Genomic DNA, 72089 nt, shown 5'->3' with positions numbered 1-72089 from the left:
GCTTTGATATGTATATATATATATGATATATATATATATATATATATATATATATATATATATATATATATTACGTTATAGGGCCATCACAGTACACACTCCTTATAGGATGGATCTCAAAGCAGTATTGAGAAGAAAAATATGTCATATTTTGAAGTGCTTAGCATTTTATTATTTTTTCTTTTGCATTCACTCATTTAACTTATTCACGACCACCTCCTCTGTGCCAGGCTCTAGGTTCTGGGAGGGAGCAAAAAATAAACATGGGCCCATTCCAACAGAACTCACAAATTCCTAGAGAGAAGCTGAAAGTAAAGAAACAAACTAGTAAGTACATGGTAGTTATAGGCACTCTGATGGAAAGTGTGGTGGGAGAAGACAAGGAGGCTGAACTTGAATGGTGAAACAAGCCAGCCACCTGAAGAGACAGGGCAGGGATGTGCTTGGCCCACAGGATGGCTATAGCAAAGGGACAGTGTCAGAAAGGCACGTGTTGCATTTGAGGAACAGGAGGTAGGGCTACGTGGCTATGGATAAATGAGCTCGCTGGGAAGGAAGGTTGGAGGAATGAGGACGGAGAGGGAGGCTGGGGCAACAAATTCAAATTTTATTGTGATTGAAAGTTATTGGAGGGTTTGAAGTAGGAAACAATGTGACTTGATTTATTTCTAGAACAGAGATAGATATGCATTTTCTGTAAAGAGCCCAATAGTTGATATTTTAGGCGTTGTGCAGTCTATCGAGTGGACTTCATTGTGACTACACAGTTCTGCAGCCATGGTGTGAAAGCAGCTAAGGGCAATATGTATATAAATTGGTAGGGCTGCATTCCAGCACAATTTTATGTACAAAGTAGTATGCTGACTCCTCTTCTAGAAGATCATCCTGGCTGCTAGGTAGGTATGATGATTTGATAATGAAAAAGAATCTGAATCCCCTATGTAGTTCAGCAGGCATGCTTTCACTGTGGGTCATGTTCAAAGAAATGTCAATCCCACTCCAAAATATACTTGTAAATCTTTGCAGAGGTGCCTCAAAAGTGCCAAGGAATATTTCCATTCATAATAAACAAACTCTCCTAAAATCCTTGTTTATCATTGTTTTTCATGTATCTCACATACAGAGCTGCCCCGGAATTGGTCAGGAAGAGACAGACTTCTCCATAGTCCATGATTATATCCCTATTTTATTCCAATAATTAAGAATAAAGCCACTTTTACTGAGTTTTCTGATGTCTTTTGTTTTCTTTGCCAATCATCTAATTTACCCCTCCAACCACTTCGGAGTGTGATTTATTATAATGGAAACTGTTTTTTGCCTGTCTGTTATCCTCTCCTTCAGAGAGCACCCCTTCCTTATTCTGCAGTAATTCAGCTGGTACCTTGTGGTCCAGTGGAATTGATCCTGACTCCCTGGACCAAATGCTAGACCATGACCTGAGCAATCAGAATTCTCCTTCTCCCTGGAAACCATGATTGGCTCAAGGCTGGCCACATGATCAAAGTGTGACTAATTGGTCCTCCCTGGGAATTTAAGAGTAGAAAAGTGGCTATATTTTTTTCTGACAGTGTTGGAGTTTATAGAACATTACAGCTTATAGTACCAAAAAAAAAAAAAAGGAAAAAGAAGAAAATAAGCTAGCAACATTCCCACCATGTGTTAGGATCCCTGGCTCCTGGCTGGGAATGAAGCCAACCAGGAAGGAGAGAGAGAAAGAGCCATTGTTTGAGCGCATGGATACTGCTGAGATGGCACTTACCATCTTTAGCACTTTTCAATAACTGACAGAAATAAGTTCCTTTTCTTTGCACTTAATTTGAATTGCACTTGTAAAACTTGCATCTTCTGAAGTCTTAATTAATTCAATTATTGTTCTCATTTTACAGTTTGAGAAAATGAAGCTCAGTGAAGATAAGAAACTTGCCAAAAAGGAAATATTTGAGCAAGTCCCTCTGATTTCAGGCCCTGTGCTCTTCTTACTCATTATACTATAGTTCAATATGCCCGCACACTCAGGAACTCTTCAATGCTTACAGCCTGAAATGCTCCTTTGAAAAATTAATTCTAATGATAAATAGAATCTCTTTAATATGGACTAGCATTTCAATTGTTTTGATGATTTTTTTTGAGATTTTTTTTTCTTCTACTTTAAATAAAATATTTTATTAGATTTTTTTTCTTTGGTGTATATCCAAATTTTCACAGGGGAGAAAACATTAGCATGATCCTTTGAATTTTATATATCTTTTATTCTGATTATCTCAAAACTCATTGTTTAATCACTGGAAAGAAGCTCAACTAAATGATGGAATTAAAGCAATTGGAAATTATGCAGAATTATATGAATATCAAGAGAAGGGTTCATAAAATTTGAAAATCAATACAATTGAAGTAAATGTGCAAAGTTGATTACTTTACCAGGAAAGTGTACTGTCCTTTAGGAAAGTAAAACATAAAAAAATCATCCTCTCCTATATTGGGGCATTCCAAATTATATAGGATGAACATGAAAGACGAATAGACTTGTAGGTAGGAAACAATGAAAGGTAGTTAAATTCTCATTTCACACTACTGGTAAGAATGCCAGAATGCACAAATAAACACAACCAACAGTAGGTAATGCAAGGATGAGGATGCATACACAGACTAAAGTGTTCTTTGACTTACAGAAGTTGCCAGAACTCAAAGGTTATGAATATTGCATCGTACCATATTAGCAGCCCCACCATATCTCATGGAGCTTTTATAGATGGATATACTGAGACTCTCCAAGCAGGTAATCAAATCAGAAAACATGGCCACCTTAAATTTCTCCCTTTTTTTGGTTCACCTTCTCTTTCATTACCTTTTCAACCTATCCCTCCTGTCTTATGAATACCCCCCTTTTATTAGCTTTATTGAGGTTTAATTGACAAAATTAGTGTAAAATATTTAAAGTGTAGTGTGTGATGATTTGATATACATTATAAAAGGATTCCTCCATTTAATTAAGTAGCACATCTATTACCTCACATATTTACTCTCCCCCCTCCTTTTTTTTTTGGTGAGAATATTTAAGTTCTACTCAGCAAATTTCAATTATACAATACAGTGATATCAAATACAGTCATCATGTTATATATTGATTGTCAGCTATTCAACTGAAAGTATCCATTGACAGACCTGTCCCTATTTTCCAAACCCCTTATTAATTCTCAATGTGATTGGCCATTGCCTTAGCATCTCTGGCTGGCTGTCTTGTAGTGTTTCATCTCCTTATTAAGCTTTAATAGGTTCTGCCTATTATAGTACAGCTGATAAGTGGTTATTTAAAAGCACAGAATTGGCCATGTTACTTTCATGTTTAATATTCTTGAAATCCCTGTTACTTGAAGGATAAAGTTTAACAATATGGTCATCCAACAAGTATCTACTTATCATGCACCTTACTTGGAGATGGGATACAATATGGAATAAGATATGGGCATTCCCCTGAAGGAAAATGAATATACATGTGTAATGGGAAGTCAATCAAAAATAGATCAATCCTGCTTAGTAGGAGGTTACAGTTCAGTTCCTGGTCAGGGCATGTGCCTGGGTTGCCAGCTTGATCCCCAATGTGGGGCGTGTGGGAGGCAGCCGATCAGTGATTCTTTCTCATCATTGATGTTTCTATCTCTCTCCCACTTCCTTCCTCTCTGAAATCAATAAAAATATATTTAAAAAACACAAAAAAACTAGATCATTCTAATATACCATGGAAATGTTATTGCAGAGAGAACCCAGAGTTCTCAATGGAGACCAACTTTGCCTAGATAGATCTTCAGGAAGCTTTCTCAAAGGACTGATGCCTGAAATGAGGGCTAGTATGTCATCCAGGCTCAAAAGGAAGGGAAGCATAGATGGTTATCTAGGCAGATATAGAAACAGGAGAAAATGTATCAAAGGGTGTAGCATAGAATTTCTCAATAGTCACAAGCAATTCAGTATTCTGAAAACAAAATATGAGGTAGGAAGTAGAAGTTCAGAAGGATGAAGAAGGAAGTAGAAATGAGGTATCATTAAGATTACATACACCACACAGCCATTCAACCACTATTTGATTGAATGCTTGCTGTATAACAGACATTCTGCTGAGGACACAGAGTGAGCCTGCAAAAAAGCCACCCCAGCTCTCTCGGAGCTTGCAATCTACAAGTTGAGCCAGGTACATAAAATTGACGAGATACAGAAGAACCTCACTTGCAAGGCCTTGTCAGTGTTAGTGAACTAAATGAATTTTGTTTCAGTGACGAACCTTTGGATGGTCTTAAAGAAGCAAGCATAAGCATGACATGGAGTTTGGATGCATATCTTGAGTAATGGGGAATCAATAATAGATTTTAAACAGGGAAGTTTATAGTTATATTTAAGATGATTTACTTTTAGTGATTGGATGGAGTGGAATAAATGTCTGGAGGTAAAGACATTGACTGGGAGGATTTATCAGTTGTGCAATAAACATGATGAGGTTGGTATTTGTATAAAGGAAAGAATAACATTAAGAAATATTTAGGAGTAAAACCCAGAATTTTGTGATTAATTTTCTGAGGGATAGTACACTAAGGAGCATGATGCAGTCTAGCATAATAATAGGTTTTGTTATGATACGATGAATAGTTATATACAGTATATTATATATATAATATACTGTATATAACTATATATATACATATCTGTGTGTGTACGATGAATATACATATATATACTGTATATAAATATATATATATATATATATGTGTATGTGTGTGTGTGTGTGTGTGTGTGTGTGTGTGTTTTTATCAGTTCAAACCGTAAGTGAATGAAATTACTCATGAAAAGTATATAAAATGAGAAGAAAGGTGGAACAAGGGCTGAATCCTAAAGAACATCAACATTAAATGGTGGATAGAGGAGTATTCTACTTTTGAAACACAATAAATGGTAAAAAGGCAACTGAACTCTAATGATACCAAAGTAGTAGAAAGTATAAAGAACATTTGTGATACCAAGAATTGCAATACAAGACCCCACTGACATAAGAATATAAACGTGTCCCTCTCCTAGAATTGGCAACAACAGGTTTAGTGATGATATTTGTCTGCACAGAGAGGGTGTGATGGTGGAGCAAAATTTCAATTGCAGTGGAATTTGGAGTGAAGAGTGGAGAAGAAACAATTATTCTAAACATGGATCAATCTTTATGAAGTGAAGTGTAGAAAAGAGAGAGCGTGATGATTGGTGAGGGTCACCCAAATGTTTTAATTTTGCAAGATATTTGGCTATTTAAACACAAGAACAAAGGAAAGATTGATGATAAAGGAGATAACTCATTAAGCATGATCCCAGAGAAGTAGCAAAGGGTTGGGAGCAAGGTCCCTGGGAAGGATGGCAAAGAACATTGATCTGGAAGTAGAAATTAATCATAGAGTAGTATTGAGAGGTTAGCAGTCCAAACTCCTCAACATAGTAGACAAGAACATTTACAATCTCTTCCCAGTATACCTTGAAGTCTCATTTTCCACCACTGTCCTCTGCAAATTTTATACCCCTTTCCCTACCTGCACAATCTGCTTTAATCACCAAAGAACTAAGTTTCCAGAAAACACCATGCATTTTTATGCTTCTATTATGCTATATTCTTTACCTTGTTTCCTTTGACTGTCCCCACTCTTATTTCTACACATTCCCAGCTCAGCCTAATATCCACCGCCTCCCAACCAAATGTCACGTGGGGAAATATCCTCATCATCCTTTATAGCTTATAAAAATGCTCCCTCAAATTGCTTATCTAGATGTGAAAAACCACTGTTTTTCCTACATTCCCATAGATTTGTAGATTTTTCTGTCCAATGTTTGTACACCTTGCTAAAATGGAATTTCCATAAGGCCAAAGGCGTACTTTCTTTCAACCCTTGCTATCTAGTACCATAAAACTTTTTTTACATTTTGTTGAATGACTAAATAAATTTCTACAGCGTCCATGTTAAAGATGGAAGGCTTGATATCATCTCTTAAAATGATTTCTCTAATTATTTAGACATATTCTATAGCTTGGAAACTTAAAAAAATCTTAATAATATTCAGATCCCCTTGGAATTCTACTGGATGAATGCTATTCTTTTGCATCTTATCATAGTATTATTTTATGATATTGAGTTAAATAACAGACAGTCTGTGTAATTAATAAAATATGCAAGTAGTTGTGTCATTTTCTTTCAATTACAAATCAGAATGAATAATTGTTACACTTAACGTGTTTGGTTGTATGTATTTCTTTAAATGATTCTTATCTCAGAAATTAATTGTATATATCACTGCTCCATGCACTCATCAAACATTATTGCCAGGCATACGTTATCAGTAAGAATAAACCTTCTTTGTTATACATTAGATCCTTAGATTTTATTTATATTATAGCTGAAGTTTGTACCGTTTTCCAATCTCTCCCTATTTTCCTCACTCCCCAGCCTCTGGCAACCAATTATCTACTCTATGTTTCTATGAGTTTGACTTTTCTTTTTAGATATCACATATAAATGATACAATGCAGTGTTTGTCTTTGTCAATGTGGCTTATTTCATTTAGCATAATGACATTAAGGTCTATCCATGCTGTCATAAATGACAGGATTTCATCCTTTCCCATGGCTGAATAATATTCAATTATATGTCAATTCATGTTTTGAGGGACACATAATGACTATAATTATAAAACTATATAATTAAAATTTGCTAAGAGAATAGAACTTAAATGTTCTTACAAAAAAAAAGATACGTAGGTGAGGTGATGGGTGAGATAACTAAATGGGGAGAATTCTTTCACACTGTATATGTATTTAAATATTAAATTTTACTTGTCAATTATACTTCAATAAAGATGAAAAAAATCAACACCCCCCCCCCCAACACACACACACAAGGAAAATGCAGCTTGGCAGAGAACACTAGGAAATAATGTTGAAATTGTTCTATTTAGTAAAACTTCTGCCTACTGAGCAAAGTATTCCAACTCTAGGTGGTTGCCCTGGAGATTCTATGTTGGCGAGATTCCCCAAAAGGGTGGGAGTCCTTGTCTGGAGTTTCCTGATCCCCCCTTTAGTTGCTGCAGAGAAGACATGTGAAACTTGGGCTGTGGTGGGACAGCCTGGAGGGGAGCTGGTGCCTCCGTCTGTCATTGCAGGGGAGGAGAATAGGCCTGAATTCTCCAATACCCTGTAAACCTGCAAGAGAGGGAGGAAGGTCCTGCCCCTCTGTCCTCAACTTCCTTTGTTCAACAAGTGGATAGAATACTAATCTGATTGTCTCGGTGTAAGAGATACCTATTGGCCATATTTTCCTATAAATGTGTCTCATTGGCTTTCTACAAGATAGTAGAAAGCTCTCTCTCTCTCTCTCTCTCTCTCTCTCTTTCTCTCTTTTTCTCGGGTTCATGAGTGGAGCAGAGTAACTTGCAAACCAAGAATGAGTAAAAGAAGACATCTTGATGGCTGATCCCCCCTGAAGAACTCGATGCTCCTAGGTTTCCTTTTTGTTGTTGTTGTTAATCATCACCCAAGGATATTTTTCCATTGATTTTTAGAGAGTTGAAGGGAGAGGGAGAGAGTCAGAGAGAGAGAAACATAGATGTGTGAGAGATACATCGATTGGTTGCCTCCGACATGAGCCCTGATCAAGGCCAGGGATCTAGACTGCAATCTAAGTACGTGCCCTTGACCGAAATTGAACCCGGGACCCTTCAGTCCACGGGTCGATGCTCTATCCACTGAGCAAAATGGGCTAGGACATTCTCTTTTTAATTATATATGAACACTGGCTGCTTTAGTTTCTTGTCGCCATCTGGTAGGGAAGAATAGATTCTACTTGAATCTAGTTTTAGCCACCTGCTCAATTCACTTTATCAAATTATTGGGTCTTGTGGTTTAGCCTAGTTAATAATAAAATGACATTTTGACTTCCCTTTCATTTGTACCTCTTAGGCATCCCATCAGAGAGGGGATGGCCAGACCATGATAAGGGTCAGGTGTCCCTTGGAACTTTGGGCAAAATAACATCTTTTTGCCTTCGAAAGCTTTAAACGCTCTCTTATCAACAGAGAGTGATAAAAAGATATCTTGTTATAGTTCTGCATACATTGGTGTAATTATACAATCAAAACAATTTGACTGATACACAGAACATTTTTCATCTGTCAAATTTTTCAGCCCAGCCAGCGTGGCTCAATGGTTGAGCATCCACCTATAAACCAGGAGGTCACCATTCAATTCCTGGTCAGGGCACATGCCCGGGTTTCAATCTCCATCCCCTAGAGGGGCGGTGCAGGAGGCAGCCCATCAATGATTCTCTCTCATCATTGATGTTTCTATCTCTCTCTCCTTTTTGCTCTGAAATCAATAAAAATATCTTTTTAAAAAAGAAGAAAAAAATTGGAGGAAGGAGAAAATGGCGACGGAATAGAGTCGGGTTTGGAGTCTGGTCCTGGGGCGGAGAGTCAGAGCAGCAGAGGCTCGCAGAGGGAGTGTATGTGGGCAAGCCAAGGGACAGCTAAACTCCAGGAGAAGGCGGGGGAGTGCTGGGCAGTGTTCCTCTGACCGCGCAGCACCCACAGGGGCTGGGTCCCCTCCCGGAGCTGCGGGCTCGCCGGGCGCCTCGCCATCTTGCAAGGAAAGGAGGATTTTAGTGGAAACCTGACTTTCCGCGACAACTGCAAACACTGAACTGCTGGGAGCACCAGACCACCAGTCCCCTATCAGCGCAAACATTCGGATTCAAAGAAACTCTTCACTGCACCACGGAAAGAGAGAGAAATCTATATAACCAGACATCCGGAGAAGAGAGACCATGAGGAGACAAAGAAACAGCCCCCACAGGAAAGAGAAGCAGGCATCACCAGAAAGGGAAGTAAACGATTTAGAGGCAAACAACCTATCAGAGAAAGAATTCAGAGAAATGGTCATAAAGTGGCTGAAAAGGATGGAAGACAAATTCGACAATATGAGTAAGAACCAAGAAGAAATGAAGAAGAACCAAGAAGAAATGAAAAATGACATCGCTGCTGTAAAGAACTCAATAGAAAGCATCAAGAGTAGACTAGATGAAGCAGAGGACCGCATAAGTGAGCTAGAAGACAAGATGGAAAAAAATACCCAATTACAACAGCTTCTAGAAACAAAAATTAGAAAGATGGAGGAGAGCCTAAGGGAACTTCGGGACAATACAAAACAAAACAACATCAGGATAATAGGGGTGCCAGAAGGAAAGGAAACTGAGCAAGGAATAGAAAACCTGTTTGAAGAAATAATAACAGAAAACTTCCCTGATATAGGGAAGAAAAAACCCACACAAATCCAAGAAGCTCACAGAGTTCCAAGCAAAATGAACCCCAAAAGACCGACGCCAAGGCACATTATAGTTAAGTTGGCAAACACCAACGACAAAGTAAGAATCTTACAAGCGGCCAGAGAGAGACAGACAGTTACATACAAAGGAACCCCCATCAGACTAGCAACTGATTTCTCAACAGAAACTCATCAGGCCAGAAGGGAATGGAATGAAATATACCAAGTCATGCAAAGGAAGGGTCTAAATCCAAGAATACTGTACCCAGCAAGGCTATCAATCAAAATTGAAGGTGAAATCAGGAGCTTCACAGACAAAAAAGGACTAAGGGAGTTTATCACCACCAAACCAGCAATGAAAGAAATGCTAAAGGGTCTGCTGTAAAAAAAAAAAGAAAGAAAGAAAGAAATAGGAAGCAAAGAAGGTACACAAGGGTATAGAATAAAAATGGCGTCAAATAAGTACCTATCAATAATAACTTTAAATGTAAATGGATTGAATGCCCCAATCAAAAGACACAGGGTAACAGACTGGATAAGAAAACAAAACCCAGATATCTGCTGTCTACAGGAAACCCACCTCAAAAAAAAGGATGCATACAGACTGAGAGTAAAGGGATGGAAAAAGGTTTTCCAGGCAAATGGAAATGAAAAAAAAGCTGGGGTTGCAATACTTATATCTGACAAATTAGATCTCAAAGTGAAGGACATAACAAGAGATAATGAAGGCCACTTCATAATACTAAAGGGAGAAATCCAACAAGAAGAAATAACTCTGGTAAACATATATGCACCCAATACAGGAGCACCAAGATACATTAAAAAACTCCTGGAAGATATCAAAGGAGAGATTGACAGTAATACAATCATAGTAGGAGACTTCAATACCCCACTATCACCATTGGACAAATCCTCTAAACAAAAAATCAGCAAAGAAACATCAATCCTAAATGACTCACTAGAACAGATGGAATTAATCGACATCTTCAGAACATTTCACCCCAAAGCCACAGAATATACATTCTTCTCAAGTGCACATGGGTCATTTTCAAAGATAGACCATATGTTAGGACATAGGCAAAGTCTCTCCAAATTCAAGAAGATAGAAATCATATCAAGTATCTTCTCAGATCACAGTGGCATAAAACTGGAAATCAACTACAATAAAAACAACCCAAAGAAATCAAACACTTGGAGACTAAACAGCATGCTATTAAACCATGACTGGGTTACCAAAGACATCAAGGAAGAAATAAAAAACATCATGGCAACAAACGACAATGAAAACACAACAATCCAAAATCTATGGGACACAGCGAAAGCAGTCCTGAGAGGGAAGTTCATAGCTCTACAAGCCTACTGCAAAAAACAAGAAACAATGGTAATAAATTACCTAACCCAACAACTCAAAGAGTTAGAGAGAGAGCAACAAGATAAGCCCAGTGTAAGCAGAAGGAAAGAAATAATAAAGATCAGAGCGGAGATAAACGACATAGAGACCAAAGAAACAATACAAAAGATCAACAAAACCAAGAGCTGGTTCTTTGAAAGGATAAACAAGATTGATGGACCTCTAGCCAGGCTCACCAAGAAGCAAAGAGAGAGGACCCAAATAAACAAAATCAGAAATGAAAGAGGTGAAATAACAACAGATCCCGACGAAATACAAAGGATTGTTACAAAATACTACGAACAACTCTATTCCAACAAACTGGACAACCTAGAGGAAATCGACATATTCCTAGAAAAATACAACCTTCCAAAACTCAATCAGGAAGATTCTAAACAGCTCAACATGCCAGTAACTATGGAAGAAATTGAAGCAGTCATCAAAAAGCTTCCGGCAAACAAAAGCCCGGGGCCAGATGGCTTCACAGGAGAGTTTTATCAAACTTTCAAGGAAGAACTAAAACCTATCCTCCTCAGACTATTCCAAAAAATTCAAGAGGAAGGAACACTTCCAGGCTCCTTCTATGAAGCCAGCATCACCCTAATACCAAAACCAGATAAAGACAACTCAATGAAAGAGAATTACAGGCCAATATCCCTCATGAACATTGATGCCAAAATCCTCAACAAAATTCTAGCAAATCGGCTCCAGCAGTACATCAGAAAGATCATACACCATGACCAAGTAGGATTTATTCCAGGAATGCAAGGATGGTACAATATCCGCAAATCAATAAACGTGATACATCACATAAACAAATTGAGAGATAAAAATCACATAGTCATATCAATAGATGCAGAAAAAGCATTTGACAAAATCCAACACCCTTTCTTGATAAAAACTCTCAACAAGGTGGGAATAGAAGGCTCATACCTCAACATAATAAAAGCTATTTATGATAAACCCACAGCAAACATCATACTCAATGGGCAAAAACTAAAACCATTTCCCCTAAGAACAGGAACAAGACAGGGATGCCCACTCTCACCACTCCTGTTTGACATAGTACTGGAAGTATTAGCTATCGCAATTAGGCAAGAAGAAGAAATAAGAGGCATCCAAATTGGAAAAGAAGAAGTGAAGCTGTCCTTATTTGCAGATGACATGATATTGTACATAAAAAACCCAAAAGATTCCATCAAAAAACTAATAGACTTAATAAATGAATTCGGCAATGTAGCGGGATACAAAATTAACGCCAAGAAATCTATGGCTTTTCTATACACCAATAATGAACTTACAGAAAGAGAGACTAAAAAAGCAATCCCATTTACCATCGCACCAAAAAAATTAAGATACCTAGGAATAAACTTAACTAAGGAGGTAAAAGACCTATACGCAGAAAACTACAGGACACTGAAAAAAGAGATAGAGGAAGACGTAAACAGATGGAAGAACATACCATGTTCCTGGATTGGTAGAATCAACATCATTAAAATGTCCATACTACCCAAAGCAATCTACAGATTCAATGCACTCCCCATCAAAATACCAACAGCATATTTCACAGACCTAGAAAGAACTCTCCAAAAATTCATCTGGAATAAAAAAAGACCCCGACTAGCCTCAGCAATCCTCAGAAAGAAGAATAAAGTAGGTGGGATCTCAATACCAGATTTCAAGCTGTATTACAAAGCCACTGTTCTCGAAACAGCCTGGTACTGGCACAAGAACAGACATATTGATCAATGGAACAGAATAGAGAACCCAGATATCGACCCAAACCACTATGCTCAATTAATATTTGACAAAGGAGGCAAGAACATACAATGGAGTCAAGACAGTCTCTTCAATAAATGGTGTTGGGAAAACTGGACAGATACATGCAAAAAAATGAAACTAGATCACCAACTTACACCATACACAAAAATAAACTCAAAATGGATACAGGACTTAAACATAAGACGGGAAACCATAAAAATACTAGAGGAATCCACAGGCAACAAAATCTCAGACATATGCCACAAGAACTTCTTCACTGACACTTCCCCTAGGGCAATGGAAGCTAAAGAGAAAATTAACAAATGGGACTACATCAAAATAAAAAGCTTTTTTACAGCAAAAGAAACCATCAACAAAACAACAAGAAAGCCCACTGCATGGGAAAACATATTTGCAAATGCTATCACTGATAAAGGTTTACTCTCCAACATCTACAGGCAGCTTATGCAACTTAATAAGAGGAAGATAAATGATCCAATAAAAAAATGGGCAACAGACCTAAACAGAATATTTTCAAAAGAAGACAGAAGAAAGGCCAAGAGACACATGAAAACATGTTCAAAGTCACTTATTATCCGAGAGATGCAAATCAAAACAACAATGAGGTACCATCTCACACCTGTCAGAATGGCTATCATCAACAAATCAACAAACAACAAGTGTTGGCGAGGATGCGGAGAAAAAGGAACCCTCGTGCACTGCTGGTGGGAATGCAGACTGGTGCAGCCACTGTGGAGAACAGTATGGAGTTTCCTCAAAAAACTGAAAATGGAACTCCCATTTGACCCAGTAATCCCACTCCTGGGAATATATCCGAAGAAACTAGAAACACCAATCAGAAAGGATATATGCACCGCTATGTTCATAGCAGCACAATTTACAATAGCTAAGATTTGGAAACAGCCTAGGTGCCCATCAGCAGATGACTGGATCGGAAAACTGTGGTACATCTACACAATGGAATACTATGCTGCCATAAAAAAGAAGGAATTCTCATCATTTGCAGCAACCTGGATGGAATTGGAGAACATTATGCTAAGTGAAATAAGCCAGTCAATGAAAGAACAATACCACATGATCTCACTCATTTAGGGATAGTAAAGAACATTATAAAGTGGTGAACAAAAAGATAGATACAGAGACAGTAAAGCATCAAACAGACTTTCAAATTACAGGGGGAAAGTTTGGGAAAGGTGGGGGAGTTATGAAATCAAACGAAGGACTTGTATGCATGCATATAAGCATAAACAATGGACGCAAAACTCTGGGGGGGGAGGGCATGTGTGGGTGTGGGGTGGGGGGGGTAATAGTAAGATATGTACACATATAATACCTCAATAAAAATATTAAAAAAAAAAAGAAGAAAAAAATTATTTCATGTTACATATGTGACTGATTTGATTATGATTAGCGATTCATATGGGATTCTTCTTTCTTGCCCACTGTAATAGACTAAGAAACACGGCCCATTTGAACAATGTGGAGACCAGGCCGTGGTCACAGACTATCCTCACATTTGATATAAGACAAGACCATTTATATGAAAGCCTTTTAAGGCATTCAAAAATGGGAATCAATTGCTTCTCTTCTGGGGAAATTGATAAAAACTGGAGTTACTATTTTATTACATATAACAAACGCTCTTGAATCCAGCTATTATTAGAATTTAGCGATAATTATCAAGGGAAACGTTAAGCTTCCTTCATTAAGAACTTGTCGAAATTATCTTGGTTAGACAGAGTTCTTTCTGAATAAACAACATTACTTCTATGAATTTCTGTGTTTCCTTCCAATACCAAACACTATGTCATATTAAAATTTTTATTATTACATTTGATACTACATATTCCAAGAAAAATTATAACTTAAAAAACCTGTTTTTCTCAAATATATATATATATATATATATATATATATATATATATATATACACACACTCTAGTGGCGATCTAATCTATGTAGTCCTTCCCCAGTACAGTTAATGATGGCTCCAGTCCCTAAAGTCCCTAAAGTGCTCAATAAACCAACTGTTTCATTATGTTGATGACTTGATTAACAAAACTGCTAACTTTACAAAATGTAAAGGTTTACACATAAACAGAGAGAGACTGTGGATTCTAGATGGATTAGTTTCTTCACATCAATTAAGAAAAATTTTCACAGTTCCATACATAGCTTAAGAAAAAAATGTGTATCTTTGCTGAGGTGTGGGGGGTGGACAGGAAGATGATGGCTATTAAAACAGACTTTAGTTTTACCTTTGTTTCCTTGGAAAACAACATACCTGCCTTAGTTTCTCCTTTAATCTTTGAAGTACTTCTTTTCATACAATCACATTTTATGATTATGTGGTGGCTTTGCAAACAAGCGGGTGGGTTCTACAGATTGTACATTCCATTTCAGTTCCAAACCTCAAATGGTACATGCTTTCTTGGGTTATTATTATTCTGAAGCTTAGCATTTTTAAAAGGTTTGCTGCTTTATAATGGTGTGGTTACTTAATATCATGATAAAAAGTTTTCAATAAGTTAGATAAGAATATGAGCAGCATTAACATAACCTTTTGACCCCTGAAGCTCTGTTGACTTCATGAAGTCCTTTTGTGTTCATAAATAAAACACTATTATACCCATCACAGATTGACTTGAATTTTTCTATACTATTTTTAACAAAAATTGAAACACTACAGCATATAAATTTCATACCTAATGTGATATTGTCCAAATATAAAGTTTTAGACTTTAAAAATTATATTACAATTGATATGACTGATAAATAATTATAAATAATTCATGTGCATGCATATATATGCATACATGTGACAAATTTATAAAATGATATGAAAAATATGGAGATTCTTTGTGCCAATCTGATGAGTAGGCATAGAGACAGAAAAATCATTTAAGATATTATCTTTGATAACAAAATGAACATTTAAAAATTTACCTAAATCCAGATGAAATATTTAGAAGGTTGAAAGGAAAAAATGGCCATTTATTTTCTTACATTTGTACTCTATCCAGTTCAAGATTGGAAGCAAAAATTATGAACTACCGAGAAATTGTTACGTTGGGTTATGAAATCTAACCCCAAATTATAGACTATCTTTTTCTTGATCATCATCCCCTATTTACTAACTAAATGACTTCCAGAAGCCAAATCATTCTTCCTCAGTAAACCAGGCACTTAGGAAGATACATACATTGTTTGAAGTCCCTGAAAGAATACTATGCCCTGAGTGTGTGTGTGTGTGTGTGTGTGTGTGTGTGTGTGTGTGTGTGTGGAGGGGGGGGCATGTTCTACATGGTGGACACTTGAAGCAAATGCTCAAAGATCCCTCCCTGCTCTGCTCTCCTCCAGTTCCTTTCCAGAACTCCTAGAACTATCTACCCAACTTGAGGCCCTGTCATGATGCCAGGCCTCGTGGACATGATCCACCCAATAATGTGGTCTCTCCAGGTTTTACTCCTGCATGCTGGGTGAATCTTATTCATCTTAGGGTATAGCCTCAACCTCATGCTTTGTGCCAGACCTGGTTGTAGCAACAGAGCTGTCTCTTGATGAGTTTCTCCAGGTGATGATCAGAAAGCAGCTCAGCAGCCTGTGTCTCTAAAAATAAAGAACAAGAGAGCAAAGAAGAAACACGCTGTCTGTGCCGCAGAGCTTTTGTCCACATGTCCTTTTGGTTGAAAGCATGATGCCATGTGTTTGGACTAAAATAAGAAACCTTTATTTCATCACCGGATTCCAGATGTTTGTATATTTGTTGTCATGTAGTCTTCTCTAAAAGTGGCCTTTTAAAAAAGAAGGTACTTTTTAGCTCGCACCTTCATTTTTCTAATTACTTTTCTCTATGCATTCAGGTTTCATGGCTCTTGGAAAACAGATCTGGAGAGCTCTACAGAGATTTTTGATTGTTGTGTCGTATGATACATATTTTAGCTTTCAAATGTCATGCTTTACTTTGATTGAAAAAATACAGTCTAACATCTTCATGGTCTCTGCTTTTCCTCCTGTTTTCTTCAATCTTTTACTCTCCCCCAACCTGGGACCTCCCCGAACTAGAGAAAATTGAAGGTTTTATTAGATTCCAAGAATGCCTTCTTCTCTCTCTCTCTCTGTCTCTGGATTTTAATGTTCACAGGAATAGGAAACAATTTCATTTTACTGTGTATGGAATCCAACTTTTCAAATGTGCTTGGAAATAAATAGAATGTCTAAGGGTTAAACAAGTTCAATATGAGCATTTGAAATGTGTGAAAATGAAGAGGACTAATTAATTCTATTCAGACTCTGTGTGTGTGTGTGTGTGTGTGTTGTGTGTGTGTGTGTGTGTGTGTAAAATGTTATTTTAGAATACAATACATGACTATTTGTGTGTGTGTGTTGTGTTGTGTTTCTTGCACATCAGAGTGGTGTTTGCAATAGGTCTTTTGCACCAATCAGTAATAGGCCACAACAGAAAAATCTTTGCTTGTCTGGTCTGATTCTGCCCTATTTGCCCTCCCTCAGATCTCATGAACATGAAGGACAAAACACAGCCAATGCTGGGTCAAAGCACACAGAATCCTTCCTGCCACAGAGAGGACCATACCGCACCCAGACGGATCCCTGCCTCCTCACTTCTCTGGGTACGGGAGCATGTTCTGGGGACATGTAGGCAGTTCTTGTTAGGGTCTTGTCATTGGTGCTGCAGAGTTAGGAGGAGAGGAAGCGAACAGCATTTTGTCTGCCTCCTGAGCACCGCGGTCTTGGAATGAGTGTGCAGGTTACCAAGCGCCTGAGTTGCACACCTTGGTTAGCCTCCTGCAAAGATGCTTTCTTTCTACAGCTGGACTGTTCAGCCCCGGCCAGCCAGCTGTTGCGCACTGGCTGAGCAAAGGTCATGAAGGGGTGAGGTGAACTTAGGGAAACTGTTTAGTTCATATTTTATATACTGCAGATCAGGAATGGGAGCTCCACAAACACATCAATTTGAATATTTACCCTCGGGGCTGTGTTTCTGTTATGAGTGTTCTGGTTAAGAGCAGGGATCAAAAAACTAAGACTGCGTTTGTTTAAACACACCTGACTGACCGACTGGAAAAAAAAACCCCAAAACATAGTATTCTGCACTGATTTTGTTAGACGAAGAGAAAAATTGACTTCAGTTCCATGTATGTCCTCAAAGGAGTAAAAATAAAGTTTTTAAGCAACAGAAAAATATAACCCAAAAGGGAAAGGTATCATTTATAAAGACAATCTGCCATTAACTTTATTTTTGTAGAACGTGTCTTTACGGCATTATTTTGAAAGTCTTCAGATGAGGTCAAAGTGACCATATTTATATTAAAAAAATAAAAAAATTTCTCAATGTGACCGCTTAAAACAAACACTAATATGCTGATACTTCAATGAAATCCAAAACTTTAATACATCTCCTGAATTTGACATGTTACTTTGTGTAATGATTACATTGTCCCTTTCACATGAGAGAAGCGACGGCTCACAGGGGTTTCAGCATTTGGTTCAGGTCACACGGTTAGTCAACAGTAGGCCCAGGACTAAGGAGGTTCTGTTCATATCACCGAAACGCTTCTGTGTGTTTGGAATTTATTGATAAAGTCAACGGTTATTTTTTCCTCTGTGATGTGACATGGCCACATCAACCACAAAGAAAGAGACTGACTCAGAAGGGTTGCTTCTAAGACTTTCTCCTTGGACTTGACCACGGACATATGTGCTTGTCTCTGAGCTCTCATCACACCAGGACTGAGTGAGTCCGGCAGCTCCTACAACGGAAAGGCCTATAAAGTGCTGTATCAGAAAAGCAACGAAACATCCAAGAAGCATCTATGAGTGGCAACCTGGGGATAGAGAGAATAGTCCTTTCCCACCCTGCCAGCGTCTGCAGCCTCTCGTGCCCACAGAGGATGGTTAGACACTTTGCAAAGCCCAGCTATTTGGTTGGAAGCAAATTCTAGGAGAGAAATCCAAACCCTGAGAAGTATAACCCTTTATAGTCAGATGGTAAAGTTAAAAGGAGAGAAGTACTCTAGGCAGCTCAGGCTTTTCAGAGGAGAAGAAGATGCTTATATGGAGTAGCTTCTCAAAAAATGAGAAAACAACACAATACAAAACAAAACTTAAGAATCCTTGACACTTCCTCAATTCAAATGGACCCACTGGCTCTAGTAAAAAATGATCACCATATCGACTGTAATGGAGCTGAAAGTAAAATCCAGGACTTGTGTCTTGTGCATTTTGCTTAGTTCCCCAAACATCAATGCCTCTTTGGGTCGCACTATTTTATCCTTTCTGCGGCAAATGTTAAATGACAAAGGTTCTTGCATTTTTTTTGGTTTTGTTTTTCCTTTGTGCTACATAGCCATCCTAGAAATAGTGAGGCAACATGAAAGAAAATGAAAATAATTACAAATCCAAATGAAATTCCAATGAGTAGAAGCAAGAGAGAAATTTCTCTCCATTGTGTTCACATTTGAGCATAATATTCCAATGAAAAGATACTAAAACTGACACATACCAATGTGAATGGTTTTAAAAAGCAGCCTTGTTCCTTAGGAAAACCACAATTAGTTGAGAGTTAAAGTGTCATAACACAAGCAGCACGACTCTTGCCCTCTAAGCCATGGATCTGTTAGCTCTGCCTCTTTCTCAGTGATTTGGAGCAAATCACTACATCTCTTTGAGCCTTGTTTACAATATACACTGAGTGGTCAGATTATAATGATCTCTGAATGCATAATAATCTGGCCACTCAGTGTATATCCTATATAATAAAAGGCTAATATGCAAATTGTCCCCTGGACCAGAAGTTCGACCAGCTGGCCAACTGCCCATGTCCCCTCCCCGTGGCCAGGCTGGCCGGACCCCACCCATGCATGACTTTATGCACCGGGCCTCTAATATATATATATTAGATATATTAGATATATATTAGATATATATATATATTAGATATATATTATATATATCTAATATATATATATATTAGATATATATAATATATATATATATATATATATATATATATATATATATATATATTTACTGAGTGGCCAGATTATTATGTGTTCAGAGATCATCATAAACTGGCCATTCAGTGTATATTACAAAGGGGGAGATAATACACGTGAGAGGGTAGATTGTGGGGCACATACTTATGTGTGGTTCTATTATTATTGTTTATCCATAGGTACCTGAACTCCCCTATTACAATGGCCTGAAAAATCTGAAGAAAAGGAATCCCTGGCTTCATCGTTATTAGAAATTTTAGACAACTAGTTAGAGCATTCTTGCCCCATAACAATGCAGCATCTTGGTCCATTCCTGTAGCTGAGTGACAGCAGCTGGGAGGTGTTTTCCCAAAGCCACTGAGTGGAAAGCGCTCTGCAGAAAGTGTTCAGCCCACCACTTTTGCCAGGAGAGCAGCAAACACCCACAGCCCTGTCAGGCTCGGGCTCTCACCACCCACGCCCACCTCGCCTGTGGCCACCAGAAAAGTCACGCTTCCTGGGCCACCTGAGATTCCCTGCCACTTCCTCAGTGCGCTGTCTGGTGTGATATGACATTTGGATGGAGCTCCTTTTCCATCATCCAGACTACAGATAATGAGGTTTCCCGAGGCCCTCCTGCTTAGCTCCCCTCGGTGCAGTGCCCCAATTGCACAATCTTTCAGTGCAAATGAGACATTCTTTCAGTGAGTGTGTGTGTGTGTGTGTGTGTGTCACATTAGAAATCCAAGACATGAATAGGCATATTTTTTTAAAAAGCAACTAACCTGAGAAAACAATTGAAACCCCATTAGAATGATGAAATAGGCCTACAGAGGGAATGCTAACTTCAAGGGCCACCTACCCCATCAGTGAACCCTGGGAATGATGCCTCCGCATGTGCCAAGCTCTCCCCATCTGAGTAAGCTTGATTGGCAGCTGCTGACTCACCCTTCCCTGGTTACTCATGGTTAGAGGAACGTTAATTATTGCCTGCAATCTGCACAGTACCCTGGAGAAAATAACAAGGGTAACCATCCTCATCTGAGAAAGATAAACATTTAGAGAGTGCCATACTCAAGGGTAGGGGTGTTTCACATGCATAAATTAGGCAGGAATGTGGACCCTCCCATCTTACTGGGACAGGTAGGCACCTGACTCGAAGCCAGAGAATGTTACTCATAATGCTGATGCTCTAACGCTGCAGGGATCTGAGCGCCCATCTATTCTCACAGCTGAGGACGCTAAGGCTTGGAGAGGCTGTGCTATTTGCCTCATTTCACAGAGATAGTAAATGTTTAATGGAGGAGCAAAAGGGGGAACAATTCTGAATTTTTTCCTTAAGGAGAGTTCTTCCTTAAACATTTTAACTCGTTTTTGTGCTTCGCTGACATTACGACATATGCATCCTTTTCTCCCGTTTCGTTGGCACTATTCTCTTGCCTGGATGTGGTAGATGCTGAAATCCAGTTCAAAGTGTGCATCGCCCACTCTCAGGGGTTGGCTGGCTGATCCCACCCTTGTCACCCTGAATTTTTTAGCTTCAAGACGTGATAAATTAGGGGGCAGAGGGCCCTCCCCCGTGGACAGCAGTATTTGGGGAGGCTGACATGCCTCTGACTCAAGGTTGTCATGAGAAAAACAGGAAAGGAAGGAAAGCTTTACCTTCCCTCCGTTGAAGACAGTTTGTCAGGACGAGAGATAGACCCACAGGACATGCAGAGACCTGCACTTCTGTTCAGCGATGAGCAGGGTGAGGGTTTCGCCCAGGCTGTCTTCCAAACTCTGCCTGTATACAAACTGACAAGGCGTTTCTGGAATATGATTCTGTTTGAAAGGCCAAGAAAATGTGATGGGTTTTTAATGCCCTTTTGGGCGTCTTCAAGCTTTCCTATAATGAGAATGGAGATGTTCCTGAAAAGTTGTCTATAGAGAAAAAAGCAATCTGGTTAAAATCCCATTACGTGTTTCTTTGGCCTGCACTGGATAATTGAAGATGTCTTCAAAATTGAAACAGACCGTTGCCTTATAGTGGTGGAGGTCGGGGTGGGGGTAATACATTGGGGTGGGGCAATATGTCAAACTGCATAGAAACAGAAGAGCGCTCTCACTCCCTAGTTAAGGACTAAATCACTGTCACCCACAAAACTCCTGCTGTGCCTGTGTCTCCTTCAGAAAACCAATCCTTCTGACTTCCTGTCACCAGAGTCATCTTCTCAAATTGATCTGAACTTGTTTCTATTCTCCAAATCCTTTGGTGCTTCTTTTTAGTAGAAAATTCAGAACCAGCCCTACTATTTCCCCAATGCCTTTCCCTACCGATTGTCCAATCACTCTGCCCTTGTAAATCTCACTTAAAAACTATTTATGGGGCTTGGCACAAGTTTTCTCTTTTGCCTAACTGTTTTAACTGTTCTTTCCATCTTCAAAGTCTCATTCAGTTCCCAGATCTTCCAGCATAACACTTCTCCAATTTTCTTTCATGAAACTAACATGCCCATCCAATCAGGACCAGTTGCCTGGGTGTATGGCTTACGGAGTCACGCCAGGCCCTATGCTCAGAAGTGGCCAGGCTTGGTTTGATGCTCGGCTGTTGCCATCTTGAAAGTTGAACAGGTGCCTTGCATTCCCATTTTTCAGTGTACCTGCAAGTGATACAGCCTGACCTTTCTCTAGTACTCCTGAAGTTAGCAATTTAGCATTTGTTGTTTTAAAGTTATTTTTGTGCATATCCACTCCCACTGCAGAGAGAGCTCTAGGAATCATAGGTCTCATTTGTTTGGTGCCCACAAACACCTGGAAGAGCAGACCACAGAGAAAAGGGGTTGATGAGAAGGCAAGAATATCCCTCAGGATTCTTTGGGAGAGAAATGAATAAACCAACATCCATTGAGAATGATAGTAAATCAACAAATGACAAGTGCTGGTGAGGATGCAGAGAAAAAGGAACCCTTGTGCACTGCTGGTGGGAATGCAGACTGATGCAGCCACTGTGGAGAACAGTATGGAGTTTCCTCAAAAAACTAAAAATGCAACTCCCATTTGACCCAGTGATCCCACTTCTAGGAATATATCCCAAGAAACCAGAAACACGAATCAGAAAGGATATATGCACCCCTATGTTCATAGCAGCACAATTCACCATAGCTAAGATTTGAAAACAGCCTAAGTGCCCATCAGCAGATGAGTGGATTAAAAAACAGGGTTACATCTACACAATGGAATACTACACTGCGGTAAAAAAGGAGTTCTTACCGTTTGCAACAACATGGATGGATCTGGAGAGCATTATGCTAAGTGAAATAAGCCAGGCAGAGAAAGATAAATATCACATGATCTCACTCTTTTGTGGCGTATAAAGAACAACGTAAACTGATGAACAAAAACAGATCCAGAGACAGAGAAACATCGATCAGAACGTCAAACCTCAGGGAAGGTAGGGGATGGTGGGGGTAAGGGGAGAGATCAACCAAAAGACTTATATGCGTGCATATAAGCCTAATCAATGGACACAGACAACAGGGGGGTAAGGGCATGAATGGGGGGGTGGGGGGGTAATGGGGGAATAAGGACACATATGTAATACCTTAATCAATAAAGTAATGAAAAAAAAATTTTTTAAAGCTGAAAAGCTTTGCATACGGAATATGCACCAATCACTAATGTGCACCGCAGAAGCAAATCTAACCTAATTCTTGCAATGAGGGATAGCTACAATTACGACTTTGTTTTCCAGAAGGGGAAACCAGGGCTTAGAGGGGAAGGAGTCAGCGGTCACATAGGAAGTGGCAGAACCCAGAGTCAGAGTCAGGCCTGGCTCATATAAAAATCAGTGAATCCATGTTCTTAACTCATCGAAAATAGTGAAATTTTCAAGCAATAAAAAACCCAAGTATACGCTTACTGGAACCAAGGCCAAGGCAACAAAATTGGCCTCTCGAGCTGTTCTAATCCTAAATTTATAAAATCTGGCTGCACGCACTCAGACTTTTAAGTTGTCAAACCAGTTTCTAAAAAGAAATCATTTTCTTAAGTTTATGTAAACATTTTACTAAGTCGGCCTGCTGCCCCTCCCCGAGACATTCCTTCAAGACGTGTACTATCTTTGTACTTTAAAGTTATTTTTAGTCATAAAATTTTATACGTAGGGAGAAAATTCAGACCATAAAAGACAGAAAATCTAAGGAAAAAGGAATAGTATGGAAACAGCTGAGCAAGCGAATCTAGTGGAAAGTCAAACCCACGCCAGCTTCCCTCACCAGGGCCCTCAGCCAGATCCATAGGAAGGCCACGGTTCTCCTTCTATACAAGGGCCCCCAGACACATCCATAAGAAGGCTACAGTTCTCCATATCCTCCAAATATTCATAAACAGACCAAATTTGGAGAGACTTACTACCAAGGATTAGTGTAAACGGACATTTTTCCTAGTTGAGTCCATTAGTAGCTTCTACTTATTTATTGTTAAAATGATATGTTTCATATAATGAACCAAGTAGGCCTTCTGTTTTACTGCTCAATCCAAAAATATACCATGAATGAGATGCATACAATACTTTGAATATGTTTTACTTTAAGAATCTGCATTAAACATATCAAGACTGCACTTCAAATCCAATGTGTGCATGCCATCACCTTGAATATGTATTATCTTCTTTAACACAACAGAAATTTTTTTAATAGACATCAGTGTGTCTGCCTTTCATGTTTTAAGCTAATTAAGTGTTCAGAAGCTTGAGTTTCCTACTACTGTTATCTATCTTAACAGTTTTCAGTAAAATATTCAACTTTTTTCTCTTGTTCTGGAGGGACTGTTATTACCACATTCCTGAGCTTTCTGTAACTTGGAGTTTTTTCCATCATTAATTTTTAAACTCTTAAATGAATTTCTTCTCCTCCTCCTCCCACCCTCCAAAGAGCATACTATGAAGAAATAAGAGGTTTGGCTTTCTACTTGGATAAAAAGTGCACCGATACTGCATATGCCCACTTTTGCAGCCTTGCTCTAAGCTACCTAGATGCCTACTTAGTCTCAACCCATGAAAATCAAAGTTCCCTTTCGATAGTGATTTGTAAGTAGCTCTAAGGACAAAGTACCCTAGTTTGATTCTTGTTGGGTACTTAATTTTAGAAACTTAAAACTATGTATATAGTGACTGATAATAGCTAACACTTAACAAGAAATGATTTTTATATCACATTCATGTTAATTTTGTTTGCAATAGGGAATTTATAAGAAGATCCATTACTTTCTTACCCAGTACATTCGGTGGTTTATATTTTTTTCTGGTTAACTAATCCTTTTGAAAACAAAGACTTCTTTTACTACAAAATCAAATTTACCTGGATTCCCACTTGAGATCATAAACAAGTCATAAGGCACCCAGAAAAAAACTGCCAAATAAAGAACAGCTATGATTGTTGTATATATTTTTATTAATGCCAAACCAATTGTAATCCAATTTATATCCACATTTTAAGATCACAAGAAGAAGTTCAGAGATATATTTCCCAACCTGACTTTGGATAACATATTTGCTACCTTGCCAATGCATTATTTGAAGGACATCTTTTGTAGAAATGAACAATTAGAACCTGAGATTCTTTAGACCCATAAATGAAAAAAAATATATATTAAAACTGTAAGTTTGTGGTAAGAACCATTTAGAAAAAGAGAGAAGAGACCACACATTTTATTCAAGATCCACCTAATATTCTTCTAGTTACTGCAGATGTTAATTAATTTAACCTTAGAAGATCTAAAGGGCAGGGATTCTTATTTCTTTTTGCAGAAAGAGTAACTGAGGCTGAAATTAAGTTACTTGCTCAAGACAAGACAGAAATCTGGTTTATCTAATTCCACTACTTAAGTTATTTTTAAAAAATATATATTTTATTGATTTTTTTACAGAGAGGAAGGGAGAGGGAGAGAGAGTTAGAAACATTGATGAGAGAGAAACATCAATCAGCTGCCTCCTGCACACCCCCTACTGGGGATATGCCCACAACCAAGGTACATGCCCTTGACTGGAATCGAACCTGGGACCCTTGAGTCCGCAGGCTGATGCTCTATCCACTGAGCCAAACCGGTTAGGGCAACTTAAGTACTTTTCACCACACAATGGCAAGAATCATTCGATCTTAAAATTGCTTCGGGTTTTTTAGCACATTGATCTTTACCTTCATAAGTAAATAAGAACTACGATATTCTGGATGTGTTTATCGTTACATGGCAGATAATAAAAGGTTTTTATTTATCTATGAATTTCTTAATGGCAACATTTGTAATAATAATCTGGACATAATGAGGATAATACCTTTTAGCTTTCCCTGCAAGCATTCAGACAATTTTTCTTTTACATCTACATTCTTCATCTACAGGTGGTATTTACATTAAAGTTATCAGCAGTTCATACTGGGAATCAGTCTGTGCCACAAGGCAAAATAAATCGACTGTATTAGAAGAAAGGTTAATAGTCACCTTTGCTAACCCCAGTTTTCACTAGGTTTATTATCACTGTTGAAATAGAACCTGCACGATCAATTCAAAATATCAGAGCATAACATACACTCTACAGGGAACCTGTAAAAAAAAACAGAGGAAGCAATAGTTCTACAGTTAAGAAAACCACAATTCTGGTCGTGTGTGGAAACCATTAAATTAAACCTGGTCTTGGTATTGACTCAGCTTCTCCCAACATTCAGCTGAAGTTGAACCTTCTGCTCACTCCCTGGAATGAGGCCTTTCTATACCCCTGTGGCACCCTTGTTGGCAACACAGAATTGAACAGGTGCAGGCTTTAGGGGAAGCTTACCAGTACTCATTTATTCAGATTTGCAAAATAATTCTTGTAGGAGAGTGCATCATAAACAACCGATAATTTGAAAAAAATCAAGAGGAATAGAGTTTTCAATTTTTTTCTGTTTTACAAAGTAATTTCAGGGCTGATAATATTTCATTACAGAAGGATTTTTTCTTCTAAGTTCCCAGCTTGGTCTTTAGTCTTCTGTCAAAGCCTTGCTCTCATCTGCTTCCTTATCTCTTTTATCTCTGCATGGCTCTGTATTCCTCATGCCCAGGGTGGCTTCACCAAATCACCTGTGTGGTCTGACGCACACTGCTTCCACTACACCCAAATTGAAGAAACAATCGATTTCACTCTGGGTGTTAGGAGGGTTAGAGACATAGAAGGTGATGTTGAGAGGGTCAATGTTGTCAGAGTGGGTTGGAGAAGTGGGCCAACTTACCACTGACAGACCCCAGATAGACTCTGGAAATCCAGGAGATAACATCATTGCACAGGTGGCAAAAATAGTGCATTCTGAAACCACAGGGGTAGCCAGCAATTTGGGATCATTATTTCACCGTGTGAGTGGTGCCAAGAGTTTCTATTCTAAGTGGATAAGGTTGTCATAGTTCCATAGTATCTGAGGGAAGCAGACTTGCTGAATGAAGGAAGGACTGTGGAAAAGATACGGATTCCATAGATAAATGCAGACTTCTAGAGAACTCTGAGAAATCATCTGACCCCATGAGAGAAGCTCAGCCTGCAAAGCCTGAGCAACCAGTGGGGCTGACATTTCCTCATCGCCTACTGTGTGCTTGGCGCTGTGCCAGGTACTTTGCCTATATGATTTATTTAAAGACCGACAACCCTCTTATCATTTAAATAGCGATAACCCTCTCTCTGGTTGCCTGGGCAGGAACCATGCGACTTGAATGATCTAGGAAATCACACACATCATTTCTACACTCTCTGAGTTATATGGATCAGCCCTAGTCACTGAGAGAGGAGACCACACAAAGGCACAAACACCGGGAGGTAAGGATGACTGGAGTCATCATCTTCCAGTTTGGCAACCTTCAGATGACTGCTGCTCTAACCTATTTCCTGACTGCAACCTCATGAGAGACCTTGACTAGAAGTCCCTGGTTATAGTGATCCAGCCAAGCCCGTCCCAGATTCCTGACCCAGAAAAAGTATGCAAAATAATACATCTTTTTATTGTGATAAGCACCAAATGTTAGAATCATTTATTACTCAGCAGAAGCTAACTAATAAAACCTTGACTACTCTTGTTTTATGGATGAGACATCAAAGCTTTGAGAGCTACAGGTACAAAATACTAATACTTGTTTATTGAGCACCTGCCAATGAAGACTTAGACCATAGACATTGGCTACAGCATGGTGCAGGAGCCAAGGAGGAGAGCAGTCAACAGTGGGTGAAGAGGCAGAGCTCATTTATCCATTCATTCAATAAATAATTCTTGAGAATCTCCTATGTGCCAGGCTCTGTTCTAAGCCATGAGGATGCAAAGGTGACCGACCTAGATAAAACTCCATGCTATCTCAGAGCTTACATTCTATTGATGGGTGATTGATGATTAAAAAAGAAACACTCACAAAAAAAGATAAATTAGGAAATGTAATAGAAGTTGCAGGAGAAGCAGGTATAAGAAAGAGCAAGACTCTGAGAAAGGCAGCCGACTGTTGCCACCTCCTTCCTGTACAACATTCTTACAACATAGTCCTTCCTCTGAGGTTGCCTGCATGCTCGGCTTTGCCCTGAAACGTGAAGCATATTAGATGGAGAGCATTTCTCTCTTTTGTACCCTCATGTATCCCATGTGCCTAGAGCTAAGCCTGGAGCATAATATGTGTTTAGTAAATATTTATTGCAGTGACTTAAATTCTCAGAAGAGTAGAATTTTTAGTGAATTTAACTGCCTAAAATGTTTAACTTTTTCCCACTCTTTTAGAGTAAATATGTTATTTGAGAATGAGTGAATTCTGCCACTGTAACTCCTTTTCCAATACTCATTGTGTAATAAATATGATTTTATTCTCAATGGCCATGCTTAGAAATTAAAAGTACTCAAGGTCTTACATTCTAAGACCCATGCTCAACATGCGGTAAGGATCCTAGGTTCCTCCTAGAATCAAAATAGGACGTATGGTTACAAGATTTCAAATCAGAATGATCAGAATTAGGCATCATTGGGATGAGAATGGCTTCTGCCCAGGAAACAACATGGGAGTGGATTTAGTAACAAGAAATAAAAGCTGAACCCCCGGAAATCAGGATGAGAAAGCTTTCCCTCTGTCAGACAAGCTTTAATCCAGAAACCTGGTTAGGTGCGTTGTGTGCGTCCGTAAGTGGATTTGTGTGTGCACAAATGTGATAATATGCCTTTCCTTTTAGGAGGAGGAGCTGCTGGTCAGCCCCTGATTAGAAAAGGAGGCTGAAGTCAGGCAAAGCCAGGTCCGTGAAGCAGGAGAGCTTGTGTTTCCTAGTACTCTTGCAAACATAATACATGGCTTGCTTTCTTCAAGCTCACTATCCCTACACATCTATGGTAAAAAGTGAGATTCGTTTGTATGACATAGGTCATATTTGTACTCAAATATACATCATTTATAGATATTTAAATCTCTAAAATGTCTACATCTATGAGTGAAAATGTCTGACTACTAAATGTTTACATCTTCGATTGTATTGGAGTGGGATAGATCACTATATGTTTGTGGTTGACAGAACAATGGCAGAACAATGGCCCCTAAAAATGTCCCTGTCATTACCCTGCAATGTTATGAATATGTTAAATTACATTGCAAATGGGAATAAATGTAGAAGATGAAATTAAAATGGAATCTACTGATTTTAAGATAGAGATTATTTTGGAGCATTCAGTGGACCCAATGTGCTCACCACGGTGCTCAAGTGCAGAAGACGAAGGCAGAAGAGTCGGTGTCAGAGTGACAGGGCGGGAGAGTGACTTGACTGGCCGTTGCTGGCTTTGAAGACGGAAGGGAGTTTTGAGCCAAGGAATGAGGACGGCTTCTAGAAGCTGGAAAGGGCAAGAGAACAGATTTTCCCCTGGAGCATCCAGAAAGGAACAACATCCTCCTGACACCTAGACTTTAGCCCAGAGACCCATTTCAGACCTCTGATCTCTGTGATATTAATTCATATTGTTTAAGCCACTAAGTTTTGGTAATTATTTACAGTAGCAATAAAAAATCAGCACAATCATATATGCATTTTTTAATTTCATGAAAATGCAAGTGATTTCGAAAAGTGAAAAATTCAGGAGATGCTTTAAGCCCATAGCCTGAGAAGTTTCATCTGCAAGTCAGTACCCAGGAACAGTCTTTTCCACCCCAGCCAACACCATAATAAATAATACTTATGTTATCTTGTGTATACTCGTTGACGCCTCACAAGGCTGCACACCATGCCATATATTTCCTAAACAGAACATTTAGAGCAATGCTTTCCATTTAAATGCTACTTTCTACACACATTTGTTTCTTTTTTTCTTTCTTTAATGCATTTTAATTAAAGGTAAGAAGAGAATAAAAAAAAAGAGAGAGGAGAACTAAGGCAGCTGAATCTGTGGGTGTAAAATATTACAATCTAAAAGCCTTATGCTCAATTGGAAGATAGAAAACAGTGATTATAGATGTATTTCTAAATGAAATTCTGCATAAATCCTAGCTTTGAACATGAGACTTTATGGAAGTAAAAAACATACTGATTCTTTGAGGAAACATACTGGGTGTGTGTGTGTGTGTGTGTGTGTGTGTGTGTGTGTTTATGATGTTTAATTAATTCTAATGATGGAAAATTGTGTCATAAGTGCTCATTCAACAGACAGACATCTTATTTAAAAAATATAAACAATTACACAAATAACTGTTGGGTAAGTGCTTGCAATTATTAATAGCAGTGGCAATTTTGAATGTAATATTATAATGCACAGAATTACTTGCTCTTGCCGAACAGTGAGAAAAGTGGCAAAATCAAACAATCAATGAGAATTTAAAACTATACAAAAGGAGAGTCAATTTAACACTGGCTTCCTTCAGGGACTCTCTCTTGTATTTAGACCAGCTGGAATGTGCTCAAAGAAAACAAACTCATTTTAACATTAGCATAAGCAAAACAAGTCTACCTCACAAACATTCCACTGTAAAACCTCTGAGTCATCCACTGCATTAGGGAGGTGGTGGTATCTTTTAGTTACCACGAGGGATCATAACCCGGTTAGACACATTACCAGTAAAATGGAGAAGCCAATAGCAAAACTAGAATAAATACTATTTTGTTTTCTTCATCATTAGGCTAACAGAAAAAAGCAATTTGGGGAATTGCAGTAATAGCTGGTGTATTATTGTCATTCATTATGAATTGTAATAATTTTCTTGCCATGTAACCAGTAGCTGGGCCCGTATCTCAAAATACAGTAAGTTCCACTGCTCTGTATCTACCCCATATACAACTCTACTACTTCCTGTTGTTTCATTCCTCTCTGTACTGTAAATTCTACTTAAGCTTTTCAATATCTGAATGGAAATTAACATCTTACTGAATAGAGTTGAGGGCGTTATTTTTTTAAATTTATACAATAAATACATATACAAATGAAAGTGAGGCAAACATACGTAGTTCAGTTCTGTTATTTTAACAGTCAAAAAGGGAAATAATACATTAACTTATTACAAAGAGTGAAATGATATAGAGCAGGGGTCCTCAAATTTTTTAAATAGGGGGCCAGTTCACTGTCCCTCAGACCGTTGGAGGGCCAGACTATAGTTTAAAAAAAAACTATGAACAAATTCCTATGCACACTGCACATATCTTATTTTGAAGTAAAAAAACAAAATGGCAAAAACACCCGCATGTGGCCTGCGGGCCGTAGTTTGAGGACACCTGATATAGAGTGACAGAATCTTGCTTCATCTACTCCTATCTTGTTGCATGGTCTGGGGCAAGTTACTTGTTGTACTGGAACCTCAGGTTTGTTTGTTTGTTTGTTTTGTCAAAAGTCGAAATAATTGCCTACCTCATAGGTCCATTGTATTACATATGCCCATCGAAATTAGACTTATCTACGCTGCCTCCCCCTGACATTCTTCTTTCCCACCACACTTCTGACTTGGTCTTAGGGTAAGTGTGAGGCAGAAAAGGTAATATAGGGAACAGAGGCCCTGGGGCTCCCTCCCTCCCCTCCCTTTTCTAAGTCAGAAGACTGCAAGCATGACTTGTAGCTGGACACCTGTCCCCTTGCTGCCCCCGCCCCAATTTCCTGTGGTAAAAATAGTTGAGACAAATGAAAACCAGTCTCATCCAGAGTGGGCAGCCATGTTGACCTACGTCACATTTAAAAAAAATATGTTTTTATTGATTTTAGAGAGAGGAAGGGAGAGGGAGAGAGATAGAAACTTCAATGATGAGAATCATTGATGGGCTGACTCCTGCATGCCCCCTACTGGGGATTGAGCCTGCAACCCAGGCATGTGCACTGAAAGGGAATCTAACCATGACCTCCTGGTTCATGGGTCAATGCTCAACCACTGAGTCACACCAGCTGGGCCCTACATCACATTTTTAAAGTCACTCCACCCTCCAGATCCAGGCCACCATCCAGAGAGGAGGGACTGAGATGAGTTACAGCGCCTTCTCCCGCCCCCACTCCCATCTCCCCCCAGTGTCAGAGACCATGAACCACCCCACTCCCTCCTCTTGCCCATAGCTGGTGAAAACCTCCACTGCATGACCCCCTCTGCATGACTCGCTCTCTGAGTTTGCCTGCACTCCCCTCCTTGTGGAGTGCATACTTCACTTTAATAAATCTGCGGACTTTGCTGAATCTCTGTCTCACTCCTGAATACTTTCTTGCGTGGTGACAAGAACCGGGACACTGTCACTGGGCTGAGGTTTCCCTTAGCTTCCCTGTGAGCCCTCTGCACCTTCTCTAGAGGTGGGCATGATCTCCACTGGGCAATGAAATATAAGGGGAAGACTTCCAGAGCCTTCCTCCAAAGAGGGAAGGGGACAGGAGACTCTGTCTTCCATTCTGCTGCCTGCCTTGGCACACCATTGCATGAAAACATGGTGCTTAGGATTGCTCCCCTTTCTAGAGACTGCAAAGGTGAAGAGAAGTCACAACAACTGCTTACTTCCAGAATCACTGTGTGGTGTGGGGGAAGCCCCACTTGCTTTAGATCTGTTGGTAGAGTATTCTGGTATTTTCAGCTGAACCCCACACCTAGTAGGGATTCATGGATTGTCCATGCACCATGCATGGTTAATGTTATTTTAATAGACTATTGACTATATCACAAGACATGTTGATAATATGCTTTGGTAAGTTCCCATATGCAAAAGAGAATTCCAGTAAGGAAATCATGGAAGACTTCATGGAGGAGTCTTTGGGCTGTGATGGGTCTTCTGTCTTTGAGCATGGAGAGGTTAGAAAGGGCATGTGGAGGAATTTCATTAGAAGGGAGCAAATCCTTCCCTGCAGGTGCTACCATGCTCCAAACTTCAGTGGAACTAGAAGGAAAAGGGAGAAATGTGAAAATTTGGAGCTTCTCACTCAAGACTGCAGAGTTGCCTTCTCTGCCAAAACTCTTCCAAATATATTATCACTAGAGGCCCAGTGCATGAAATCGTGCACGGGTAGGGTCCTTAGGCCTGGCTGGCGATCAGGACTGATCTGTGGGGTGACCGGCAGGGCGATCAGGGCCCCCCCAACCCCCTGCTCACACCCGCCTTGGCCTGGCACCGCCCTCTCACTTGCTCCACCATCCCGCTGTGGTCCTGCTGTCACTGGGGCCCATCAGGGCCAGCAGTGCCTCCACTGCCACCTGCCACGTTCTGCACCGCCCCTAGTGGTCAGCACACGTCTAACTCCTGGTCAGTGAAGCTCCTGCCCATGGGGACAATTTGCATATTAGCCTTTTATTATATAGGATTGGGTTATCTAGGGACTTCAACCAAATGAAGCATAGGTATAGTTTGGCTCCATTTTGAACAATTTTGATAATTGACTAATAGATTTGGAACATATGTTATTTTGCTTGAATTACTTCCTGGTTTTATTTTTTTTAAAGAAAAATGTAATTAATTTAGTTTGTAAATTGGTAAAACATATTCAGGGTGTCCCCCCAAAGTGTATACACACTTTAACAGCTGATAGCTCAATTTTGAAAATGAATTGTGTTTTAATAAACACTGACTTTATAATTATTCAAAATGTATGTATAATAAATACATATTTTGGGGGACACCCTATATGTTGGCCAGAGCTTATTTTTTGTCCAGCAAAGTATTCAAAGTATTATGATTTGTGCCAATGTGCATAGTCAATTTAAAAAAAAAATTAGTGATCATTAGAGCTTACACAAGCTAATTTCAATATCGCAGTATAGGTATAAGAGAGGGAAATGGGCAAAGAAGTATTGCAGTACGTGTGCCTCCATCCAATTATCCCACAGCATCAGCTGGGCATGGCTGCTCTCATGCACCATGGCCCAGGCTCCAGGCTAGAGCATCCTCCAAGGTTGACAGGCTGGCATTAGGAGCCAGAGCACTCTGGTGCCAGGATGAGACCCTCCCTCCACCATGTTGCAGGGGAGATAAAACTGACCAGGGCACAATAGCAGGGACATAACCAAGGATCTTCAGGCCCAGCAACACAGCTAGAGTGTATGAGATCATGTTAGCTGTTGATTTTTTTATATGCTCTGGCCTGAACAAAATCAGAAATAGAAAAATGGGACTTGCTCACTGGCACATAACATCTCATTATCATGTCATCTATTTTGGAACATTTCAACTCTTCTTCAACTTAAAAAAAATGTTTATATTTTTAGTTTTTTTCCCAATGAGCATTTTTAGAGTTTTTCTCTATTTTGTGGAAGTCTATTTTTGGAAATAATCTTTGACTACCTAGAATAATTAGAAATAAAAATAATGTTAAGAAGAAATTACAGAGTACCTAATAGACAGGACAGTGGCAGTTATTAAATATTATTTTATTAGGTAGTCTCATTTTGTTAGGGGGTATTACTATTAGGTCCTACTATTTTACAGATGGATGATTTTCTTAGAGTTGCCTGTTAGTAAGAGGTAAAGTTAGAATATAACTTAGTTCTGCCTTTTTCTATACATCACGCAAGTCTACCACAGCTCTGTGCTTATGGGCATAGTGAAACTAAAAACAGAACAATACTAGTAAAATAAAAGGACTACAGTTTAAACTAAAAATAAAAATATCCGCTTTTTAATCAAAGGGAGTCAAAAGAGGTCAAGTACAGAGGAATATTTGATTGTTGTCGAAATAATTAATCCTTTGAGCCTGTGCATTTTAAATAACTTTTGAGAGAAACTTAGTGACACACCGGCATGAAAACAAAAAAAGTTCCCAATCTAATATATTTACCTTTAAATGGAAAATATATGTAACAGTCATTGGTTGTGTGTCTACTATGAACCAGGAACATTGCAGATAAAGATGTAGTGCTTGCCTTTACTTGAATATATTCTGTCTCTACATTATAAAGTATAATTTTTCACAGTATTTTGAAATAGGTAAAATAGGTATTAATTTAAGACCAGAAAATATATATTTGGGATCAGTTCTCACTGTATAACAAGCAATTAAGGCCTGGGATAATTAATAACTTTAGAAGAGTAATCAATGTTTAGTTTAAAAGGACTTTCATATAAAGACTTACTTTAGGCTTAAAAATTACTGTTTAAATTTTTAAAAAATTAAATAAATATGACATTTAAAAACAATGTGATTTTCCTTTTAGTTTTGGATTGTATTATTTTTGAATAAAACCATTAACTAAAAATCAATTTTAATTGACCTCAAATATTTGCTATAATTTTAAGAGCATTCTGTAAAGAGGGAAGTCATCGTTTTGAACAGCATTGCTTGGGGAATGCAGTGTACACTTAAATTGTATCCACCCATGATTTATTACGTAAGTTTGATGAACTTAAATGCATAATTCTCTCTTTTTAATATAAATGGAAGTGTTCTAAACTGAAGGGGAAATAGAATTAGGGGAAGCAGCACAAATATCCTTATCTGGGCTGTTTTGAAATGCTTTGTTTCTTTTCTTTAATTAAGTGAAACTTCCTTTCTATAATTGAATAAGAATGGTTATACTTGAATCATTTCATTCCCCTCAATGTATATGTTTTGTTGGTAATGTATAAACATTACAGCATAATATATACTCTATGAAAGTCTTTTAGAACAAGTAGAATTTTATGCTTTTCATTTCCTCTCTGATCCCATCAGATTTACAACAATATGAAAGTAGAATTTCAGATTACTCTCATTTTTTCTACTGTGTCTTTTCTACTTCCAGAAGATGAGATCATATAATTTACTTTTTCTGTTTTTTTTTTGTGTGTGTGCTTCCTGAGCTTTTAAAACATAAAAGTATACACATTGTTTATAATCTGAAAAATAAATTTCTTTAATTTTGAAAACAATCATTTTATTATTAAAACCATATCAGAATGAGGGTGAATACTTGCCACTTTTAATGTGTAGACACATTATTCATTGAGGACGACTTCTTATGGAAAACTAAGTCCGTTATGCTCTGAGGTTAACCACGTATTGGGCTGGGTGGGTGATGGATAAGCTCCTATGCCTTGGCATGGGAGCTCTGAGGTTTAGAGAGATCCCTGCTACTTGTTAGCTGTTTTACCTTGGGTGAAACAGACACTCAATGTCCCTTCTCCTCCACCCACTTTCTATAAATGGTTATAAAAATAGTCTTAACCGCATAGGGCTGATGTGGGGACCCAATGCATTAAGCCGTACAAAGCCCCTAGAATAATGCCAAACCCAGTGTAAGCTCTATAATGCTGTATTAGGCGTTATTATGAGTCACCTAGTAGGAAACACTCCAGAAAAATTAAGTTCAAATAAAGGGAATTATAGAAATCTTAAAAATATCCCAACACATCCAGTGGCGCTTTCCCCAGGCCCTCCTCTGTGGGATTACTCTGCTCCAGACAGTAGGGCCAGGGAGTTGTTTGTGCTGGGGACAGAGATGGACGACGCCAGCAGATCCATCTGTGAGCACCCACATTCATAGGTAATTGAGAGAAAAGGAAATGCAAATAGCTAACTAACAATAAAACGTTTTCAACCTTATTTTTTTAAATTGATCTTTAGAGAGAGAAGTGAGAAAATAGAAAGATAGAAACATACATCATGGATAAGCTGCTCCTGCATGCCTCCTACTGGGGATCAAGCCTGCAACCCCTGCACGTGCCCCAACAGGGATTGAATCACTGACTTCTTAGTTCATGGGTTGATGCTCAACCACTGAGCCACATAGGCAACCTTATTTATAATCAAGGAATTGCAAATTGAAATAACGATGTGATTCACTTAACAAATTAGCAAAGGTTATCAAATAAAGGCTAACATCCCAAACTTCAGAGTCAGAGGCACATTTTTATATGTTACTGATGGGAGTGGAACTTAGTCAAAACTTTTGAAGACAATTTAGCAATATACAGAGAAAACATTTAAATGTTCATGACCTTTGAGTGAGTAACTCTCTGTAGGGGGGAGTTATGCTAAAGGAATATAGAGAAAGACATGCATGGCAGCAGTTTTTATAACACAAAAAAATCTGAAATAATCTAAAGGTCTAATAAAAGGTGATTAGTTTAATAAATTATAGTACATCCACATGATGGATATGGTGCAACCACCACAATGATATTCCTAAGTAGTTGTAATGACTCACATTAGGCAGGGAATACTACTTCATCAATTTATTTTAGGTGCAGGGACTCTCATGTGTGTGGCCTCCTGTCTTTCATCTGCCCCGTTACTCATGCTGCTCCTGGCATAACAGGCAAATTTGGGATGAAAAACTAGACATGCTAAGCTCTGTCTTTTATATCCTTTGGAATCTTAGCTGCTTTCAGGGACTTTCTGTCTCTGCTTCTCCCCAGAGACAGAATCTTTCTCTGGAGGCCCGTTCTTTCCTGACACATGAGAAAGTCTATTCCATCAAGTACTGCCCAAGACAGGGTCCAAGTCTGCCTACTGCTAAGAGTCAGTTAGAAAGATGATTCGGCTATCACTTTAAGTTTGGTTTGTATCAATAAAAGTGAGATATTGATTTCCAAGCTATCAGTCCTGTTTTAAATTTCTTTTTCAAAAACATGTGGAGAAATAAAGTGTTACACTCTAGAAGACTCTCCATATACTCCAACATTTGAAACTGCCCATTTATAAAAGCTACATAATAGAGTCGGGTTTGGAGTCTGTTCCTGGGGCGGAGAGTCGGAGCAGCAGAGGCTCGCAGAGGGAGTGTATGTGGGCAAGCCAAGGGACAGCTAAACTCCAGGAGAAGGCGGGGGAGTGCTGGGCAGTGTTCCTCTGACCGCGCAGCACCCACAGGGGCTGGGTCCCCTCCTGGAGCTGCGGGCTCGCCGGGCGCCTCGCCATCTTGCAAGGAAAGGAGGATTTTAGTGGAAACCTGACTTTCCGCGACAACTGCTAACACTGAACTGCTGGGAGCACCAGACCACCGGTCCCCTATCAGCGCAAACATTTGGATTCAAAGAAACTCTTCACTGCACCACGGAAAGGTCAGATTTTGTCTGAAATAAGCTGCGGTTTCTAATCCCCGCGGTGGGTGAGGGAGGCGCTGGGTGAGGGAAGCGCGGCAGCCGCAGGACCGGCAGGAGCCGGGAGGTCTGTGCCTAGAAAAATCAGCGGCAGTTGGAACTGCCGTGATCCGTGAATGAGGAGGGGGGTCTTCTGAGCTGCTAACAGAAGTGACCTCTTGAAAGCAACTCATTTTAATCTGACGAGGAGGGTCAGACTAAGAATTTTCAAAGGAGTGCAGGCTCCTTAGTCTGGGGCACAGACCCACGGTCCGCACACCTGGGCTCTTTCCGACTCTGATTGCTAAGCCCAATACAGAGGTAAACCCAGGTGGAAACCCTGAAAGACTGCAGGGGGAAGGTGTTTTTTCGGAACCTGGGGCCAGAGCTGCGTGTGACCATCAGAGAGGCAGCTCTGAGGCGCACATCTCCACAAACCGGTAGTGAGTGCCATAGAAGGGGAAAAAAAAAAAAGAAAAAAGAGCTAGAGAGGCCCGGAAGTCAATTCAGAAACACTGCCACCCAGGGGCTGAAACGCTAATTGTCTCTGGTGTAATCAAAAATAAATACGAGAAATTAAGATAGGGCTGGCTTAAAAAGCAGGACTGGCTTCCAACACTGAGGAGCCCTGGAATGAAGCTGAACTGAAATACCGCCCAGACTGGGAAAAAGGCGTACCAAACAGAATAATAGAGGAAGTGAATGACAGCCGCTACTGCACATTTTAGTCTTCCTATTTTTTAATTTTCAATTCTTTTTTCAATTTTTTAAATTTTTTATTCTCATATTTTTTTATTTTCATTTTTTGCATCTTTTACTTAAGAAACTAATATTTTTTTCTTTTTCCTCACTTGATTTTCACCTTTTTAATTATCACATTTTTATTTTCAATCAGCACTATTATTACTATTATTTTACTTTTTTTTTTTTTTTTTTTAATGTCATTTGATTTTCTCTTTCTTTTATTTTTGGATTAGTGTCCTACATTCGATTTGCATCTTTCCCTTACAATCGCTTTACCCTATCTCAAAGCTAACATTATGCCATCACTCTCCTAACCTTTCCCCTTTTGCTCCCAGTTTATCTTAACCCTTTCTGGCTTTAGATTTTCCCTACTTTTTCAGTTTACTCCCTGCTAAAACTTCACCCTACTTATATATCTAATTCCCAACCCCCTGCTCCAAATCCATACAAACCTCTCTCTACGCTACCTTTAAAAAATTATTTTTCTCTCGGGCCTTTTGTTGTTGTTTGCTTGAATGTTGATTAGATTGAATTTTTATGCTTTTTTATGAGATTGTTTAGATTATTCTTTTTGTTGGTTTGGTTGGTTCTTTTGTTTGCTTTGTTTTTGTTTGTTTTTTACTTTTGTTTTCCCTTGCCTCACTTGATATTAGCTGCTGTTGCAGTTTGTATTAATCTCCAGGCTCGTGTTGCTGGAATTTGCTGGGAATAGTGGTTGTTCTAGTGGAGTTTACTCCCCATATATATAGTTTGTTCCCCTTTTCTCTCTTAGTATCATTCTTGTCTCTCTTACTTTTTTTTTCTTTTCTTTTTCTTTTCTGTTATTTCTTTTCTTTCTTTCTGCTCTTTTCCCAAGTTCAGATTCACACTCTTTGTTGTTGTTTTTTTCTTCGTTGTTGTTCTTTCTTTTTACTCTCCCTCTTCCACTCCTATTCCCTAATTTGTCTTTCTCTGGTGGTTACCTCTATTGGAGGTTATTAATATCGTGAATACAATTCTGTTCAGTGCCTTGTCTGTTGTGCCTGGTTGTGTTGTATTTTATACCTTTAAATCAACGCCAGAGAGAGAAATCTATATAACCAGACATCCGGAGAAGAGAGACCATGGGGAGACAAAGAAACAGCCCCCACAGGAAAGAGAAGCAGGCATCACCAGAAAAGGAAGTAAACGATTTAGAGGCAAACAACCTATCAGAGAAAGAATTCAGAGAAATGGTCATAAAGTGGCTGAAAAGGATGGAAGACAAATTCGACAATATGAGTAAGAACCAAGAAGAAATGAAGAAGAACCAAGAAGAAATGAAAAGTGACATCGCTGCTGTAAAGAACTCAATAGAAAGCATCAAGAGTAGACTAGATGAAGCAGAGGACCGCATAAGTGAGCTAGAAGACAAGATGGAAAAAAATACCCAATTACAACAGCTTCTAGAAACAAAAATTAGAAAGATTGAGGAGAGCGTAAGGGAACTTCAGGACAATACAAAACAAAACAACATCAGGATAATAGGGGTGCCAGAAGGAAAGGAAACTGAGCAAGGAATAGAAAACCTGTTTGAAGAAATAATAACAGAAAACTTCCCTGATATAGGGAAGAAAAAACCCACACAAATCCAAGAAGCTCACAGAGTTCCAAGCAAAATGAACCCCAAAAGACCGACGCCAAGGCACATTATAGTTAAGTTGGCAAACACCAACGACAAAGTAAGAATCTTACAAGCGGCCAGAGAGAGACAGACAGTTACATACAAAGGAACCCCCATCAGACTAGCAACTGATTTCTCAACAGAAACTCATCAGGCCAGAAGGGAATGGAATGAAATATACCAAGTCATGCAAAGGAAGGGTCTAAATCCAAGAATACTGTACCCAGCAAGGCTATCAATCAAAATTGAAGGTGAAATCAGGAGCTTCAGAGACAAAAAAGGACTAAGGGAGTTTATCACCACCAAACCAGCAATGAAAGAAATGCTAAAGGGTCTGCTGTAAAAAAAAGAAAGAAATAGGAAGCAAAGAAGGTACACAGGGGTATAGAATAAAAATGGCGTCAAATAAGTACCTATCAATAATAACTTTAAATGTAAATGGATTGAATGCCCCAATCAAAAGACACAGGGTAACAGACTGGATAAGAAAACAAAACCCAGATATCTGCTGTCTACAGGAAACCCACCTCAAAAAAAAGGATGCATACAGACTGAGAGTAAAGGGATGGAAAAAGGTTTTCCAGGCAAATGGAAATGAAAAAAAAGCTGGGGTTGCAATACTTATATCTGACAAATTAGATCTCAAAGTGAAGGACATAACAAGAGATAATGAAGGCCACTTCATAATACTAAAGGGAGAAATCCAACAAGAAGAAATAACTCTGGTAAACATATATGCACCCAATACAGGAGCACCAAGATACATTAAAAAACTCCTGGAAGATATCAAAGGAGAGATTGACAGTAATACAATCATAGTAGGAGACTTCAATACCCCACTATCACCATTGGACAAATCCTCTAAACAAAAAATCAGCAAAGAAACATCAATCCTAAATGACTCACTAGAACAGATGGAATTAATCGACATCTTCAGAACATTTCACCCCAAAGCCACAGAATATACATTCTTCTCAAGTGCACATGGGTCATTTTCAAAGATAGACCATATGTTAGGACATAGGCAAAGTCTCTCCAAATTCAAGAAGATAGAAATCATATCAAGTATCTTCTCAGATCACAGTGGCATAAAACTGGAAATCAACTACAATAAAAACAACCCAAAGAAATCAAACACTTGGAGACTAAACAGCATGTTATTAAACCATGACTGGGTTACCAAAGACATCAAGGAAGAAATAAAAAACATCATGGCAACAAACGACAATGAAAACACAACAATCCAAAATCTATGGGACACAATGAAAGCAGTCCTGAGAGGGAAGTTCATAGCTCTACAGTCTTACTCCCAAAAGAAGAAGTTATTTGAAATCAACAAACATTTATTATCTATTAGTTGCTGTGGGTCAGGAATCCAGGCGTGGCTTTGCTGAGTGGCACAGCCTTAAGGTTTCTCACAAGGTTGAAATTCATTTTGGGCCAAGGGTGTGGTCTCATCTGATGGTTTGATGTGGAGAATTCATTTCCAAGATCATTCATGTTGCTGTCGGAATTTACTTTTTTGCTGGCTGTTGGCAGGACACCACCCTCAGGTCCATGGCACATGAGCCTCTTCCTAGGGTAGCTTGCAACATGGCAGCTGGCTTCCCTCAGAGTCAGCAAGAGAGTAAGACTGGGTATGCAAGTCTGAAGCCAGAGTCTCTTTGTAACCAATTATCAGAAGAGTATCCCTATTACTTTTGCCATAGTTTGTTCTCTAGCAGTGAGTCCCTGGAAGCAATCCATATTAAAGGGAGGATGAGTTGAAGGTTCACTGAGGGGTGCAGCTAGAGAGGTAGGAAGACAACCTATCAGATGACAGAACGAAGAGATTTCCAGGTGAAAAGAGCAGGCAACAGTGTTGAATGAAGGTGAGAGGTCGGGTGAGTTAAGGAGTGACGATTACCCTTAGCATTTAGTGACAAGAGTATTGGTAAACCTACAGTCTTTACAGGTTGGAGTGGATTGACAAATTAATAGAAGAGGAAACAGAGACCATATTTATAAGTAAAAATTAAAATATATTTGGCTGAAAGGAGAGAGAAGAAATAATACAATACGTTGGTTGCTAAAAACTGATGTCAAAGAAGTGTTCGTTTTTTTTTTTTTTGGTTGCTAAAAACTGATGTCAAAGAAGTGTTCTATATGCCTTTTTTTTTAATATGAGAGAAACTGAAGTTGTTGACATAATTATTTTGCTCTTGTAGAGAGAAGGGAGGTTGGCTGAAATGGGGAGCATTAGGCAAAAAGTGGCCCAGTGCCTGGGAAGGAGGCTGGGAGAGTCCACAGGAATTAGAGGAGACTGAGCTTCGTTAAGGTCCTGTTGACAGGCCTATTCCTCTGGTCCTTCCCTCTTACAAGGAAGCAAAGGAAACCTTTAAAATGTTTTAAAATGCTTAGCATTTGGGATCCATGAAATGCAAACATCACGCCTGAAGATATTGTCATTACTCATCTCAATTTTTAAATCACTTTTATATGAATTCATAATTTTTATCCCCATGACAGCCTGGTGAGCTTGCCAGGACATATGCCAATCATTCATGTGACTTATCTATGGCAACACATTGTCAATCTTCCTATTTATAAAGTATCAAGAGACCCAGATCTCTTGACTGTCATGCCAGTGCACTTTTTGAACCACATGCACCTCCCTAGTCTCCGAAATCCGTTAAGTATAATCACAAAGTTCAGAGCTTGAAAACACAAGTTGAAGACAGGGAAGGAAGCACCAGAGAGAAGGTTTAGCGTGCTGACATCTCCAGATCCAGTTTAATGTTTTTCTTCGTCTCACCTGAAGGAAATTACTTTAAAAATAATATATAAAATATGCTCATGAAACACACACACAGTGTCTTCTACATGAATCAGAGCATACTGTAAATAGCTGTCTACTTTTGTACTTTTTCAAAGATTTGCCTTCTCACTACTATTGATCTATACCAGGCCTGGGAGACAAGTTCCTGGAGAATTGATTCCCTCAGGTTCTGAATCAAATTCTGAGCCCCCTATGCTTCTTGTTTAATAATATAAGCTACCCAGAGTTTAGGCAGCCTTTGTAGTTTGAGGAAACTGTATATTTTTTCACTAGGTTTGTGTGTGATAAAACACTGAGCTATAATATGAAGGTAAGTGATAGCATGGATAAAATTAAATAAATGATATCAACACTTATCTGATACCTACTATTTCCTATTTTCAACATATTGAGGCAATCTGTTATCTATTCTACTTTTAATGCTTCACCAAGAATACAGCATTAATCCTACTATCGAACAAATACCTTGGCTGGCCCACATATGTAGATGAGATATTTTTTGGAAGCACAGGTAATGTAAAGCATAGCAACTTTTTAGAGACAGGCTAAAGCTTTTTCTAACACGTGATGAAGGGCCGGGAAAATAACATCTTATTTCCAAGCCCATCATTTTGCTCTATGACATTCAAAGTGTACTCAGTTATTCCCCATCCTCTTCTCTAGACGTTTGGAATTGAGCCATGTTCTCTTTTAACCCCTTGCATTTACAAATCCTCTTTCTAACCCTTGGATGCTCTTTGTCTCTGCTCTCACTTTTAAACCCCACCTTAACCTTCATTACTCTCAATAATTCCAATTCACCCTTCAAGTCTCTTCCTGGAAAGTTTCTTCTACACAGTTATCCTCCGAACTCCAAGGCTGCATGAAGAGTCTCTGATGCCTTCCTAAGGCACTCTCTATCTTTATACCACCCCCAGCAAGATGCCAAAGGAATCGAATCTTCTTGAAGACAAAACTTTTTTTCTTTGTCACTGTTGATCGTCCAGAGCCTAACACGGTGCAGGCACACTTAACATTTTGAATCCAGGACTGTTATTGGACATTGGGCCATTCTCTGCTCCTTCTCATACTAATCTTATTTCCTATTTCACTAATAGTATCTACTTAGCAAGGCAAAATTAGTTAATGTTCATTGTGCAGCAATTTATCATCATTTCATGTGAAAATTATTTTACTTTGGACCAGTGGTTCTCAATCAATACAGGTGCCATTTGCAAATGCCTGGAGACATTTGATTGGCCCAGCTGGGGACTGCTGGCCTCTAGTGAGTGAAGGCCAGGGATGCCGCTAAACATCCTACAAGGAACAGGACTGCTGTCTCCACAAAAAATTATCTGACCAAAGATGTTACTCTTGTTGAGATTGAGAAGCTCTGCTTTAAGACTGTTCTCAGTCTTTTTTATGGGAGCCCATTATTTCTTCTTTGCTGTAACTCACCAGCTTTTCATAGCACTCACTGTCCTTATTTCACATTGCACCTGTGCTGCTGGTAGGGAACAGGGATAGCGTGGCTGGCAGTGGGATTTAGTGCCTAAGAATAATTCTTCTAAAACTTTGAACTGTGGCTGTAGAATCAGGCATTCATTATGGATGGAGTAATGGCCACACGCTAATATTTTAAAATAATCACATACAAAATGTTCTAGAAGCTGATTGAAATAAATTATTAGTAAGAATGACATGGATTTAACTCTTTTTAGTTACCGTGGCAGCGTAGGAAAGAGGGAAACAGCAGAGGTCTCGAGATACAGTTTGATCTTTCTTTCCATGCAGGTTTGGGGCTGGGGTTTACCACCGAATGTTGCTGCTGTGCTAAATTTTCCAAACAAGCATGAGGATATGTACTCAAATCTCTGGAAGCACTTGAAAATACATTTTATTTGATCTCAAGTCATGTGAGGGGTTCAGTTACACATCATGCACGTGAAAAAAGGCCACTCTGCAGCAGATATGCTTGAACCCTGTCCTGAAATGATTTGGCTGCTAATCATCTTGCAGTGACTTTACAGTCCTTCTTAAAATTTCTGTGCTCCATTGTATGAATTGTCTAGAACTTCTTTTGCAGAAGGCAACATTCTGCCTGTGAGGGTTGGTTATTCCACTACAACCTCTTTTTTTAAAATATATATTTTATTGATTTCAGAGGGAAAGGGAGAGGGAGAGAGAGAAATAGAAACATCAATGATGAGAGAGAATCATTGACCGGCTGCCTTCTGCATGCCCCACACTGAGGACAGAGCTCGCAACCCGGGCATGTGCCCTCAACCGGAATTGAACCCGGGACCCTTCAGTCCCCAGGCCGACGCTCTATCCATTGAGCCAAACCAACTAGGGCCCACTACAACCTATTGCTCAAGATTTCTATGGTACCATTTTTCTTTCCCCAATGATTCCTTTTTCTAGAACTAAATCTTTTATAAGGGAACACCTGGTAGTTCAAACCAGGTTGATACCTGATGCCCAAACTACCGTGGTTTGGTTCATTCTACCAAACAATTATAAGATCTGAGTGTACTTCCTACAATTTGTCCTAATGTAACTGACTGGCCATATGGGTCAAAACAGCAGTTTTGGTAGCCAGGGCATACAGAAGAATAAATGAAATAGAAGCCTTGGAGTCTGGATTCTGTGTCCCATTTTCATTTGTAATTAACTGCTTTCAAATATAAGCCATGGAAAGTGGGAAGAAGACTGAGATAAAGGAAAGTTCGCTTGCAATGGGAAGCCTAGGTAAGGCCTGGCTTCAGGGTTGGTTGGATTTGGCAGCTCAGCCTTGCACATGAAGGAACTGGTCATTTCCACCTCTCTTCTTTGCTTTCCTTGGGGTTAGATTTGTCCCAGGACTGACTGCTTCCATGATGGCAAAATGCTGCAGTTCCAGGCTTTGATCTGTGCACCACACAGAGCAGAGAGAGCCTGTTTCTTTTTGTAGCTCCCAACGCGTGAGAAAACTCCTTTTCCAGAACTCCCAGCAAAACTCCCCTGGTGTCTCATTGGCCCTTGAACATGTCACATACCCTTTTCTAAAACCAGTGTTTTTCTTTTCAAAGAATTTTCTCCTTTCTTCTATCAGGGTTTGTTGCCCTTCATTGTAACAATACACATTCTATACAAACATAAATAAAAATGTTTCTCCCATCACATTCTTACTTTTTATTTGTTTTCTCTAGCATTAGACTGCCACCTCCTTGAGGACAAGAATTGGGCTTTATTTATCGTGATGTCCAATCGCTCAGCACGGTGCCAGATGCATGGGCTCAATACTTTTGTTTGTTTTTGTTTAATGGATGAGGTCCAGGTTGCCTACAACCTACCCTGAAAAGACTTAAAACATTCTGGGGCGGGGGGGGGGGGGAGAGACATATAGACAATTTACAAATGTTTCCAATGTTCCCCTCTAACTATGTTGGCAATAAACTTAGCATGAGAATTAGGAGAGAATTCTAAGGACAGAGCACATCAAGACAGCCAAGGGCAAGGTGAGCGATACATGGGGCTTTTCCCCAGTCTATAGTCCAAGGGCCAAATTGCTAACTGATAATGACACTTTCTCACTGAGCCAAGACTAAACTTTAAAATCTGTTTCAGCCAAGCTTTCCAAACTGTCACAGCTAATAGTCTGGGGTTGGCATGTGGGATGAAATTTAGATGCTGTCCTCAACTGAGTATTCCCCTTCCTAAGATCTTGGCTCTCTTGGGGAGCATCCATTTCCCTTGCCTTTGGTGAACTGACATTGTTCTAAAGAATACCGATCTTGCCACTCTAAACTTTTGTTTTAGATCTCGCATTTGTTTTCTGAATCCTTTGATAAAGTCGTTTACTTCAGATATTTCAGTTTTAATGTTCTTTATTCATTTATTTTCTATAATATTTTGTTTCATGGATGTACTATATTTTAAAATTTGTCTATGAATGACCATCCACATTTTTAGCTATTTTTTTTATCTTCTTTTCTTCTCTCAATTAGATCTCTTCACTACAGTGACAGCTATTCTTGTAGGTGGATTTTTAAAATTGGTTTTACTTGTATTTGTTGAGTCTCTTCCTACATCTCTGAAGAGGCCAAATTTCCGTCCGGAAAAGAGAAACAGCTCTGGGTATGTCTTTACAGGAAGTCATTGAGCACAGGAATCAGAAGTTTACAAAACCATCGGAAGCGCTGGGGCTGTGTTTTCGGCCAGGGAAGTTGTCCCTGGTCTTCAGGAAAGCAGCTCGTGCAGGGACCAGAGCACTAAGTGACTCCCAAGAGGACACGTGTGCCGTCTAGCAAATGTTCTCCTCCGCGGTCTGCCAAGGCCACTGCCTCCCCCCAATGCAAGAGTGAGAGGGGCCTCTTGTTCTCTTAGCTTTCTAGGTCTCGCTCAGCTGCCTCCCAGGGAGTCAGTCTAGGAAATGTAGTCTCCAGGCTTCCGGTCTCTGCATAAAAAGAAGCAGAAATATCGCAGAGACACTGAGACAATCCCACTGATTAGTTCACATTCAGGCGGGCAGGAGTCAGGTGTGAATGTCATCATTTGCTGCTCTGTGAGTATGGCTTTTTTTTTTTTTTTTTTCCTGGCTTGGTCTCTCTCCTACGGAACTAAATCATATGAGGTGGAGGTATGCTGATGAGCAGGTCCTCTGTCCAGTAAGTGGACAACGAGCTAGCTGCTAGACTGCAAATCCCCCAAAGCGCAGAGCAAAGAAAGACTTATTCTGGAATGTCAACATCCCTGTTAGGAGCATCGGCTTTCCCCAAACAGTCACGTCTTAAGAGAAGACCTTCTGGGGTTTGGCACTGGGGTAACATAAGCTTTTACAGTATTTGCTTTTCATTTTGGACAAGGATTGAGGGATATCAGTACTGATTCAATTTACCTCCCTCTTCCGATGCACGTTGCAACCTCAGCCCCCAGCAGTAGCTACTGACCAGCGCCCCTTCAGCTCCTCGTGCGTGGACAGGCCCTTACCTGCCCTGAGCCTCTCAGCTGCACAGCAGGCCTGGCACGCCCGCCCCTCACCGACTTCAGAGATCTGTTGAGATCATTCCTCACTCTTGTCCCTCGTCTGCCATCCTTGTTTTTCATAGTTTAGGTTTATTCCTTTTTGCAAATCTGGGCTCTTATTTCATTGAGGCACTAATGCAACAAAGGACAAATGCAAATGACTAGTCTGCCATTTAATTTAGGAAGTTTGGCCAGCTTTCGATATTTAGGCCCTTGGTATGGGCTTCTAGCTGATGTGCATAACCGGATTTTCCACAACTGTTCACTGCATGTGCAAAATCCTGTTTTTCCAAACTAGCCGGCACTGCCTTCCGAGCTGAGATGCTCACTTTTGACTCCATTTCTTGGCAGCCGTGGAGGACACTTCTCCCCGGTTCTTCCTCTGAGTAAATGAAGAACCCATCTCGGCCAAGCAAATTCCTATTTCCTTTAAAGTGGACACAGCTAATTGTGAATTTCTCTCTCCTTTGAACTATAACTGAATTATTATTCCACTATAAAGGCATATGTCTATATAAGAATATGTTACTAAATATACTCTTTATTATATAATTATTCATGTGGTCTAAGTAATTAACGAATGCCTTGCTTGATTCCAGACATTAATTAAGACAAGCCCTGTATATCCTCACTGTTATTCCATTTAATCTGCTAAAATCAGTGTCTCTTTTAAGGCACAGCATGGTGCTGGAGGTATGGTAACATATCAATACACATATGTATAATTTATTGATTGCATGAAATTTACACTATAACCAATTCCTCTCTCTCTCTTGCTCCTACACACACTTTATTATTATTTGCTATTTTTTTTCCTTTTCTGAATCTTTCAGGGGAAATAGCTGAAGTAAAAAAAATATCAGAAGAGATTAAAAAGAAAATTGAAACAGAATTTTAAAAGGTATTGATAACTGATATCCAGCTAGCCTCTCTCCTCTCCTTTATTATTTTTAAGAACTGTGTTTATTTTTATTTGTATAGCAATGAGCATTATCATTCTTCTATGGTAGGCTGGTGAGAGATAGTTAAATAAGCATTCTTATAATCTTTAGGCAATTTCATAACGTGTCCTGTTAAATTAACATAATTTAAAAGTTATGCACTTGTTCTATGTACTATATTTTTTTATATAAAAAATAACTGTCTCCTGAAAAATAGTGAAATGAAACTCTCTTCATTTTGATGATGGGAAAAGAAGTGGGACCAGTATGTCTACTCTTTGAGTATATCTTTCTGGCCAGACACTGTAGACATTGGTGTGGGTTTTAACAGACTTGCTGAATTATTAAAGTCAAACTTTATCCTAAGAGCATACAGCACTACAACAGTAATCCCTGTAGGAAAGCCTTCTTCCTGTTTTTGGCTGGAGGCAGCCCTGCATCTCTGAAACTATTATTTTGTTTGTTAGTCAGAAGCTCCCTGGACAGCCAGCAGCTCCCCTCTGGTGTCTGAGCACTGACCCTGAGCAATTTTATGACATGTTATTTAAGGGTCGGTAAAGCAAGCTTTGATTGTTTTTCTCAACTAGCATTCATATTGAAACTGAAAGCTAGAAGTTATGAATGTCAAGGAAGGGACATTTAAATAGGACCAATATTTACCACTTTTCACTCTGTTTCAAGAATTTTCTCTTCATTAGCAGAGGTGTTACACTGCATGTATTCTCTTAGTCTTCCCTTCCTCTCTCCAGAGTGTAGGTTCAAACTTTATAGAAAATTAATGTATGTGTTTAATTAACATACCATAATGGCAAAGCATTATTTATAAATTTTATATATATATTTTTAAAACAGGTAATACTACCATATAAATTATGAATATTACCTGTATATCCACCTATAATTTACTTATAACATGAATGAAAATAGACTATACATAATACTCACATGTCACCATTTTATGTACCATGCAACTTAGATTTAGGTCTGGATATTGGAAGAAAGCTAACTAAATCCCTAATTGAAATGAACACTCTCAGCAATGTAACTCAAGATTATTACACTTTAGCACACAGGTTGGGAAAAATCAATGGGAAAAATAGCTACTAGGTGTGCAAGAGCTTGAATGAGAATTCAGTAAACTAGAACTGAAGAAACAAAGGAATTTGGTATAAGACATCTGGATATTTAATAATCTGTGCAAAAAATTTAGATCCTTTATTTTCCCTTTTCTTTTGGCCTTTGTTGTAGCAACTCCTAAAATCTATTCATTGGAATACCTAAGTGGTATACATTCATATACTTCTTTAGAAACCTTTTTTTTTTTTTACTTTAAATTCTAACATTTAATGCTGTAGACCAGTGCTGTCCAATAGAACTTTCTGTAATGATAGCCATAGTCTACATTTGCACTGTCTAATAAGGTAACCACTAGCCACACATGGTTATTGAACACCAGGAAAATGGCTAGTATGACTGAGGAAATGAATTTTTATTTAGCTTTCATTTAAGATTAATAGTCATATGTGGTTAATGGCCATCATATTAGTGGCGCTTTTGACTATTCCCTGTATCAATTTGCAGATTTTAAGACTAGCTGAAGAGTAAGATGTTGCTTAATTACACAAGGACAATTTTTTTGGAGAAAAAAATTAAGTACTTCTTATTATTCATGCCTGGAGTTAATTTTAAGGTAATTTTGAAGTATAGTAGATATAAATAAATATATTTATTTCTGGACAGTGCATAAGACTTGGTTATATAATATTATACAAAATATTATACAAAACCTGAGAAAATTGTTACAAAGTATGGCTAAAATACTGGTGCATATCTAGCAATGAAACACAACAAATTTAATTTTAAAGTAAGTCCTACTACACATGCAATTACCCCCAAGTATAGGTGGTATTACATTTCATTGTGTCTTAGTATCTAAAAAGTCAGGCAATCCTATATAATAAAAGCCTAATATGCTAAATGTCTGGTCATCTGTTCAACCAATCAAAGCATAATATGCTAATTATATGCTAAGGCTGCTCAACTGCTTGCTATAACATGCACTGACCACCAGGGGGCAGACACTCCGACCAGTAAGTTAGCTTGCTGCTGGGGTCTGGCCAATTGGGACTGAACGAGATGGGCTGGACACACCCTGGAGCCCTCCCGTGGTCCCTCCCCAGCTGGCCAACCTCCCGTGTCCCTCCCCAGCCCTGATTGTACACTGGTGGGGTCCCTTGGCCTGGCCTGCACCCTCTCACAATCTGGGACCCCTCAGGCTAGGCCAAGGGACCCCACTGGTGCATGAATTCATGGACCAGGCCTCTAGTGTAAAATAAGTCTGAATGAATTCCTCTTAAGGTAACCATAACTCATGAAGACAATCCACCACAAAGCAGCAGTAAGTATATATAAAGTAGTAATTTTTTAAGAAAAGTCAGTGTTGTTCTCTGGCATACAGAAAAGTAAGCATATCATTCATTATCTATAATAATAAAAGCATAATATGCTAATTAGACCAGACATCCTTCCGGACATCCTTCCTGATGACCTTCTGGATGAAGCCAGGGCTGCAAGGGAAGCACGGGTCCCAGGTGCCTGCCAGCAGCCAAAGGGAAGCCTGGGTCCCAGGTGCCAGAGGGAAGCTGGTGCCGGCAGTCTGGGGAAGGAAGGCCTACTCTTGCACGAATTTCGTGCATCGGTGTAGAGGGCCACCTGGGAGGGCACCTGGACATTTCCTTAATTATCATCAGCTGAACTCAGGGCGTAGGCCAAGTCATGCCCTGGGAACATGCTTCCCCAATGAGGCTGGACATGTTAATCAGTTCTGACTTCGTAGCAGCCCAGGTGTCAGCAGGGGCGGGTCTAGATATGTAAATCCAGTAATGCTAGGGCCTAGTTAAGAATGCAAATAAGCTCCTTTGATCCTAAGTTTTGGTGTTACTTCCTGGATTTTTGGGATATAAAATAAACCTGCTGGGTGGCTCAGGGTCATCATCATGCTGCCTCTCCATCAGAGAGGAAAGATAGCATCCCACCCAGCCCCAGCTTTATGAATCTATTTCTGCGTCTTGTTTTCTTTATTTCTATTATTTCTCAATCCCTGGCCGCCTCCATTTAGGACCAGTTCGTTCATCTCTCTTTCTGCGCGGGACTCGGAAAAGGGAGATCCCCGCCATGTCTGGCCCCTGCCGCATCAGGCCCCCGCACATCGGGCCTCTAGTTATTATATAAATACTAACAGGTAAGCAAGGTACCTATGTTAGTTATGTAACACATTTTATCTCTGATCAGCTTTGTGAAATAAGATTTAGTGTTTAGTTTCAAGAAAATAAAATGATGAATAAACTAAAATTCTTGTGTTTGCGGTGATGCTGTGTGGTACTTTTCACCATCAGCAGGGTACCATGTCCTCTCCACAGTTCATTGTTGATGCTGATCCCTCCTTTATTAATACTTGTACCTCAAACACATTAATTTTGAGAAAATAGATCTTATTTACTGGCAAATATATTAATGTATGGATTTTTCACACCTACCTACTACTCTAATCAGGGTCTAAACATTGCTGTAGGTTTGTATGTCTCCATGTGTATATGTGTAATTTGCAATACGTGTGTGAGGGGTGTATTTGGGAAAAAGAAGGTGGACAATGTTTCATTTGCTGCAGTTATAAGTTAAATGATGCAGGTCTGAATCTAGTTGCAGATATTATGATAATAATGAGCAAAATCCAAGACATTGTGATAGGTTGCAGTTAAAATATTTATGGAACCATGCAGAAACTTAGCCTGCATTGGAACTAGTCAGAAGCTAGTTCCTGTAGTTTGGAATACATTTCTTGATTGCAGCTAAATTTATTTCTATAGTTTGAAAGGGTGACAAAGAATTATGTGTTTGTTTGCCCTTACAACATCTAGTTTTAAATTCCTTTGCAAGACAGTGCTTTGGAGAAAGCACAATACAGAATCCCTAATTTACTAGAACACCTCATAGCCGAGAGGACTGGAGCTCTGAAGTTGTTCAGATAGTGTCATCCAAGTGTATGCTACCTGGCATTCCACCAAAGCATAAGTCAATGTTATAAATATTGAAGGACATAGGGTTTTGCTAGTCAGGTGCATCTAACTCTACAATACACTGAGTGGCCAGATTATTATACGTTCAGAGGTCATAATAATCTGGCCACTCAGGGTAGGTAGGTATTTGTTAAGTGGTCTAGATACCTGAGTTAAACTTGCCTATCTTTACAAGATGCAATGATTTGGACCAAAAAACAACAACATAGAATATACTTTCTGAATTTAAAACATATTGTATGAAATTATGTCTGTTGTGGAGAGAGAGTAAGTTAATTTGGGGGGCAGGGCCAAAGAATTATATCAAAGGTCTTGGCAGGAGGACTGAGACCTAAGCACGTCCATCTTTATTCTCTTTATGCACATGCAATTCATCTTTATACACATGTAATTCTTCCTCTCTATGGATACCAGACAAGCAAGGGTCCTGAAGCAAAGTAGAATATATATATATATTTGGACAATCCTCATTATTAGTGAAATTAATTTTTGTGAATTCACCTCCTTGCTAAAATGTGTTATCCCCAAATCAATACTCGTGTGCTGCTTCCATCGTCATTCATGGCCATGGACAGAGCGGCAAAACCTCTGAGTCCATCTCTGCACGTGTTCCTAACATCAGTGGAACGAGGTGATGCTGCCTTCTCCTTTCCGCTCCACATACTGTAATGAAGTGTCCTTTTTTTGTTGTCTATTTGGTGCTTTTTTAAAAAACATGTTTATGCTTTCTGTTGGTTAATTTGCAATTTAAAATGGTCCCCAAACTTATTGCTGAAGTGCTGCCTAGTATTCTTAAGTGCAAGTGTGTGTTATCTAACAGAGAAATTCCTTGTGTTAGGTAAGCTTCCTTCAGGCATCAGTTACAGTGTTGTTGGCTGTGGGCTCCATGTTAATAAACCAACAATATGCATTAAATAGGCAGTCTTTAAATAGACACCCATATAAAACAAGGTTATATGTTGATCAGTTGACAGAAATGTTGACCAGAGGCTTACAGAAGACTAATCTTCTATTTCCCCAAGAGCAGCATTTCAATATACCCTAATGCAGCATTCACAGTAACTGTATAAAATATAACTACCATGAAGAATGACAATCAATGGGATACATATCCACATGCACAAGAATGGAGTTGGACCCTTTTCTTACACCATATACAAACATTAATCAAAATGTATGAAAAAAATTAACATAAGATCTAAAACTATAAACACACTTGGAAGGAAACTTAGGGGAAAAGCATAATACTGGATTTAGCAATGACTTCTTGGATATGACATCAAAAGCATAGGCAACAAAAGGAAAAGATAATTGAACTACATCAAAATGACACAATCAATATAGTGTAAAGGCACCCCAATAAATGGTAGAATATATTTGCAAATCATGCACTTATTAAGGGGTTAATATGCAGAATATATAGAGAATTGTTAAAACTCAACAAATAAAAATTGGGCGAAGAATTTGAATATACATTTTTTCAAGCAAGATATACAAATGGCCATTAAGCATATGAAAAGACTCTCAACATCACTAACCCAGAGAGAAATGGAAATTAAAACCTCAATAATGTATCATCTCATGCTCTTTAGAATGGCTACTATTAAAAAAAAAAAGATGAGAAAGAAAAAAAAGTGCGAATGAGGATTCAGATAAATTTGAACCCTGTGCACTACTGGTGAGAATATAAAATGGTTAAGATTCTGTAGAAAACAGTATGGCAATTCCTCAAACAAAAATTAAACATGGAATTGCCATATGATCCAGCAGTCACACACCTGCATTTCTAGATATAGACCAAAAGAATTGAAAGTAGGATTTTGAAAAGATACTTGTACACTCCTGTTCATAGCAGCACTATACACAATAGCCCAAATGTGGAAGCAATGTAAGTGTCCATCGAGGGAGGAATGGATAAAATATGGTATATACATTCAATGGAATATCATTCAGCCTTAAACAGAAAAGAAATTCTAACACATGCTACATCTTGAGAACAGTATGCCAAGTGATAGAAGCCAGTCACAAAGAAGACATACATATATTGTGTGATTCCACTCACATGGAGTTCCTAGAGTAGTCACATTCATAGAGACAGAACGAGAATGATGACTTCCAGGGGCTGGGGGAGAGAGAAATGGGGAGTTACTGTTTAACAGAAGTTTCAGTTTTGCAAGATGGAAAGAGTTCTAGAGATGGATAGTGGTAATTAAGTACAATGTGATAGTGGTAATTAAGTACAATAAGTACTGAATACTATTTAACTGCACACTTAAGAATGGCTAAGAAGGAAAATGTATTTTATGTATATTTTTCCACAATTAAAAAAATACACGGCTTAATATAGTGGGATTTAACACAATAATACATTCTTCTGTCATTTTAACCAATAAAACCACATCAGTTTCAATGGCTTGTAACTGAAAAAAATATATAGAAAAAAATCCCACACAGAAAAATCTATAAAATCTAATGTTTCACATAAATATTTTCTGAACTCAATAAAATATTTGAAAGAAAAAAAACCTCTTAAGAAATGACACTGGGTTATCTCATTCCTAACACACTGGGTTCTGAGAATGAGGTTCAATGTTTCAGGAAAGTATACGCATTTGAGGAAAGAAATCCTGCTGTAATCTGCCGTTCATAGAGAATTTTAAGAAAGGTAATACTCTACCTCCTTCAAAGTGCACACAATAAGATCAGCTGTAAAATTCTTGGAACCGAAGAGATGAAACATGAATGTTCTAATGCTTATTTGCACAGTTCATGCCTGTATGGCCTCCATCTGCATTTGCATTTTGCAAATGTGGTTTTTAAAAAGTTTGTATGTTCCGCTCTTTATTTTGCATGTTTCAACTCATATTGGGCTTGCATAGCAGCCTGTTCACAGTGAGTGACTGTTATTCACGCTGGTATTTCCAAGTCCTGTTGGTGAACATAAACGTCCCTTCGGCTCACTGGTTACCATTCTGCTCAGCCATGAAACCCTGGAGACGGTGAAGGACCGGGTAGCCTTTGAGGGCCTAGTTAGGAGTGGTGAGGGGCATAAAATGCCTTCTTATCTCCAGTTGATCGCAGGTGAAGTGCCTCTGGGAACTTTTCTCAGGTTACAGAGTAAGCTTTAGTGTTTCAGGGAATGAGCTGAGGTGTGGAAGAAGAAAGCAACCCAGAGCCTCTGTAACTGTCTGTATCCTAGTGTACTCCCTGGCAGCTTCAATGGGAGGCCCCGAAGGCGCTTTTCCGGCAAGCAGCATAGTGCAAAGAAGAGGGGCTTTGGTGATAGACAACTGGGGTTTGAATTTGGCTCCTTTGTTTAAGAACTTTGTGGGCTTGGTTCAGTCAATTAACCTCACTGATCTTCAGGCTCTTCAAGTTGGAGATAACAAGACCTCTACTTATGAGATGATGGTGTGAATGAAAGGAAATGATGTATGAAAGCTGGTGAAGTGCTTGACATGTAGTATGCGCTCAATGAATGAGACCTGACACTGCCGTACTAATTTTATTCCTGTTGAGTTGGAGGAGGATCTCTAGGGAAGGGAAGATGTTCTTTTATAGTTCAGAAAAGACCCCTCACCCTTGAGGGATGAGACAATCACAAAGAAAACTGGCTCTTTACTTCCTGTAGCAGTGAGCAGCCAGACAGATTTGATAGATTCAGAGCTTTTAATTACCGTCTGATCATTTCAAAGCATGCTGAAAACAAGATGGAAAACTTCAGAGACCAGTCTCTGAAAATAGGTTCATCTCAGGGATTAAATGCGAATTCCGGGAGAGCAGACCCAAGGTTGCCAGTATCATCTAATTCTTCTCTGCAACTTTCCTATGCGGAGTCAAATGCCCCCTGTTAATTGAGTGGAATTGAGTTCCTGGGAAACATAAGATTGAATTACTCATGTTTTTGCTACTAGAACTGCATGGAGATATAAACTTACTGCTCTACATGAAATCTGCTGGAGAGATTTAAATTTATCAATCCTCTTAGCTTTGCTGCTTTTAAGAGCACACAAAAAATGGCCTGTCTCGGGGAAACCTTGCATATTACAATTCAGTTTCTAGACAAGGCAGGAGCTCATTTACGGTGGAATTTATTTCACATTACATTTGGGGCATGCATGAGATTTAAAAGCAATGCTTTTTCTCTAAAGTACTCACTACAAAAGATATATCACACATACGCAGGCTATTTAAAACTCAGCAAGGGAAATATCAACAGATTTTTCTCCAAGTGTGCTCTCTGATCGACTGGGGAAATAAAACCTTTCTTATGAAAAGCAGCGAATTGAAACAATTCTCCTGCATGGAGGCCTAGGGGTACCTGTGATATTGGGTTGGATTTTTTTGGCAGCTTCAAATATAGAAGTCGTGTTTATGTAGGTGTAAATGTATATGAATGTTATTTTTGCCCCTGTGAGTGGTTTTCTGACTTAGACACCTTCAGTGCTTTCCAGAATATTTATGAAGGAACAAAAATACCATTAATGATTTTTTTTTTTGCTTGGATTACTTATGTATTACTCAAGAACCCCTCAGAAAGCAAACTAATTTTATTTTTCTTAGAAAGAAAGTTTATAGGTTCTCCAACTGGGACATTCAAGGGATATTCAAGCTTCAGACACGATATGATTTGATTCCAAATTATCATAAAAAATGCCTCTTCTATAGGGAACCCTGTGTACTTTGGTGGGAGGATAAATTGGGCAGGCAGCCAGTATGGAAAAAAGTTTTAAAAAAAATAGAACTACCATATGATTCAGCAATCCCACTTCTTTATCTAAAGCAAATAAAACAAGATCTTGATGAGAGATCTGCACACCCATACACACTGCAGCATTATTCAAAATGGGCAAGATATGGAAACAACCTAAGCACCCATCAGCAGATGAGTGGATAAAGAAGATGTGGTGTATATACAATGGAATATTACTCAGCCATGAGAAAGAAAGAGATTCTGCCATTTGTGACATCATGGATGAACCTTGAGGGCATTATGCTAAGTGAAACAAGTCAGGCAGAGAAAGACAAATACTGAATGGTAATACTTGCATGTGGAATCTAAAAATAAAGTCAAGTTCATAGAAATATATCATAGAACAGTGGTTGCCTGTGGCTGGTGGGTGAAAAAAATAGCAAGAGGTTGTTAAAAGGGTACAAACTTGCAGTTATTAGATGAACAAGCATTAGGATCTAATGGGTAACACTGTGACTATAGCTATAACACCGTATTGTATGGTTGAAATTGGTTAATAAAGTAGAACTTAAATGTTCTCACCAAGAAGAAAAAATGTTAATCAATGCCATGGGATGATCTTTCACAATGTATACACATATCAAGACATCACAATGTACATTTTTAAATATCTTAAAATTTTGTCAATTACACCTCAATAAAACAGAAGGAAGAGTATTTCTTGACTATACTCTGAAAAAAAAATAGGAAACATATAAATAGATGACACATAGATAGGTAGACAGACAGCTACATAGATAGACATGTAAATGATAGGCGAGTTATTGGTGTGGAGTGCTTCCTGTCCCCACCTGTTGCTGGGGGATGAGGGGAAGAATTTTCTAAGACTTGCACAGGAGAATGAGTGGCATTTATTTGCGTGGAGTTAAGTCCCTGGGTTTCCAAGGCCCCATTCCCCTCCGTCCTGCCATGGAAGAAGTATCGCTGTGACTTCAGTAGAGCTAGGATTAAAGCTGTTGCCCAGAATTTCCATTCCATGTTGGAGCATAGCTCAACCCAGCATCAGGCTGGATTAGTTTGTGTTCCCGGTTGCCGTCCATCAGTCCATCGTGTGTGGAGTTCACAGGGAACACAGGCAGGAGCAAAGCCAGAGGAACAAAAGAGCCCCAAGAGCCAAGAGCCAAGAGGAGCCAGAGAGCAAACTTCTTGTCTGGGGGATTACGTATGCCCACATTTTCACGGGTTTGCAGTGGCTCCAACCCCTCTGCCCAGTCCATGGTTCCCCAGGCTAGATTGACAGGCAAGTACCTTCCCTGTGACTCCTACTTCACTGCTCATGAACCCATCTCCCCTTTGTTCAGGCCCTTTCAGCAGTGACCTGCAGGGAATGGACTGATGGTTCCTCGGGGAGTGTGAAATTGCAGTTTCCTGGTGAAGCTGCCCAGATGGCCATGCTTATAATGTCTGGCTCCCTTTTGCTCCTTTCCTATTGTTAATAACTAGCTAATTACAACCATAACAGAGAGACAGGGCAGATGATAGATGGATACACTGAGGGTACTACAGGGCAGACCAGCAGGCTGGAAGCCCAGGGAGGAGTTAATGCTGCAGTTTTGAGTCTGAAGACAGTGTGGAGGCAGAATGCCTTGGGGATCTCAATCCTTTTACTTTAAGGCCTTCATCTGATTGGGTGAGGCCCACCCACTTTATGGCAGGCAAACTGCTTAAAGTCTAGTGAGTTCATTATTAATCATATCTTTAAAATACCTTCACAGCACCATCTAGACTGGTGTTTGGCCAAACACGGGGTACCATATCCTAGTCAAGTTAGCACGTAAGATTAACCACCATGTTATCCTTCTCGAGAAGATCATCATTTGCAATCACATATGTGGCGACTGGGAGCCCTAGGCCTACACTGTCCTTATGGTTTAGGACTCCCAGAGAAAGGAAATGCCAGTCTTCAGATTGTTTACCACAGATCCTGGGGCGACTTGGCTCATGTGTCTGAATTAAGAACAAGGGCTGGGAGCACAAAGCTGTCATTTCCCCATCGCTGTTGCAGAGAGCACCATCATAATGTGGGAAATGTTTTCCTCATTGAAAAGGGCCTGTCCCACAAGGAGGGACACGGGGAACCATGCTGGGCAGATGAGAAATTACTTCCTACTGTCTTTTAGGGCAGACTGTGCACATCAATCGAGCCCACTGTCTGTCTTTATGTGGCCCACAAGCTAAGATTGGGACTTACACGTTTAAATAGCTGAAAAAAGAATCAAAAGAAGACTATTTCTAGGTGTGAGAAAATTACATGAAGTTTACATGTCAGGGTCCTTAATAAGATTTTATTGCATCACAGCCGGGCCACTCATGATGTGGTCTCTGTGGCTGCTTTCATGCTACAGGGAAAGAGCTTAGTGGTTGTGACAGAGACATTGTGACCTAACAAGTCTAAACTGTTTGCTTCAGTAAATATTCCTTTACACAGAAAAGCTGCTGGTCCCTGTGTTATAGCATTACAATATCACTGAAATTTGGAATACGAATTTTTTCAATTAATTAGTATTACAAGTACTTGTTCATACACACATTTATTTATTCTAAATTTGGTCCCCTAAGAGAGTACCAAAAATTTCAGTAGTGGAGAAAATTATAAATTGAAATGTTAAATTGTCTTTCCATTTTCCATTCTCAAATCTTTCTTTCTAGATGTAATCATTCTAACCTTGTTTTAAAATGTTTATTTCTTTTTGGTGATTATGGCCCTAATTCAGTGTTATGTTTTCTTCTGTTTCCTTGTGAATCAACATTAAACATCCACTACATGCCATAAAGATGGGAGATTTTAGTTCACTTAAGCTATCTCGTCTTCTTGCCTCCTTACAATTTTTTACGGAATATTTAAAAAATTTAAGCATACTTGTTGGTTGTGTTTGTAGCACCATATAATAATTCTTAACCCTTTATTTTTTGAATCATGACATTTAGGAATATGTCTTGTCATCTTGCTCTGTAAGAGAGGGTTTGTGCTCCTGTGTCTCTATCCACCTGGGCCTCTCTTCATATTCCAGCGCCTGCTCTTATTATTTTAACGTTTTTGAAGGTTAATGACATTTATGCAGTGTTCTATAAAATTAGTTGCACATTCTTTATCTCTAGACTGAATTAATTTCTATCTTATTCAGTGGTTGGTGAGCCCATGTCATCTAAAGATGTATATCTTTATCAATTATTACCTTGATTATTTCCCCACTATTTTAGTTTTCTTTTCTCTGTAATCCACATTAGGTTAGTCTTGGACTGATATTCTAAGTTATAAATTTTCCCCATTTTTTTTCTTTTTTTCTTGGGACATTTCCTTTACTTTGATTTTGTAAACTTTTTGACATTTAAAAAAAACAACAACAAACTTTTGCTATTAGAGTTTTGATATCCATAAATTTTTTCTTATTTATTTGCTTCTTTCCACAGAAGCCTATTATGATCTTGCTATCTCTTTGCCAGAGTCTATCTTCCCTTTTTCCTCTTGAATCTCTTTGAGGTTGCCAATTACATTACTTTAACCTTCCCTTCTTTTCCCTCAGCTTCATTTCTTGCGGTGTGAGCTGTTCTATCCACTTCTCTTGCTTCTTTTCTTTTGTATGACTGTTATCTCCTGAACATCTGCTGACCTTTGGTTGTCCCCTCAAATCTCTAAGGCCAAGTTCAGGCCTTCGAATATTGGGAGACTCATTCTCATCTGTCTGATGAGGAGTAATAGATGTTTAAGTGGATCGGGGTCTAGATTAATACAGATTGTTTTCCTCTGCTCATTCTTCCCTGAATGAGAAGCTGGCCCATACATCTGTGTGTGCTTGCTGGACCTGTGTCCTGCCAGGTTTCCCTGAATGATGCAGATAGACTGTACCTCTCAGTATCAAGAATGTGGCCTTACTCCAGTGGGCTGATTCCCACTCAGGATGTGCCAAACTCCTAACAAAAATCTTGATTGAGTTGGCAAACAAAACCGGCATGAATGGAGCTAGGTAGGCAGGTACATTACTTTGTGTAACCAACCACTGATCTATTCTGCAGATTTTCTTCAATCTATTCCCTCTCCACGTTCCAGTTCTGGGTACCTACTCACAAACGGGGCTCCTGTGTGGAAACAGCTCCTTTCTGCATGGCAGCTGTCTCCAGCATTTTCTGAGCTGTAGCTCTCTTTTCCGATTTAGCCACAGATGTACCAACAATAATAGAAATTATTAATTGAGTGCTGACAGTGTTGCTGGCCTTATTCAAAGCAGTTTCGCTGGATCTTTTTTCTTTTCCATCCTCATAACAACCCCAGGAAATAGGCCTTACTCTTATTCCCTTTGTTACAGATTCAGAAACTGTGGTGTAAAGAGCATAAGTAACTTATGGAAAGGCACACAGCTTGTGGTGGCAGGCAGAGTCCACATTTTAGAAATCTAAGTAAAACTATTCAAAGAGAGGGCATTTTTCATTTCTCAAAAATATGAAATGTTAAACAAGGACTCTATCTACTAGTGTGAGGTCTTTAAATACACCAAGTCGTTTAACCATCTATACCCTTCACTGACAGGTGAGAGTCTCAAGCATTTGAAGCCCCTTCCCTCAGTCTCAGAGCCAGTCACTTGGGATTCAAATCCAGGTCTTTCTAGCATAAAACCACCTTCCATGTTAGGTACGACAGTCCCATGTTCTAACTTCATACATAGAAAAGACTTCACTTGCTTTCAAAATTATTTCTTTGAATATTTATAGTAGAAATTCTGATATGATGAAGTGCCAAAACATATATAGTATTTGGGACATGAAGTTACTGAGCTCTGAGCAAGTCATTTAGACTTTCTGAGTTTTAATTCATTATAAAAAAAAATAGAGACAATAAAACTTACCTCATGACTTTGTGAAGACTAAATGAGATAAATAAAGTTGGTTTATTCATTATGTTTGATTTCCAGCAAGAGTTGGACAAATGGGAGACTCCAGTCCCATAAAACCCACTGCTGAGTAGTACCACCCCCCACATATTGCAAATGAGACTTCCTCTTGAGTTGAACACCAGATGTCCTTCAGGATACAAATATCCATCACCCGGAAGGTTAAAGATTATTTTTCATAATCTCATGGGCAAATTATTGTTATGCCATGACCATGTAACTGACATACGATCTCTAGATGGAATTTTTATAATGAAAAAGGAGAAGAAGGTAATTGGGAGCCTGGGGTCCTGGTGATGGGGAAAGCAAACTTCCTGGAACTGGCATCTGGGCGCTATATGCTGAGTGAGAGAGTGAGTTCCTAGGGAAAGCGGGACAGGGCCAGGAAACAGCTCCATCTCCATTGCCTTTGTCCAGGGCTCTCTGGTGACCAGCAGTAGACCTGCGGCACACGGCCCTTGGCTCCCCTGTGCAGCTGTCACCCAGCTGGAATGGCAGGATTTTGTGGGAGGACATGCTGTCTTCCAATCATGACCTGGCGGTGACTGGTTCAGGGCCCTGCTTTCCCCACTCTCCACTTCAGTCAGTGTTTGCCTGTCTCCGCCCCTTTCCTGTGTTACCCTTACAGAGGGAGAAGGGAGGAAACATGAGGGACAGAGAGGAGAGGTTCCCACCAGCACTTGTTCCTGGAGAAAAAGAGAAGCAGGTAGGCTTCCCTCCACGGCTTCCTTCATGGCCTTCCTCCAGGATACTGCACCCAATCTCTATCCCCAGGTACACATAAGACCACATGCATGTCTCTTGTTCTACAAAAACAGGAAAGTGTAAACAATGCACATCCACTTTGTAGTTTTATGTTGTATAAAAACAGCAGATAATTCACTAAAAGTTTCCTGATGAATTCTTAGCCCAGTAGTCTTTGTATGTGAATGGTATTCATCTAATAGTTGGAATGTCCTCTAGGAATTTGATTCTAAGTTGGTTTTCTAAAACTGACAAGAATCTCTACTTTCTTGGAGTTTAATTGCAGAATGTTGAGGGTTGCCCGCCTCCCACCATGCACGTAGGTTAGGATGAGCAGGGTTACCTCATTTTTCCCCTGATCAGCAAACTATAGACATGTATCTGAAGCTCTGGAATGTCAATTGCAAATAATATTTCTGCTTCTATGCTAAACATTGGTTTTTCTATGAAAATAAGCACAGGAACATGGAGGAAATCTGACATTAAATTCCTGTGACCATTTTGCCTTTGATATCTAGGAAAGTCCTTGCCCCATCTCCTATTTCCAAGAGTGTTATCTTGGGTCTATGCAGAAGGTAACTGCTGCATGTCTCTGTCTACATGTTTCTCTCTCACGACACCTCTGTGATGCCACAGCCATGGAAAGAGCAAAACCTGGGCACCTGTTGGCAATGGGAAGAGCCTGATGAGAGGTGGCACCCCAAATACTCATTTCTCACACACTATTTTTGTTGTGGTTGTTTGGGCTGAAGGGTCTTTAAGTGGGAAGCCAGATTTGATGGGATTAGACCATTTGCTTTGTCCTGTTTCTAGAACCATAGCTGTTTCACTTGGAGGAGATCTCTAGTTCAAATCCCCATATTAAAGAGAAGGAGACCAGCCGGCATGGCTCAGTGGTTGAGTATCAACCTAGGAACCAGGAAGTCATGGTTCAATTCAGGTCAAAGCACATGGCCAGGTTGCAGGCTCGATCCCTAGTGGGGGAGGGCAGGAGGCAACCCATCATTGATTTTCTATCTCACTCTCTCTCTCCCTTCCTCTCTGAAACCAATAAAAGTATATTTTTAAAAAATAAATAAAGAGAAGGAAGCTCTCTTCATCATTGAATGAACTGAGTGGTTCTGGACAGATCAGAGCCATAGTCCAAACCTGCTGACCTCTCCCATACGCCACACTGCCATTCCCCTTCCATACACGACTCTGCTATGTTGATGGAGATTCAGGTCAATAGCCTGTCTGTTGTGAAAATGGCCAGGTTGGAAATGTTGAAACTCCATTTCAAGTTCAGTTTGGCAAGTCTTGGCGACCTAAACTGAAATACGTAGCACTATTAAACAAGGCTCAAATGCTCCATCCATCACATCTGAAGCTCTTTCATTAGGGCGACTACCAAACTTTCTTTATTCAGGAAACCTGATCAGCAATAAGGAACTGGACTGATGGGTGGAATATGAATTTTACTGCCGCGTGGAGACAGGGCTTTATTGTTCTGTCAGGGAAAATGAGATCTAATTGGGAATGATTGACTTACTTATAATCCTTGCTGCATCATTTCCACTGTCCATTAAGGTGCCAAGCCAAAGACTGCTTCCTCTTAGACTCGATCTGATTTTTAGACTGTCCCTGAATTTCTTGTTTCCTTTAGATCCTGTATCCGACATTAACGTAATGCATCTAGCACACAATTTGGCTCCCTAACAGTACCTAAGAAATTCCCTTCCCTTCCCTTTTTTTTTTTTTGTGGCTGAAGGTTGTAAAAAGACAAAAAAAAAAAAGATATGTGTGTAGAGGGAGACATTTAAAAAGTGTCTTTTAGATTGCCAATTCAAATTGATCAATAATTCAATGTTAAAAAATGTAACCCTCTTTCACTTAGGGGCCTATTTTAGGTGGACCAGATCTGGTATGGCTATAATGACCCAACTTTCCTCATCCTGAGAGCCTGAAAGGTGCTGATTCAGGCTTCATGTGGGTACATGGGGCATTTCTGCTCGAGCCAGGAAAGGAGTGAGAGGAAACAGACCAGAAAGCATCTCCTTCCCAGCATTCCTCTGTCCCCTCTGCTCAGTGGGTCCCCTATCCAAGTGGATGTGCTCCTGAGAAAGGCAGGATTATCAGAATGTCCCTTTCCTCTGGCAGGCTAGCTGCTCAGATGGCTTCCTCTGTGATTCATCCAAGTCCCGTCACCCCCCACCAGTGACGCTGTTGTTTCCCACGGTGTTGACATATGCTTATGTTATGTTGCATTTTACATGGAGACATTTCTAAGCAGCTTCGCTCCTATTCGTGTGTGTGCTGTTGGAAAAGTACAATAACTGCATCCTATTGATGAAAATCATTGCTGAGAGGGACAAAATCTCATTTCCAATTTTGCAAGATCAAGTTGACCATCTAATTAGCCTTGGTGAATGGGAAAATCTCTGGCTCGGGAAGCAATGTTTTCTGATCGGGAGCAGCTGAGCAGGTTTTTAAATCTCGTGGGAGCAAAAGACAGTGGAACCTTCCAAGTGCATCCAGAGAAAAAGCAGATTTGTTGTCCACAATCCAACTGCAAGGAGACCCTTCAAGGGCAGACATGGTCATCCTCAGAGATTTTGCCGTTACTCGAAGCCAAGTTGAAAACAAGACCTTCTTAGTGGGAAATGCACTTAAACATCTTCTAATGGAATAAACAGGCAGGGACAATTTAGCTTTTTACCGAAGAACAGTACATAAACATAACTGAACCCAACTTTGTAACCTGAGCTGACTCCCCCAATCTGAGGAGTCCCATTGGAAGTGGCGAAGGGACCCCTGCACAATGTGGGTAATGAGAGTGAAATTCGAATGAAATAGCAAGTCCAGGAAAACAAACCCAAGCACTGAAACAGGGAATAGCAAGTGCTGCCTTGCCTTGTATAACCCTCACGAAGTTCCAATCGCACACTAAAATCAGAGCTGAAAGGGTTAAGGCAAATGTAAGACTTTTGAGGTCATGTGATTTTTCTCTTTTGGGTATAAAAGTAGCAATAAGAACAGTGAAATACATTTTCTCTCCTTCTGTAGAATCGCACCAGATTCAAAATAAAAATAAAAGCTGTACTATCAAATTAAATTGCAAAGCAAAGCAACTAGGATTGAGAAATATCATTTTAGGAGGTTGAATGTAACCAGTAATAGAGAAGTAAACTGAAAAGTAAGACAACTAGTGTTAAAAAGTCCTTTTAGAGCTTAAAAGAACTTACTTCAGTTCCCCTTCCACTAAAAAAAAGTTATTATTCAATCTTTGTAATAGCACTTAATCTTTTTAAATCCCAAGTTTCCTTATCTACAAAGTGAGGTCAGTAGAATCACTGGCTTCCAGCTCTAGTAATTCCCTGATTTTTAAAATGCTAAATCAAATAAAGATGGGCTCAAATTTAGGGAATCTTATACAAAATCTTTTTAGGAAGATGGGATAGGAAAGTTGGCCTAAGTTAATTCAGAAATCTGCTTTAATGCTACACATCATTTCTAAAGTGTAAACTAAATACTCATAAAGAGTAAAAAGTTATTAGGAGTTGTTCAATAAATTAAATTCATATTTGAAATAATCTTAAATGGTGGAAAACTTCCTTCAAACATTCTAGGAAGATAAGAAGAACATCTAAAACTGTCATTTCTGCAATGTCTCAGTCTGACTTCAGAACTGAGGATTTTGTGTGAAAGGAATTTTAGTTTCTGTTGTGAGAAATGTTTCTTCAAAGATACCTTAATTTAAAGCAAGTGTTACAAAAAGAGATGGAGGAAATAAAAAAGCAAGCATGGGATTTTTAAAAGTACAGCAGAAATGTCCCAATTAACTTCTCTGACACCAAATGACAGTGTTTTATGTCACTTTTAACCCTCACCTTTAATATTTTCTTTATTAATACATACTAGAAACATTGATATTAAAGGATTTTGCACATAAGGCTTTTCATTTTCCCTCTTTATCAACTGGACTGGAAATACATGAATATATTTTACTAGCTTTCTGTTTCTTCCTTAAACTCAGTGAATGAAGCTTAACTTTAGATGATTCCTTACACATCTTTATTAAGCATATGACAAACTTCCTGGCATAGATTTCTCTATTTCTGATACCACCCCTCCCCCTGCTTCCCCCAGAAGTAGATCCATAGCTGTAGCCATTGGCCATGAGGTACTTTCTCAACTCCTGGAGGAGTAATTGATCTGATTGTTGAGCTTGGAGCGATCTAGACTTTTCCTCTTAACTTTCTCTTGAAAGGAAGCTTGGAGTCAGAACACATACATTCATCTCTGTTTCCTGGAGCTTCAAGTCTTATTCAGGTTGCCTATGCCTGCCTGGATGGATGTCTGTTTAAAACAGGGACTCAATTTTAAGAGTTTCACTTTCCTCCTGATTTAAGCCATATCCTTCAGCCTAAACTTCCTCCATAAAAAAAGACAATAGCCCTATCTGGTTTGGCTCAGTGGATAGAGCAGCGGCCTGCAGACTGAAGGGTCCCAGGTTCAATTCCCAGTCAGGGCACATGCCTGGATTGTGGGCGATCCCCAGTAGGGGGTGTGCAGGAGGCAGCCAATCAATGATTCTCTCTCATCATTAATGTTTCTATCTCTCTCTCCCTCCCCCTTCCTCTCTGAAATCAATAAAAATATATTTTTTTAAAAAGACAATAATTTGACCCCATACAAGTTACTTTTTAGTTGGTTAAGAAGATAGAAGTTTGGGTTTTGTTTTTTTTTAAGAAATTGGACTCAAAGATTCCATAAAGTGTCTATATACTCCTTCATGAAAAATATAAAAATAAGAAAGATGAAAAAGTCTTATTAGAAATTTATTCTTTATGGCCATGCTGTGAACACAAAATAATCTTCTAGGATATAAATTATTAAAACATATGTTTTTAATGATTAAGGAAGGACATTTGCTTTTCTCCTGATTGGCCTAGTATAATGCAATTTAAAACCCGTGAGCTGTGGAATCAATCAGACTTGCCTTTGAATCCTGACTCTCTTACTTACCAATTGTATGGTGGTATAGATTTCTCTTAATCTGCACTTCAGTTTCTTTCAACAGCAAAATGGGCAGAATAACAACTGAGCCTTTATTAAAATGATGCATATGAAGAGCTCAAAAAATGTTAATCCAACCTAACCTTCTCTTCCAACATACACTCTATTACTATTAAAAAATATCCTGAAACTTTTAAGCAGAATGTTAAATAGAAATTCAAAAATTTCATTAATATTCTTGATATTCATTAGTAATACTCTGTTCTTTCAAATATAGACACAATTTAGTTTCTCTTATCCTCACCTGGTCCACTTTTTATCTGGATAAAATCTGCTTGGGGCAGTAGGCTTATTCTACATCTTTCTCCAGATGTGATTCATATCCCATTGGGTTTAGACCTACAAAGAATTCACCAAAGTGAGAAAACAAGTCATGAAACAACACATTTGGTGAGTTCAAGAGAGGGATTTGATGCTGGCTGGCAGTTTGGATGGAGGGGGAATGATGAGGGTTCACTTTTCAGGGTAGGATGTGGTTATCCTGCAATGCTGCTGGATGGATTCTGAAAGACACCCTTCTAGGTGGTGGTTTCTTCAGGGAGGTTTGGTTAACTGAGCAAGACTGTTCTCTCTTGTGGTTTTGGAAGGACAACAGGGTAAGGTCACTGTGTTTAAAGAGCACATTTGTCGGGTCTAAATACCAGTGTCTGTCCATAGCTACACCCACAGTTTAGATCAGTAATTCATCTAATTTCTGATTTAAACTCATATTCTGACTCTTAGAGAAAACTATGCCCAAGGATAAGAAAGTTACCAGAGCACCCACCATTTCCAAAAACCTTTGCGCAACAGAAGACTTCTTGTTTAGCACGTGACTTTAGAGAAGCCACAAAGCTTGAAAATACTAATTTTTTCATTAAAGTGCCAGAAAATTCAAACTAAGAGTTTTAAACAGTGGTTTTCATATATACTATTAAAAGCTCTATAATAAGCAATGTTTGAAATCAGGATGAAAGCTAATTATAGAACTTTTTTTGCCATAGCTATTTCTATTTACATCTTCAAAACCACAGAAGCAAATAATGCAGACTTTCCTAACACATCAGCATCTTCTTGCCCTTCTCTTAAGTTTTTAAGTTCTTTGAAGCTGCTCTTAAAGCTTTCCCTTGAAAAAACACTGTGGTTGAATATTTCCAATTCAAGGACATTTCAGTTTACTGTCTTTAGTCCAAGTGAAGTAGTCTTTCCTTAAAATCTCAAGACACTTACTCAAACTAGATAAAAGATCAAAGTTGCTGTATGCAGAGCACATGCTATCCGATCTGTTCTCTATGTGTTGAATTCTTTTGTGATTGTTTGCTTCCTCAACAGCAGCAAAACACAGAAGAAGCAAAATCAAGAATGTGAAATTTCTGCGATGTTGTAATCTTTTCTACCACCATAATGCAAGTGTAACACTTGGATTGAATTTTAAGAAAGAGACAAGTTTGAAAGTGAAAGTAATTGACCAGAGCAAAAATTTCAAGATATTGCAAAGTGTAGATGAATTGAATGTTTTGGTTTCACTCTTAGTCAGAAGGCTTTATAGCCAATTCACACTGTGGTGATTAACTCAGTTGGCCTGAAGAGCCAGCTGATTATGAAAGTCATTCTGTCTAGGGCCTGGCCTCACAGACACACCCAACTGACCCCGCACTAATCAGCACCCACCTACACCACAGTTCCCAGTCTTGACTGCACATTAGAATCGCCCAGGGAGTTTTCAATCATCCCTCTGTCAGGTAATTAAATCAGGCCGATTAAATTACCATCCCTGAGGGTGTGGCCCAGTCATCAGTGGCTTTTAAAATTCCCCAGGTGATTACAATGGGCAGCCAAAGTGGTGAAACCACAATTTCCCATCTAAAGCACATCCATGAGATTCGAATTACTCTGGCCTTTCCACTTTTCCGTTTAACCCGAATGGGGAAATAAGTTGCCTAGGACTCCTAGGACGTTTTTCACTTTAAAGAATATCACTGAATTAGCTGAATTAGACAACAGACTAATAGAAACTGAGCAAAAGAAACAAAAAACATATATGCTTGTCAAAGATTTGTGATCTCATAAATTCAATCTCATAAATAATTAATGTTTTCTGAAAGGAAAAACTTTATGTACCTATTATGTTATAGCAATAATTATAAAGAATTTAATTCCCAATGCCTTTGGGATGGTGGGAAGAAAAGATATTCTCATATGTATCTGGGGAGTAAAGATTGTCATACTTTAGAATAACAGAAACTACTACTATTAAATAAGGTAGCAAATCTTTAATAAGTGGTAATGTTATCTGCGGGAAGGGAGTTATTGGGGTGCCTCGAGGAAAAGAATTTCCTGAGGCTCCCACAGGAGGATGGGGTTTCATGGAAAGCTTTATTGAAGATGTAAAATTAAGGGGGGGTTCCCCTACAAGGCCCCATCGCTGTCTGTCTTGCCATGGAAAAAGTCCAATCTTGTCTTCAGCAGGGCCAGAATAAAGGCAACTGCCCAGAGTTTCTGCTCCATATTAAAGTCCAGCATCTGGCTAGTTTGGCTTGTGTTCCAAGCTATAGTCCATGTGTGTGGGGTCCTCACAGTCATGGGCCATGTGGCTGCTTAAGGCCACACAGCTATGGAGAGAGAACAGGTAAGCTCATGGGCGAGTGGAGATCACAGAGCAAGAGAGAGCACAAGAGCGAACAAGAGAGAGGGAACTCTCTGTCTGGGATTTAACCAGGAAGTTCTTCAAACTAACCAATTTACATTCTGAGATTTTGTGTGTTTCTGATGGGGTCACCCCCCTAACCAATCCATAGTTCCCCAGGCTAGACTGACAGGCAAGCATCTTCCTTATGTCACCTTAACTGTGCAAGCACCCATCTCCCCCTTGGTTCCATCCCTTCCCCAAGTGATCTACAGGGAATGGACTGGTGGTTCCCTAATGAGTGCAGAGCTGTAGCTTCCTGGTGAAGCTGCCCAGATGACCATGCTTATAATGTCTGGTTTCCCCTTTGCCCTCTTTCTAATTAATATTAATAACTAGCTAATTATGACGATAACAGTAACAATGAGCCAGGAATTGTTCTATGTCCTCTATTTGATCCTCATGACAACCAAGTGAAATAAAAATTATGATTATCTCCATTTTCAGCAAGGCACAGAGGCACTGAGTTACAGATTGAGACACATCTAATGAGATGATGGAACAGAGGTGCACAACAGATCCAGAGCCTGTATAATTAGGTACTCATAGAAAGGTAGGAAAATTTGATACACCATGACCTTCAATAGGACCCAATATATCACAATTTCTTTTTCTTGAACTTGTCTTAAAAAAATAGCCAGATATATGTATAAGTATGTCCACTATAAATATAATAAAATATTGAAAAAAATGAAAAACAAGATGAAAGACTACTAATAAGGGACTGGTTAAGTTAACCATATAATAGATATAAAATGGGGCAATTAGAAGCCCATTAGAAACCATGTTGTAGAGTGATTCTTCCCAACCCTTTTCACATTATGACA

The sequence above is a fragment of the Eptesicus fuscus genome, chromosome 8, assembly GCF_027574615.1.
Source record: "Eptesicus fuscus isolate TK198812 chromosome 8, DD_ASM_mEF_20220401, whole genome shotgun sequence".
In the NCBI taxonomy this organism is placed as follows: Eukaryota; Metazoa; Chordata; class Mammalia; order Chiroptera; family Vespertilionidae; genus Eptesicus; species Eptesicus fuscus.
The sequence above is the reverse complement of the archived record's forward strand: the minus strand, read 5'-3'. Positions refer to the sequence as shown.